Here is a 52,701-nt window from a genome sequence, read left to right on the forward strand (position 1 = left end):
GCCAAGATCAAGTTTTTAAAAAAATTCAGAGAGCTGCCCTGTCTAAATATGTCTATACATTCACATATAGTAGTGTGCGACAAGAGTAGGGTGTCCGAATTCATAGTATTCATAAATAGTAGATGAAAACTACCTGGATGACTTCCCTGATAGCACAAGTACATATTTTTGTAGGGTGTTTGCTCATCTGCAAAATGTGTATCCCTGATAGCACACATACATCACGGAGACATCTTTTTGACGTCTGCATTTACATCTGGAAGAGATTTTTTTTTTTTTAGTGTTTGCTCATCAGCAATACATCTATAGGACGTTTCCTATCAGATGTCAAATAGACGTCTATAAGATGTCTTTAAGATGTTTATGATTTAGAATGTATGTAAAACTGACATCTTACAGACGTCTGTCAGATATTTGTACATAGCAGATGTTTTCCAGATCAGGTGATCTTTAACAGACATCTTGCAGACGTACATGTGCTATCTGCGATAGGACGTTTCCTATCAAATGTCAAATAGACATTTATGAGATGTCCTTAAGATGCTTATTATTTAGAACTGATGTAAAACTGACATCTTATAGATGTCTGTCAGATGTTTGTACACAGCAGATGCTTTCCAGATCGAGTGATCTGTAACAGACATCTTGCAGATGTACGAGTGCTGTCTGGGTTACTACTTCCAGTGCGGTTCAGAGATGCACATCCAGTAGACACTATACAATCCGATGAGGTCACGAGAGAGGAGTTGTAAATGGCTGATAATGGTAGGCACGTAACAATGACTAGGCCTACATGACAAATGTAGTACGTCTAGATTACATGTTTTCACATGTTCATACCATACATTTTTTTAATGCTCCTAAATTCAAATAAAGGACCTAATCAAAGAGTATGTGATTTCAAACGCAGCCATGGTATAAGGCAGCAAGGATATACATGTAGCTTATATATAAATATAAATATGCAATTCTGCTTAAATTTTGGCCATACTTCCAGTTTGGTCAGATCTCTCAATTAAATTACAAACTGTCTAAAGTTAAAATATAATAATAGTACAAATGAGTCAGATGGATGTCTTCAGATAGGCTTTCTCTGTTGCTTTTTTGCTGCATACAGGAAGGTTCCAGCCTGTCAGCACCCATTAATACTGCCCCCCTTACTCCTCCTCATTCCTGAACAGGTGTCCTCTTCCCAGATGAAAATATACAGTAATTCTCCAGGGCGAGCCAGACAGCAGAAAGACAGTCAAACAGTGACCCTTCAAAGGTGCACCTTGCAAGTGTTCTCAACTTTTATTACTTTTTGGGACACTCACCACACACAGAGACACATATTTTCAATGTCAAGCCCAGCTGGGCCTCTCATTCTGTGCTCTGAATGTGTCGTACAACCCTGGCTGTGAAGAATGTGATTTGTGAACTCAAGAGGGCATGCAACTTTGGTAAAGCTGGAACAGAAAGTTTGATGCTGAATAGTAACCACTGCAGAGAGAGTAGAAGATGAGAATATGAGGTCATGAGAGGAGAGATAACTAAAACTTTGATAAGTGAGTGGTCCAGTCACTCTAATCAGAGACTATTTCTGACCAAAAGCCAAGCACTCACAAAGACACATTGTATTTTAGCCTAGAGACACAAGTTGACAAACACACACGCATATCCTTATCCAAAACATATATGCCACATAAACGCCATTTAAAAATGCCATCCGAACTTTCTACAAGGTTCTTTCTTTGTTATTTGCTTTGTCTTTTTTCCCCTGTTTCAACTAATGAGAAATCCCTGACACAGTCTACAGTAGCAGCACAGGCTGATCACATTACTTTTTAGATAGCAGAAATGTGTGCCAAAAGCTCTGAAACCTCCTCAAAAGCTTCTTTGTTAAAGTCAGGAAGGACTGACTTAAGATCTTTCACAGTCAAACAGTCCACTGTTGCCATCTAGTGTTATAGCATACACATGGAACATGGAATGGAGATTACTAACCATGCAAGGGTTGAATCTTGTTCCAAACACAGGGCCTACAGGCTATATATGATTATGAAACTATAGCATGGAGTTGCTATAATATAAGAGTGCCAACAAATGTGTCAGAAATGGTAAGGATATAAATGTTTTTCAAACAGGGGGCCTTAGCAAACTTCCAAGAGGGCATCAAGATGACTTAAAGTGATATAAAATAAAAACAAAACAAGCATTAAAATAATATTTCTTTTGTGTTTTTGTATGATATTTACCTTTTTTAATTTGTTTTTAAATCCTTACCTTTAATGCTTGTCCAGTCAATTATAAGCAATTGGAAAAGTCATGAGGCCTTTGAATATTGTTGTGGACAATGGGGGTCTTGGACTCAAAAAGGTTGAGAAGCACCATGCTAGAGCCTGAATTTTTTACACAACAGCTGTGTAATAAATGCATTGGTTTCCTCATCATTCCTTCAGTTTCTCTCAATGGCCACAGCTGTGGTCTAATCAAACTAATCTCTCATCAAAATGGCGCTTTTGTTTTCTCTCCCCACCCACTGCAGGCATCCTCACTCGCTCTGTTCCTCTCCAGATCCCTATCTCACTGGCTTTCTGTTGTTATACCCTTAATATAGGTCATTTTCAGTTTGCCCAACACTCTGCTGCCATTTCTCTTTCGCTATCTGTTGTTTGTTGTGAGGACATCTTTTAGTTCAGCCAAATGGCAGCAGTAACACCACTGAGATTAATGTCATGTTGTTAATTCACACCAAGTATATGTACTGTCTTTCTCCGTGCTGGTTGTGTAATTTGATACGTATTGGTCAGAATTTATTTTGAGGTAGTCATCTGATACTGCACCAGTCATAAAGACCATGAATCATGTTGTGATTTCAGAGAAATGCTTTTTAAGGAGGGGTTTGACAAGCAAAGACATAACACACTACATTGTTTATTTTTTCATGAATAATGTTTTGAGAATGTGTTCTGCAAATCTGCACAGGTCTGTGTCAAATGTAAGGTAATCCAGACCCCTGGCGGAAATACGGATATTGCACATGCGTTTATTTCAGCCTTGTACTGCTGCCATTTTTGATTACTCAGGACTCATTGTGCCTGAACTTTCACCTTGAGCTTTTGTCTGGGTGATTGCTTACGGGATTGAGGAAGGCTTATTTTGAGTCATTTTACCTCCCTCCTTTTTATCCAAGCTAACGCAATAATAATAAGTGTGTAAAATGATAAGTGTTTTATTTCAAAAGGTGGATCTGACATGATTTATTGTGTTCCGTAGTGTTTGAGTATATCCTCTAGTATTAACCCTTCTAAGGAGATTATTACAAGTTCACAAAAGAATAAGTCACACATGCAGCTTTACCCAATTAACCCTTACACACCTACTGTATAGGGATAATAAAATGCTGAGACCATAAAAAGGTTGCAAGAGTGCACGTACAAACCTGCTCTACATTTATTAGCACATAACATACAGTTCAGTAGCAAATCAGTGATCAGTAATGATGTCTTAAAGTATTGCATATTCAAATATTTTAGGTATGTCTGCATGTATGAATGCACGCATGAGAAAAACTGTGTCACAGCATGCAATGGGTTTATTAGACTGTAAGATCCAGACACTGTATTTTGAATAATTCATTGTCTTCATGCCACTTGTAAAACATCATAGTAGAGGTAGGAATGTTATGTGCCCTCTATAATCAGCCTACAGCATTCTAACAACATTCCAATTTTTTTATTCAACAACATTCTGCATTCTGCATCTGCTTTTAGTCAGCTTTGAATTAATGTGAAATGTCAGATTGGCATAAGACAAATTGTAAGAGTAGTAAGCTTGAATATTATCTCAAGTCAACTGTTTGTATTTAGCTGACCTTTTTGTCCCAATAGTATCAGATTTGGACTACATGCATTAAGTTTGGTGAATAAATGTTGGTTCTTCAAAGAAGTTAGAAATATTTTGTTCCTTTATGTTTATGTTTTTCTCTATTTCATACGACACATTCACATATGAGGCATTTTTACGAAATTGTACGAAATTGGTGCTTCATTATTAGTCATGTGATGTCAATTTGGCAGCGTCCATGAGGGGGCGACCCGCTCCACGTAGAATAAAACAGCTTATAGAAGACTGGTTTGTCTGGAGGTCAAAGACAAAAACGATAATTACTGGCGTTCACACCAACAGATGATAACGTTGTGTGTATTATGAGCGTGCTAGAAAGTCTTCTGCCACTTTAAATGCGAGAGCTCTTTAAAGCTTGGTGGGTTGTGATTGGATTTTAATGTATTTTTTCGTTTATCAACTAGAAAAAAATCGTGCTGAAAGTGATTTCAACACATTATTTCTTCAACTGTAAAACTTAAACTTCAAAGAAACCTCGTTTTTCATTCCTCACTCATTTTGCCAACTTACTTGAAATAACAGGATTATCTGGTTGTATTTAGCCTGAAGTGAGGGTTGGCTAACTTATTAGTCAGCGTTAGAGACAGGGGAGGGAAAGGAAGAGAGAGACAGGCAGAGAGGGAGGGAGAGAAAGGACAGCCGTGGCTCAGAGGGGGTTACATACACATCACTCGGGTGAGGGAAGCAGAGTAGGAAGAGAGAGGAGGGGGAAAGGAAGGACAAAAAAGAAGGAAAGAAGGGGGACACTACACTGTTTGTTTTCGTTTGTATTGCTTTGTATTAGAGGGGGAAAAGTCTGCCTTTCTCTTTAAATGAACGGCTAAATCTTTGCAAACGGCTTCCATCTTTATTTAAAAGAAAACACTGGGCCACGAGGAAGACGCTGGAGTTTGAAGCATTTGTGGCTTACTTTTTAAAGCAAAGGGAGACACGCGGTTTGCAGTCCTGTAAGTGCTTAGCGACTTGATAGATTGTGACAAGACCAAGCGAAGCAAACAATCAAATATAGAAGTAACTTTATATGACTTTAGAAATATTATTAAGTAGTTGCCAAATGCCATTGAGTTCTGCGAGAAGGAATAAATAGTAGCTCCATTATTGGCCTTTTAAATCACATTGCTCAGCAAACACGGGGAAGAAAATCTGATCTACTGTATCAGCCGGTTATTCACAGTATATTAGCGGACTATGGCGGCGGTAACAAGTCCAGAATCGAGCCAACAAGCTCGCGTTTACTTCCAGACGCCCCCCGGTTCAACCGATGAAGCCGAGACCCCGGTCCGCAAGCAAGGACGGGTCACAGTGAAATACGACCGGAAAGAACTGAGAAAGAGACTTAATTTGGAAGAGTGGATTATTGACCAGCTAACGGATCTCTACGACTGTGAGGTAAGATTCGTTTGGGAAAGCTTTACCAACTAAAAGTAAACTAGCCGTTTAGAACCATCAAACTGTATATTGGGGTAATATATACTAAACAAAAGCTGTGATAAAGTCACCAGCAGGTCAAGAATCCACTGTATATTCACAGATAAGTGCGCTTTGTAATTGCAGTCACCGTAACATCATTACGAGCCAATGGGCAGAATATAAGTGTGTGTTTAAGCGTCAATCTGCAGTTGACCCACATTCTATTTCCAGAGACTTTAAGCGCTAAAGGGAGAGCGCATTAGTTACTACGTTAACTGTATTTCCACTTCTTAGGCGCGTTATCCCGTAACTAGCGGTGACGTCACAAACACGTACCACCAGTTTGAAAAAGTCGGTGAGGTGATGAATTTGATGAAACTCGTAATAGTTAAATACAAGTTATATGGTGCTTAATTTAAATTAAAAAGCGTCTAAAGTCTGAAACATATGAGACTGACCGTTATACCGTCTTGGCAGGGGAATCACGTGATGAACGTGGCTTACCTCCTGTCTCTAGAACAAGTAGTGGCGATTTTCATTCATTACAGAGATTGGATTATTTTCCATTCACTAAAAATAATAATTCAGTTAACCTTTCTGGAAGCTACATGGTCCACCAGTAGGTGGCGAGAATTGTGTCCACGCGTCCAGTAATAGGCATACTTCATACATATATGACATGGCTAACAATCACCACAAAAATAATTTACTCAGTTGTTGCTAAAAAGTACAATTTAACCATGATGAACAACTCCCCAGGCAGGTACCTATTGATTTTACACTGTGTTGCCATTATTACTTTGTAATTTGATGGTTTCTATAGACTTCAGAGAGCAGTGTTTTTGATACTTTTAACTGTTAGCCAAGTGGCTCTTTTTTAGTGAAAGTAAAAGGACAAATTGTATATATAAACTAAAAAATATGAAAATACTGGTTTAATTTACATGAAGTCAAAGATGAGTGAGGCGATTAACTGTGAACCTATCTCAGGAGGAAACCTCCTATGTTCATTAGAAATAAACATGTGGTTTGGCACACTTCTCATGTCTCTCTCGTACCCTCCCCCAGCCTATAAATCACACAACCAGAAACAAACGTACCCGCTTGCTTCCTCACGTCATTCAAACTCATGTCAGCGTGTTAAATCCACTTTGCCAACTTTCCTAGCTTTTTAGTAAACAATAATGCATGACGTGGCAGTCCCTTGAGAGTCTTAATCTTTTTCATTTAAAACTACTTAAATTGTCAGAAGCAAGATACCAATTTTGGCGTGGAAGGGGCCTGCGTGGCATACTGCCATAGGGAGAAGCAATCAAGTCATTATAATCTTGCTTTCCGCACAGCAAGTGTTTGGTTTCCCTGGATATGAAGTGTATAGTATTTTAAAAGACTAGACAGAAACGCTTCAGTAACAATGTTACAGATGTGGCTTGGTGTTAAGGAAAATTGCCGCGGGTAATAAAAGGGAGGAGAAAACAAAAATACAGACTGGAAGGGTAAAGCATGAGGCAAGAAAATAATTTTGTAAGCTCAGTGAATGTGTTTTCAGGACATGATTGACTGAATCACTGCATTAAACTGAAACATCCTTGATTAATTATGTAAAGTCATTTAGAAATTGAGAACTATGGTGGTGTTAAAGTGAAGTTAATAAAAGAGGATGCAAAAATCAAGGGAGAAGTAAACAGACAATCATTGATGGAGACTAACAGACGGTCTGTGAGAGAGTTGGAGGGAGGGAGGTATTGAGAGGGACAGCTGTGGCTTTGGCCAGAAACACAAAGATGGTGTTTTTTTCTCTCCTTCCTCTCATTAACACTCACACAGTGTGTTGCACTTTGCAACATACAACTGCACTTTTATAACACATGCTGTCACACATGTAATTGCAAAATAGGTGTATTATTTGGACTTTGGGTTTAAATGACAAGAGTCCAGTGTCTATAGTTAAACACTGACCTTGTTGAGGTAACAGGTTTGTCCACAACTCATGTTTGCTACTAGCTTGTTCACTTTGGAATGAATCAGCAAATTTCTCCATGCAAGAGGGGGAAAGGCAAATGGGTGAAAGAACAAGAGGATGAAGGATCTACTGACAGGCTTAGGAGAAGAAGGAGAGGCATAATTGCAGTTTCTGGGATCATTGGGTTGGTGCCACATAATGGAGACTGCTGAACCATGAGTCATGACCAAAGGAAATACCAGTGACAGGCGAAACTGCAGGAAGTGTGTGTGTATGTTGTGACTCTGATGTTTTAAGAAGGCAGTAAAGGTCACGCCAGTCGCGTGACCTCAGCTTTGTTGCAGTCCTTCTGAGTGCATGTGTGCACACTGATGAACAGTGGCAGGATGTTGAGTCGATCTGTTTACTGGCTCTATATTTCATTCAAGTTTAGTTCCCTTATCTCCTTCTTTACACTCACTCTCAGACATTATTTGAATACTTCAGTTCCTCACCTGCTAGTGGCTGTTAGACACATCCCCCTCCTGGTTGCACCTGTGTGAGTGTGCGTGCGGCATGTTTCTGCATGCATGGGTGTTTTTGTGTATAGGGGAAAAGAACAGGTTTAGGCATGTCTATAATGCTGATGTCACAGTCAGAATACATATTTAAATAAACACTTTTGCATGTCTGTTAGAGATTTGCAAAAACCAAATGCACACAATCTACACTACCATTCAAAAGTTTAGGGTCAGTATTTTCTTTTTTATTAAATTGATTAATGATTTGATGATTTGATTAATTAAATTGAACAAAAGTGACTGTAAGTACTTCTTAAGTGGCAGTAAATCGTTATTTTGATCTGTAATAATAGTTTAAAATAGGGATATCCCAGTCAGGTTTTTTGTGCCCCCGATTCGATCAGTCATTAAATATTGAGTATCTACCAATACCGAGTCCTGATCCGATACTTACATCTAGTGATTGGTGCATAATTCAAGTACATAAAAGTTAAAATGTTTAAAATAGAAATCAATTTATAATTAAAATCAATCCAACGTTTGTGCAGAGAGTAAAAGTAATATACATGTATGTATATTATATAAGCAGGGGTGCACTTAAGTGGTACGCAGGTGCGCATGCGCCACCAAAATGCCACGTTCCAGACAAGGTTGGAAGAGGGAACATCCGAATTAAAATGTCGCACTTCCAGTTCAGAGTTCCAGTCAATCAAAACAACAACAACAAAAAGCTGCCTTTTGTGTTGAAAAAAGCTGACGAAAAGCTAAAATTAAGATATCATTTTATAAACTTAATGTTCAATGTTTTTAGGTTTGACACTATACTTGTTGGAAGCAGTGGTGTCAATTGGCATGTCATGCTGAGGTCGAGGTAGATCGATCTGCTCCGAGTTCACAGTTTGGATATCTGACTTAAAGTGGTGTTCCAGACTTATTTCCAAGTAGGAGGTAAGAAAAGTAGTAATCTGGCGGGGGTCAGAATTGGGCACGACACCGGCAACCCGCCAAAATAAAAGCTTGCTGAATTTAAGTTTAAAATGATGAAAAGTCATTTATTTTATTTAGAAAAACTAATAAGAATAATGGCAACATGTGGTTAAAAAGCATGAAGCTTGTGGTGTCAGAATGCCAGTCTAATAGTCAAATCTAAAGCAAGACGCAACGATGACAACGATGTCTCATAGTCTGATGGCAGATAAAAGTAAATGAATGAGATTCCGACTGTCACTCACATTTCTTCTTATTTTGATTTTAATGGCGACTGAGAGCGCACATTTGAGTTTTTGTTTCCCAGAAGACAAAATAAGTTAAATTTACCCTGATCTTAAAGTTCAAAAAGTTTTCACCCCCCAGCTCTTAATACATTGTGTTTCCTTCTGAAGCATCAGTGAGTTTTTGAACCTTCTGTAATAGTTGCATGTGAGTCCCTCAGTTGTCCTCAGTGTGAAAAGATGTAACCCAAAATCATAGTCATTGTTGGAAAGGGTTCAAATACACAAAAATGCTGAAAAACCAAATAATTTGTGGGACCTAAAGGATTTTTCTGAAGAACAGCAGGCAGTTTAAAGGGGTCATCAGATGCCCATTTTCCACAAGTTGATATGATTCTTTAGGGTCTTAATATAAAGTCTATAATATACTTTGGTTAAAAATTCTCAATGGTTGTGTAAAACAACACCCTTTTTAGCTTGCCAAAATAAGCTCTGCAAAAATCATCTCATAAGCTCAATCAAAATCACTGACAAGCTACGCCAAATCGCGCTCATAATCGAATGCGATTCATCTGCGATTATGAGCGTGATTTGGCGTAGCTTGTCAGTGGTTTACGGCTCTGTGTATTAACTGCCGCTCCAGCTGAACGCACGTGATGGAGCTTTACTACTAATCAAAGTACCGGCTTCACTGACTAAGCGCGCCTCACAATATCGTGCGGTTAATCGTGCAGCCCTAGTCGACCACTATGTTCATTATTACATCCAGCAGCACAACACCTCAATAGCTCAATCTGAGATATTTCTGTCTAACTTACATCCCTGCTCCGGCATCAAAACAAAGAGGGCGGACTGTTATAGCTGATCTGAGGTAAAACGCTCATGTCAATCAACTATTGTGGGAGCGGCCTCTGTCGGTGTGATGCCACAATGACAGGCATCTGAAAGTGGCTCGATTTGAAAAAGGGAATAATATTTTTACAGATTAATTAAAAACCACTGCATGAATTTTTATATAGGGTAGATTTGTACATACACTGCCAAGACGCATTAATGTTCAAACAACATGTAAAAGTGAACTTAGCATCCGATGACCCCTTTAATTGTTTAGGACAAACAAGGGACTCATGAATAACTATCATTAAACAAACAAGCAAAAAAAAAAAAAAAACCCACACAGCTGTGGATCATTCAGATAACAACACAGTATTAAGAATCAAGTATATGTAAACTTTTGAACTGGGTCATTTTTATAAATTTAACTATTTTCTCTTGTGGACTATATGTAAACGTCTTTTATGTGATATATCTTATTGAGGACAGTACTAAATAAATAAATTAAAAAAAAACAAAACATGCATTTTGTATGATCCCTCTTATTTTGGTGAAATAATGAACATTTTGCAGATTCTGCAAGGTGTATGCAAACGTTTGACCTCATCTGTATATGATACATTCCAAAGAGTAGAAGCAGTTTCTGGCATTGTCTTTTAGACATTTCAGTTAAGTGTCAAGAATTTAAGTTGTTACAGTTTAAAATGTATGAATGTGAAAGGTAATTGACATTTATTTTAAAGGTAATGAATTTAACTAGAAGACAAAATGGATATGAAGTGTATAGGCTATAGCAGTTAGATGTAGATGTTATTTTTAATATAGTTGCGCTATATTGGTGCACTTACTAAATTCTTAAATGTATGGCCTTTCCCTTACCAGTGTAGTATATGATTTGTTCTTAGTGAAAGTGTGAATTTGAATGCAGCCATTGTCTTAATTTGCTCAACATCTAATTCAACATTCTACCGTTTGCATAACTGTATATTTACACACCCGCTAATCACAGAATCTAATTACAGAGGGAGAGGTGAGTATACACACTAATTCTGAGTGGTTATTTGCCTTACTGTCTTCACTGTAAGCCTAGTTAGCAACCTCTCAAATGATCTCAAGAAAATCATCTTGTGTGTTATAGATGATGTACATTTATGATGTTCTTTTCTCGAAAAGTGAACCACAAACCATTTTTAATGGTCCAAAGTTATGGACCGAGAGAGACTTATTGATCTCACCATGCGCAAAAGGATGTCTACCATTCTTGCTTTTTCCGTCTGTCACTCAGTGATCGTTATGTAAAAGGGCTCTGATCTGGCTGGAAATAGATTTCCCTTTTGTACACAGTCTAATTCAAGAGCAGAGGATTCAGCAAAGTGAACTAAGATAACTTCTGCGAACAGACAGACTGTCTGGCTCTTTAGCTGGTTTATAATCCAGTTAAGTAATGCTGTGTTATGTCTGAAAGTGACTGTACAGTGAAGGCAAAATAGTGATGTAGTACACTATAGTTTCATATTAGCCATCGGTCACAATGGCTGACTAAAATGATTTGTCTGTTTATGCAGTTCAATATTTGATCAAATGTTTCTCCCCACATTGTACATGTGACGCATGTGTTTAGAAAGCTGGAGAGGGCACTAAAGACTGATGTCAGCTTGCCATTTGACCTCTACATGAAGAAGTAAAATAGTATGTTATAATGTGTGTAATAATAATAATGTGTTCTCATCTTGTCTTAATCGTATTCAGACAAATCTCAACATCGCAAATACATCTGCAGAGCCTGGACTCTACTTGTGACATCACCAGCTATATATTAGGTCAAAGGGTGTAGTCACAGGCAGCAATATATACTCTTCAGTCTTTTAATGGTACCGAAACACTTTCATTAGTCTAAAGGGTTTCGTGATAATTACTGCTAGAAACCTGTAATTACAGAAACTAGAGCAGCAGAGCGTAGTGACGTTTTTCTATTTCTTTGATTTCTAGCTTCATGTAAAGGCTGGATTATGCAAAAGTGGATGTTTCTTTTCAGTGTTCTTTGCCCATATTTGCTTTTACTAAAAACTCTTGTTAATGGAAGTGCCCTGTTTTGGAAGTACTTGGTAGATTAGTGGAATTGTGGGTGACTCGGAGTGATTTGGACTTTCAATCAAGTATGAATAGAATACACATGCACTCACACTTGCAGGCACCCAGACTGATTATCCTAAAGTGCTCTAATCTAGGGAATATGATGAACGCTTGCCTGCTTTATTCCGCTCCAGAAATGACAGACGAGAGAGCGAGAGGCTAGCAGGTGTTGCCCTGTTGGTGTTTCTGTTATCACCTCTGCCTTTTCCCTTTTCCCCTCCAACATGTTCTATCTTTAGAAAGAATGACCACATAGCCAGATCTATAGAGACTAAAGCACATGGGGATGCCTTTGTACACTGTATTTGATTCAAGGTCTCATGATGTTGTGTAATATAATCTTATAACAGACATCTGTTTTGATTTCTGAAGACTGTTGATCTAACCCCTCTGACCGAAAATATTTACTTGAATTGCTTGTGAGATCTTAAGTTTGTATTTTAATATTTAAAGGAGAATTCCACTTCCAGAACAACAATTCACAAATAATTTACTCGCCTCCTTGTCATCCAAAATGTTCGTGTCTTTCTGTCTTCAGTCGTGAAGAAATTATGGTTTTTGAGGAAAGCATTTCAGGATTTTTCTCCTTATAATGGACTTCACTGGTGCCCCGATTTTGAACTTCCAAAATGTAGTTTTAATGCAGCTTCAAAGGGCTCTAAATGATCCCAGCCGAGAAAAAAGGGTCTTATCTAGTGAAACGATTTGTCTTTTTTTTTCCGAAAATAAAATTTTGTATACTTTTTAAGCACAAAAGCTTGTGTGGCACAGGCTCTGGAATGCGCGTTCACGACGCTACTATTGAATCACGTCGAAAGGTCATGCGAAACTTGGGTGGAACTGCAGACCCAGTGTTTACAAAGCAAACGCACAAAGACTAAGAAAGTGCAAGTAAGTTTGTAAACGCTGTTTACAAACAAAAAGGTACAACAATGTCCTTCTCTCAAGTTGTAGGAGAAAATAAGATGGAGTTTTTCGCCCATACTCCGTACACAGACGATGAACTTACACATGATTCGTAGCAGTGATGGGAAGTTCGGATCATTTTACCGACTCGGACCTTTGAGTCTTGTTCAGCAAAATGAATGAATCTTTTTTTTCGAGTCATTTCATTCATTTTAGCAAAAATATAATTAAAACGTTATGTGTTACTTCCCTAACACATCTACTGCTTTGACAAACATTGATCACACTACAAACAAGACAAAACTATAATGCTATAATTAATTTATTGTTTACCTGGGTCTTTAATCTATGATTAGCTCACCTCACCTCTTATCTGACAAGTTTTCGGGTTTGAATTGTTCATTCATCACGTGACAGCCACATAAGGTGAACGAACGACTCAAAACAGGTGAACTAATTCCAGTATAGAACCTAATAGGATGTAGTGCATGCGCGACTGAACAAATCACTCCCCGAGATGACTCATTCTTCCCGAGTCATATTGAAGATTAGTTTGAAATGAAAGAATTGTTCAAGAACGAACCATTACTAATTCATAGCATCGTGGCAAATAAGACCCTTCTTCCTCGACTGGGATTGTTTAGAGCCCTTTGAAGCTGCATTTAAACTGCATTTTGGAAGTTAAATGAAGTCCATTCTTCACGACTGAAGACAGAAAGACATGAACATCTTAGATGACAAGGGGGGTGAGTAAATTATTTGTAAATTGTTGTTCTGAAAGCGGAGTTCTCCTTTAACAATCTGCATGTTTATAGTTCTCTGATTTTGGTTAATGGTCAAATTTTATTTGTTTTTATTATTATTATTATTATTATTATTATTATTATTATTATGTATTTATTTATTTATTTATTTTCTCCTTTCCAACATTTCTAACAGCTTTGAAATAAATATACTGCATGAACAGGAACTACTACATAAACTATTAAAGATGTTTAAACATTAAACATATTAAAAGTGTTTATAAAGTTAATAATGTTAAAGAATGCGGAAAAATGTAAAGTGGTTTGAAGTATTTTCTGTCCTATTGTTTCTATTGAAACAGAAAGTTAAGAGGGACTTATTGAATGGCTGCTATGTTTCCTTATGCCTGGATTTGATTAATGTTGTAACTATAAATAGTGTGGAGTTTAATCAGAGAATGATTGGTTATGTCTAGACAGGCCTATTTTGGAGGACAGTTTTATGCACAAGTGCATATTAAACAAAAACTGTTTAAACATGGAGTATTTGATATGACAAACTGATATATTGGCCTGATCGAATAATCATCAGCATTTCAGGATTATCAGCATAGGCTATTTATTTATTTATTTATATTTTTAAATTATTATACAAAAGTATGACTGTGTGAGATTCATTATAGGTAAATAACTAAAGAATAAAAAGTGGAGTAAATGGTAACTAAGTGTGCTACAAACCAGTGTGTTTATGATTACATAAATACTAAATTAAAGTAATATGACAACATTTACCAGTTTGCAATATCAAACAGAATAACAGACTTAATTAGTACAGCTACAAAACTGGAAGTGGATGACATTGGAAGTTTTGCACATTCAAGGGAAAACTGGCTACACTTGCTCTTAAAAACTGTTGCTAAAAATATGGAATTCTACTTTAAATGGAGATAATTAGATATTTACTCACCATACACTAATGCTGAATAATCAGATATTTACTTGGTTGCACATATCCTGAAAGAGAAGATGCCAGAGAGTCTAAATGATTTGCTCTCAGATTAAGAAAGATGAATTCAGACTGAGCCAAAATATATTGCTTGCTTGCTAGTGGTCCTAAATCTTTAACAGTTCTGTGGGTTTGCCAGTTAATTAGGCTTATGGACTGATTGTGATTTCTTTCATTGTGTGAGGTCAGTATTGTTTATCTTAATTAGGCCTCTCTGCTGGTCACAGACTCAACAATCCATCCAAGCACTACTCCTCTCAGTTCATCTAGATTCTTTTCACTAATGGGTGTTTGTGATCCTCATTTTCTTACGTTTTTTACTCCTTCAGTTTTTACACTCTTTGTCAAGGAGGAAGTGGGGGGTCAGATGTGTAGTGACCTGTTGATTTTGTGTTTGTGTCTGTGTTAGGAAGAGCTGCGGTATCTCTATGGGAACAGTTCCCATATGATTTGGTCTCTTTTCTAAAGCATACTCTCCCTCTCTAGGGGTCATGGTAATCTACGTAATGTGAACATTCACAGACACTCTGACACTCTTTGAGTTTGTTTACAGTAATTTATTAGTTTTGTTTTCATGTACCATTCTACAGTCTAAGCTACTTGTGTAATACATAATGATACAATTATATATATTTTTATTAAAAGACTAACAAAAGATCTAACCTTTTCTCTCTCACAGCATTGCTGTTGTTTTAATGAAGGTAAAAATGTTCTTTTTTTGTTGTAATGAAAGGAAAAAGTCCCACTTATTCCTGTGCATATTCGTCAGTGTGCTATCTGCTGATAAGCCCTCAGTGCGTGGTGAGAGTCAGCGGGTGTGTGGAAATACACCCCCACCCCTCACTGGCCCACTACAGCCCAGCCAGAGGACTCTCTCCTGGGGCGGAATGTGTCCCTAGTCCTCCTCTCCCAGCTCTCTGACAGCACCACTGCTGTCTGTCATAATGTCAGACTGTAGCCAGCACTGAGAATAAATCAATAGTACAGCACTGTGTGTGTGTGTGCGTGTTTACATGTGATGGATCAAAGGTTTGTGAAGTGAGGTGGAGGATGAGCGATTCAGAACAAACTTCTGTAGGTTTTAGGCTTAATGAGACCTCTCGTCTCTCTTTGGTCTCTTCCCTTTTTTGTTTTGTTTGTGTTATAATTCTATGTGCGATAGTACAGTCATGGCCAAAAATATTGGCACCCTTGCAATTCTGACGGAAAATGCAGCGCTTCTCTCAGAAAATTGTTCCAGCTGCAAATGTTTTGGTATTCACATGCTTATTGCACTGCAGCAACACCAAAAAAAAAAAAACAGAAGAAAATTCAAACTTGATAAAATTTCACACAGAACTCAGAAAAGGACTGGACAAAATTATTGGCGCCTTGTCAAAATTGTAAGAAATAATTGCTTTTCAAGCATGTGATGCTCCTGTAATTTGTATTTAGACACACCTGTGGCAAGTAACAGGTGTGGGCAATATAGTAATCACACTTGCAACCAGTTAAAATGGAGAAAAGTTGACCCAACCTTTGTGTTGTGTGTCACACTGAGCATGGAGAAAAGAAAGAAGTGTAAAGAGTTGTCTGTTGATTCGAGAGAAAAAATTGTGGAAAAACATGGACAATCTCAAGGCTACAAGTCCATCTCGAGATTTTAATGTTCCTGTGTCCACTGTGCGCGGTATCCATATGCCCATGGCACTGTAGGTAACCTCCCTGGATGTGGACGGAAGAGCAAAATTAATGAAAAATTACAACAAAGGATTGTTCAAAAGGTGGATAAAGAACGCTGATTAACTTCCAGACAAATTCAAGCTGATCTGCAGACATAGGATACAACCGTGTCAGCTCGCACTATCCATCGAAAAGGAGGACGCCACTGCTGACACAAAGGCATAAAAAAAGCAAGACTGGAGTTTGCCAAAACTTATGTGACAAAACCACAATCCTTCTGGCAGAACGTACTGTGGACAGATGAGACAAAAGTAGAGCTTTTTGGCAAAGGTCATCATGGCACTGTTTACAGAAAAAGAAATGAGGCTTCAAAAGAAAAGACAGTCCCTACAGTCAAACATGGTGGAGGTTCAAAGATGTTTTGGGGTTACTTTGCTCCTTCTGGCAGTGGATGCCTTGACTGTGTGAATGGTATCATGAAATCTGATGATTACCAAAGAATTTTGGGGCGCAACGTAGTGGCCAGTGTCAGAAAGCTGCGTCTCCACCAGAGGTCATGGGTCTTCCAGCAGGACAATGACCTGAAACACACTTCAAAAAGCACTCAGAAATGGTTACAAACAAAGCGCTGGAGAGTTCTTAAGTGGCCAGCAATGAGTCTAGATCTGCAGTTGGGGAGAAGGCATCCTTCAAATCTGAATGACCTGGAGCAGTTAGCAAAAGAAGAGTGGTCCAAAATTCCAGTAGAGAGTTGTAAGAATCTCATTCATGGTTGCAGGAAGCGATTGATTTGAGTTATTTTTTTCCAACGGGGGTGCTACCAAATATTAAGTTAAGGGTGCCAATAATTTTGTCCAATGCATTTTTGGGTTCTGTGTGGAATTGTATCAAATTTTACTTCTGTTTTTTTTTTTTTTTTTGTTCCAATGTAAACAAAAAAAAATAAATAAACGTGAGTACCAAAGCATTTGCAGCTGCAACAATTTTCTGAGAGAAGGGTTGCATTTTTTGACAAAATTGCAAGGGTACCAATATTTTTGGCCATGACTGTATCTATTATTACAAAATACCTCTAGTGACTTTTTCCAAATCACTGCAGTTTTCATACTTCATATATCAGCTTAGTTTTTAAGTACAAGTGGACACATTCATTTTTGTTGGATTTTAACTTTAAGCAAGGGTTCCGGTGTCGGCCACTAACAGTTGTTTTAGCTGTACAAAAATAGTCTGTAATGCTGCTTATGTTGCAATTTATCATATAGCCATAAACACACTAGTTTGTAGAACATATAGATTTATTGTGTACTGCACTTTTATCGTTTATCATTTACTGCACTATTATTCTTCCAGTTTCTACACATTGACCCTAATCAGGTTTGCTGCCATATTGAATTTAACACAGATGGAAACTAGGCTGTGAGGGATAGACTTACTGCCTTTACAATAACATGCACTGTAAAACTCGGAGCTTTCAAAACTGATTTATGGAGTTTTGGTCTACTGACAGTTTTTCTCAGAAAGATGTTTTGTCAGCTGAACAGTAGGTATGTTGTTAAACAACATTACAGTCTTTTGACCACACTGTACTTCTATCCCTCACAGCCACTGTGTCATTCCTGTCAATGTAATAGACTAAGGTCTATGGTGGTTAATAGGGATGTAACGATACAATAATATCTCCATATGAAGTCAATGATACAATGTTTATTGTGATATTTAAAAAAAGAAAAAAGACAAATGAAGGCCTAAAAAAGAATAAAAATGTGGTACATATTAAAGTTAAATTATTCCATCTAATGCACTTTGAGAGTTCAAAATTAAGAGCTCCAGCTAAACAGTAAACTGACTTGTACCTGAACTTTAAAGGGGACTCAACCCTCTTTATATTTGTGGTATACTGTCTGGAAATCAAACAAATTAGAATATAATAATAATAACAACAACAACAATTTTATATTATTGTTATGCCTATGACAGTAATTGTAAAACAACTGCACTGTAAAATACATGAAAATGAATATTTCATAAATGTATTATTTTTGCTTTAGGGAAATTACAGTACTTATTTCCTAATTTCTACACTTGAAAGAGATATTTTGAATTTGGACTGCAGTAAGGTTACTTATTTAAACCGTCAGCAATTCATACTGCACTTTGAAACTTTTATTTTGACCAAAATGGCAGTAGAGCTTTTATTTTGTCACAAAACCAGTGAAAATAGGCTGACGAAAATGCATCTCACTACAAATCTAGTGAAATTCTGTAATCATCTGCTGTGAAAATAAAGCATAATCTGGTGGCCGTTGCATTCCCAGATGCGTGCTAAACTCAGAACACATGCAATAAATGAGTTCACTGCATTCACTGTGAACTGAGCCATTCTTAGACGTGGGAAAACAATGGGTTACGAACTGAATGAAGTGCGCACTAAGATTTGAAACGTGCAGCGAAAACATGAAGATGAAGAGATTAAGCCATGTTGTGCTTTCGGTTATAGTTCGCTATACAGATACTGTGCCAAAGCACAATGGCCTAAAACACAACTTTAAAGGCCTTTTATGTTAGAATAAGAAGTTTAAATAAATTTTAAAAACTACACTTTTTCCCTGGAAGACCTATAGTTTCATATCGTCATGACATTTTGCTATTGTGATACCATGATAGTGATAACACAGTTACATCCCTAGTGGTTAATGAATCAGAGGTCACAGGAAGTGGCTTACTTCCATGTTACTATGTTCCAGGCACATAGTAGCTTATTTTATTCAATTGAACATAGAAATGAATATATAAATATAGTAACCAGAATTTGTATCCCCTCCATTGGTGGGTAGAACTTACTTGCAGACTGTGGCAGACTGTGTTTTTGTGGCACTGGTATTTACCATTGATTTTCAACCTCATGGAAAATAGAAATTGAATATTAACATTTAAATTGATAGATTAAACTAGCATTAAACACTTCTTTTTAAATATTTACCATTTGAAAACAGAAGAATTTCTCATCTAATTGTAAGCATTTTTTCAGTTAAATCTTTTCCCTCACGTATCTTCATGCAAAGCCTGTTTTGTGTTAAACATGAACTCTGTGTCAGACTAACTCTTCCCACCTTTGGATTAGCCAGTTATTGCTACGTATCCCTGGTCTTAAAATGACTCTGCTGTGTCTAGTTCCTTTTGTTTTGGACATAGACAACAGCCATGTTCACCGTCACGTCTCTATTTTCGGTTATCAACATCATGCCACTTATAAGCCATTTTATCCACACATGCATTTACTCACGTAGTCCACACATCATGAAATCAGTTTTTTTTTTTTTTTTTTTCTATGTATTGCTCTTGCAGCCCAGGATGTGGGTTTTTACCAACAGATAAAGCTTTTGAAGGAAATTCTCCTCCAGTTCTTTTGGATATTGTTGTGCAATGATGAGAGCTGTTGAATGTGCACACCTGGGCTCAAGCATAATTTGTCTCCTGGGTAATATTAAGCAACTTTTTTGCATATGCTTACAGTACAAGCCTAAGAGAATATGTGGGTAAAAAGGCTCTTAGATTTACTGATAAATTCAAACGAGTTGAACTGATTGTCTGATGTCTTCTCATTTCCTTCTTCCTGTCTGATCAAATGTTTTCACTCTCGGTCTGTCTTTCTTTTCTTGTTCTCTTTATCTCTGTTCTTTTATTTCCCTCATCTTATCATGGCATCAGCGTTTAACTAACTCATGCAGAAACCCCTCCAGTCATCACCCACATGTAGAAGTGCTGGCATATGTGATCAGATATCAGGCATAAATATCTCTGTCAGCGCTGAGCAAATATACACTTGTATTAGAGCATAAAGAATGTTGAACAACGTGCTCAGGCAGAAGGGACACCTTAAAGTCACCTAAACAAAAGGCACACCAACAACTTGGTTAATTTTAGGCTTGAGTAGGCCAAGATATGTCATTGGGTATGGTTTGTCTGTAACCCCTTAAATCTAGCAAAATCTGTGCATACTTTTTGTCATATAATTACCATATATCCACGGGTTTATTTATATACAGTAGCACATTATACAATAGAGTATTCAACAAGAAAACCAGTGTCAGTGATGCAAAGTTCTTCAAATTCAAGAATCAGTCATTTTAATAATAATTAGTTTAGTTAATAACTTAAGTGTTTATCTATAAGACATCTTGGTGTCAAGTTCAATTATTCAGCAGACCTTTTAATTGATACATTTTACTGATGAGTAATTGTCTTATGACAGATTGTTAATCCGAGCAATGAACAAAAAAGTGATTTGCTTTATCTTCTGCATGATAAATGAGGTATTAATCTCTCTGTGATTACTGGCAATTGAATGATGCTGATCTGTTTTGCCCTTGATAAAGTCATGACGTCAATCTCTGTCCTTCTCATTTGTCATGTGAAGCTCAAAGGATGTTCTCCGTTCAAGACAGGTTCTGTCAACAGCATCTGTGAAACAACGTTGATTTCCGTATAGTAATGATTGACTAGTCCATTAATATTTTTAATTTAACTTTTATTTTTTAAATTATAGTATTAGCTAGAATGATTATTAAAACTTTTAGGTCTATGAGAATAGTGGAGTTCACACCGCAACATATTCCTTGGTTTTCATTAAGACCCTAAAGTATCTTGTCAACTTGTGGAAAATTGGCATTTGATAACCCCACTGAAGTGGTAGATGACCTAACTGCAGTTCTTTTAAGAAACAGGATGCTCATTCTTGTGGGAGCTAATATAGTTATTATTCTTTATGTGAACAGGCCTTAAAGGTGACATAGTATGAAAATCTGTTATACATAAACTTGTGTGCATTTGACAGTTTAAGCAGTAAGATGTTTAGTTTAGTACTCACATGCCGTGTGACAGCCGATTTCTGTGCGTTCGCTCAGAAACGTTACTTTATTTTGTAAATGCTTCCATAGTTGTGATGTTTTTTTCCGTATTTATTTATTTATTTATTTACATTGATAGAGCTTAGCTTAACCCGGAACATTGTATGCTTTAACTAAAACATTCACACTCATGTGATATTGGATTGCAACTTCTATGCTTTGCTTGGAAAAATCTTATGCTAACGCTATTATCTAATTGTCATTGGGTCCAATTATATACCTCCGGCACAATGCGACGCCAGGTGCGACGCAAGTTTTTTCGCTAGCGTTTGTCTCGTGCTTTTACCTCACGCTTCAGTATAAAGTTCACTACAGCATATCATGAGGTATGGGATTCCTCAGAAATGGAATCCATACTACACAACTTCGATGCTGATGAACATCTCAGCTACTTTAACTCCACTTTTGCCTTCATCTTGGACCATATTGCACCTTTGAAGCTTAAAAGTCATAAGTCAGCACCAGTGTTCTGGCATAATGAAACTACGCGCTCTATCAGACAGGCTTGTAGACAAGCCGAGCGCAAATGGAAAAAAGATAAACTGCAGGTCTCATATGAGATGATGAGAAATTCTCTTACCATGTTTCAAAGGGTGGCTAAGGCTGCTAAGTGCAAATACTTTTCTGATCTGATTACAAAAAAATCGGCACAAACCTTGTGTTCTCTTTTCCACCATTTACTCTGCTCTGAATCCTCCTGTTAAACTCTTTCCTGAGCCCTCAGTTTTTCTTTGTGAAAGTTTTGGGAAATTTTTCACAAACAAAGTCATGGCTGTTAGATCTCAGATGTTTTATACTGGTTATACTCTGTCTGATGCTCCATTATACTCCTCCACATGGTCCATGTTTGAGCCACTCAATTTACATTCCTGCAGGGAAATTGTGGATCATCTTAAGCTTACATTATGCCCACAAGATATTGTTTCTCCGTTTTTCCTCAGACAAATTATGGATGCCGTAGGCCCAAGTCTGTTATCAGTAATTAATAAATGTTTACAAGCTGGTACTATTACAGTTTGCCTTAAACAGGCTACTGTAACACCATATCTTAAAAAAAACAAACCTTGATCCTACATCTCTTTCCAGCTTTCGGCCCATTTCAAATCTTCCAAAAGTTGTACTGGCTCAACTATAGTTCTTCTTGTCAGGTAACTCTAATGAAGTATTTCAATCAGGTTTTAAAGCTTTATGTAGCATGAATCAGCCCTGTTAAGAGTCTTAAATGACATATTTCTTGAGACAGATTCAGGGAAACCTGTGGCTCTTGTTCTCTTAGACCTAAGTGCTGGATTTGACTTAGTAGACCACAACATTCTTCTGTCACACCTGGAGTCTTGTGCTGGACTTTGTGACTTGGTTTTACACTGGTTTTGCTCCTATTTGTCAAATAGGTGTTTTTCTGTTCGTTTAGGGCATTATTGCTCTTCTGACGTTCCTCTTGAGTGTGGTGATCGTGCTTTCGCTACTGCGGGGCCGAAACTTTGGAATAGCCTTCCTCCTTTTATCAGACTTGCTCCTCTATTAGCATTTTTGAATCCTATCTTAAGACATAAATTTTTTTTTCTTTTTTTTTTTTTTTTTTTTACCCCTGGCTTATAACACTTCTTAGTATGTTTCCTGTGGTATTCCGTTGATTTTTATTTGTCTGTTGATTCTCTGGTTTTCCTTTTATTTTATTTGTGTTTTATTCTTTGTGAAGCACTTTGCTCAACCTTGGTTGTGTTTAAATGTGCTCTATAAATAAACGTTGTTGTTGTTGTTGTTGTTGTTGTTGTTGTTAGTGTTTCAGCCTGACACAATTCTTTTGAAGAAACTGGGAGAAGAGACTCTGATTGGTCTATTGCACGTTACACCCAAAACACACCCGTGACTCATTAAGAGAATGGGTACAACCCTTTTGGACCATGTGCCTGGTCCATTTTTTTGTCGTTAAACTAGAAAAAGTGGATTCAGACACACCCTATGTCCTCCTGCACCGTGCGCTTCAGATAATTAAAATAGGGCTCATTGTTTTGGAGATGGTCATGTAGGAAACTTGAAAGCTTTTTGGCTAACTTCAAGTTATGCTACCTCAGGGGCCCCACTAGGGAGCCCAACTTACCATCATCCTCACCCTCAGTGATGAAGACAGCTGTGTAATGTAGGTCAATATAGCACTGAGTCCAAGACCCTCCTGTTCTCATAATGTCACATCATATTTACCATGACCGCAAGAGACCTGGAGATGCTCATACACACATATGCTGAATTATAAAGGTCACACAAACACAGACTCACATTTCCAGACATGAACGCAATCATCCATAAATCCAGGTTAGACATGTTCTGACTAAAGCAACTCAACACACCTGCACATTGACCGACAGGTTGACTCACATGAACACAAAGCACTTAGTCTCAAGCTCAGACAGGCCTAATGAATATTATACACAAAAATGACAATAGCTGCCTGAAATTGCCAGGTCCCATCTGATTGGCTGGAAACAAAGTTCTGCAGGTTTTTTTTTTTTCTTCCATGCTTGTTTGTGTTGTTTACAATTTTAGATTTGAGAAATCAGAATAATCAGTTAGACAGTTTATTTCAAAGTTGGTTTAAACTGTGTTCTGATAGTCCAAAGTCTGGTCCTGCAATGCAAACATGCGCCATTAAACATATTTTGACATTTTACATATGACATGTACTCTACCATTCAGAAATTTGGGTCAGTAAGGTTTTTCTCTTATGTGCTTACATTGGCCTAATAATAATGTACTACCCCCTTGTCATCCAAGATGTTCATGTCTTTCTTTCTTCAGTTGTAAAGAAATTATGTTTTTTTTAAAGGAAAACATTTCAGGACTTTTCTCCATAATGTGGACTTAAATGGTGCCTTAGAGTTTGAACTTGCAAAATGCAGTTTAAATGCGGCTTCATAGAGCTCTAAACGATCCCAGCCAAGGAAGAAGGGTCTTATCTAGCGAAATGATTGTGTTTGTATATATATACAGGGGTTGGACAATGAAACTGAAACACTGGCCAATATAGTGTTGGAGGTTTCATGGCTATATTTATGCAGCCTGGTGGCCAGTCTTTACTGATCGCACATTCCACCAATAAGAGCAGAGTGTGAAGGTTGACTTTGTGCACCCAATAGCTCAAACATTGTACCCTGAAGGTGGTGCCGTGTATTAGGATGATAATGCACCAATACACACAGCAAGACTGGTGACAAGAGTAATTTGATGAACATGAAAGTAAAGTTAAACATCTCCCATGGCCTGCACAGTCACCAGATCTGAATATTATTGAGCCACTTTGGGGTGTTTTGGAGGAGCGAGTCAGGAAATGTTTTCATACACCAACATCACATAGTGACCTGGCCACTGTTCTGCGAAAGGAATGGCTCAAAATCCTTCTGGCTACTGTGCAGGACTTGTATTTGTCATTCCCAAGATAAAATAATGCTGTATTGGCTGCAAAAGGAGGCCAAACGGCATACTAATTGTGGTCTAAACCCAGGTGTTTCAGTTTCACTGTCCAACCCCTGTATATAATTTAAAATAACCAATTTATATACTTTTTAACCTTAAAAGCTCATCATTTTTTAAATAACCGATTTTTTCGCTAGATAAGACCCTTCTTCCTTGGCTTGGATTTTCTGGAAGTGAACTTCTCCTTCAAGTGTTATTATGTTATCTATTGTAATATAGTTTAAAAACTAGCTTATTCCTGTGATGGCAAAGCTGAATTTTCAGCAGCCATTACTACAGTCTTCAGTGTCACATGATCCTTCAGAAACCATTCTGCTGAATCATGCTGGTTTGTTGCAAACAGTTGTCCTGCTTAATGTTGTTGAGGAAACTACGACACATTTTTCAAGAATCTTTTAAACAGAAAGAATTTTTTTTTTGTAACAATGTGTTTTTTTTTTTTTTTTTTTTTTTTTTTTTTTACTGTCACTATTGATCAACTTAATGTGTCATTGCTGAATAAATGTATTTTGTTATTTTATATAAAAAAAAAACTTTTGAATGGTTGTATATATGTGGCCCTAGTTGTTGTTGTATCTCATACTTGAGTAAGCAGTTTGAATGATATGGTATTCCCATTTGTCTGAGTTGATGACGGCATTGTTTGATTTAGGATTATTTAGAGAACAACTGGGAGCTCCTACACAACAAGTCTTAAAAGTTGAATGTTATGCATTTAAATGACACATTTTACCAATATACAACAACATGGCACAGGTTACTAAATTGTTTAAATAATTACTTTAACTTTTACACATCAAGTATTCACTCACAAGTGAGAAATCTCCATCTTAAAAATAAACACATGAAAATGAAATTGCACCATCAACATTGCATTACAAACTTTTAACCTGAAAACCATAAAAGCACTTCCTAATGTTTAATCTTGTAGAAATCTCTCATTTGTGTACTGTTCTGCCTTTTAACTTCTGTTCTAGTTTCTATACTACTCTAAACTTGTGCAGTACATCTATTGTTGGCATTTGCTATTACTGCTTGAGGTGTTCCTCATTTGTAAATCACTTTGGATTAAAGCATTTGCTAAATGACTAATCGTACACTTATCGTACACTTAAACGTAAAAAAATGTTGTTTAGTCTCTAGTAAGGTACTTAACCCCTTTATTCAGGGGTCTGTGCTTCTTATATGTAAGTCGCTTTGAATAAAAGCATTGGCTAAATGACCATTAATTGGTTGTCTGTGTGTGTAGACTGTTTAAATGGCAAGCTCTATGGATTAAATTAATCTCTAGTTGATTGTGAGAAGCATTTGGGTATATTTAGTTTGTATTTCCTGTCTTTTGCTCAGCTTTCTGTTACGCTTTTTATCTTTTTCCTTGTCTCTGTGAGTGACTAGTAGCACATGGTGCCCACATGTTGTGCCTTGCATTCTTTGTCTCAGTGTCCATACACACACACACACACACACACACACACGTACTGTTTCACATTCCAGCCCCTTACAGCCAGCTCAAGTGGTTTTTACAGCTCATTCGCTCCCGTGTACTCATCCACCCTTTAGTTATATGTGCACTACTCACTAGACAAATTGAAGGTTTGTTAATTCAATAGAGCAATTAAAGCTTCCATTCACATGTGACGCTGCCATGGCAATATCAGTGTGCCTGAATGAACTGTAGTGTGTGTGCTTGTGTTGGTGAGAGAGAGGGAGATTTTGGGCAAGGGGTAGCCAGGCAGGTGCAATGACAGCTGGTCTGGGCAGCTCAAACCAAGGGGGAGGAAAAGAGTGGTGAAAAGACGAAGTACTGATAGTAGCATCGAGCACAAGAAAGAAAGCATTTGAATGAAAAAAAAGCATCAGCTCTAGAAATAGTCCTGTTTTTGCAAGTGCCTTTTGATTTTCCATTGTGAAGCAATGGGCAGTTTTATGTTCCTCGCTTCAGTGCTTGTTTCTGTAGACAGACGATATTTTAATATGCTGTATGAGTCACTGCACCAAAACCACAATGAGCTTATGCGTGTTCATAAGGCTCGTGAGTGTGTGTGTCTGGAAGAGGAAGATGTGTTTTGGAAAAGGCTCTGAGGGAGCAAATGTTTGCAGAGTAGGGGGAGAGAAAACGTGAGAGAGAAAAGGGGGGTGGGGGTGGTACGAGTCTTGTGAAGACCATTTATAGCTTTGTGGAGGGAGAGACATATTAACTAGTCTTTATTGAACGAGACAACTTTATAGAAAGAAACCAAATTGGGAGGCCAAAGGGACAGGACGAGAAAAGAACAGCAGCGTATACTATAATTGAGGTTTGGAGGCTCCACTGGCACAGTAGGATTTTTGCTTTTAAAAACGCAACTAAAACTCACATAGGGAGATGCTTGAATTTGAATCAGGGTTTTGATTTAAATTAGAGCTATTAGGGAAGTTGGTTGTGTGCGGGGAGAAAGACAAAGGCGCCTGACTTTAGAAAGAGAAGCAGACAGATCTGTTTCATGGCCAGTGCCTTGCCAACAGCCGAAGGCCAAATATGTGAACTGGACTGATAAAAATAGCCAACCACAGCAGTATTTCTCAAAACAAACTTGCTTATCTGAATGTGTGCAAAATCGCATTTGGTTTCAGAAGTTTAGTTGCTGTATCACTGTCTTCAATTTCTATTCTCCTTTTCAGTCTTGATGTTCTGTCTTGGTCATGGTTAGATGATGCTAGAAGGTTCCAACTTGAATGTGCAAAGTTGGATAAACCATCATCATCACATCTTTAATATATTAACAGTCAATTAATTACATCCTCATCATCAAACAGTATTTTTCTTTTTTTTTTTTTCTTTTTTTTTTTTAAGATGGATGGGCAGACATTCAAAAGCGACATTAAACTACATGTACGGAAATACATATTTTAGTTCCAATTTTAATTTTTAGTTTAAAATGGGGATAATATGTAATATTACTACCAAATCAAACCCAAATACAACACATTTACACAAACGTTCAAAGATTTGAGGTCAGTAAGACCTCAACATTGATAATAAAAAGAAATGTTATTTAAGTTCAAATCAGTATAGTAGAATGATTTCTGAAGGACCGTGTGACACTGAAGACGAGAGTAATGGCTGTTGAAAAGTCAGTGTTGTCACCACAGGAATAAATTACATTTTAAAATATGGTAAAACTGAAATATTTACTTTGAATTTCATTAATATTTCACAATGCTATTGTTCTACTGTATTTTGTTTTTATCAAATAAATGCAGACTTGGTGAGCATAAGCTTCTTTCAAAAACGTTAAAAAAACATTTAGTGACCCAACCCTAACAGTGCAAGTAGACACAGATCTTTACACACACCAGTGAGTAACATAATCATCATTCTCCTAAATGGTGAGATTCATAAATTCCACGGAAGTGATTAATTGGAAAGTAAAGCAAATGGGAAAATACCTTAATCAAACTGAAAAAATACCTTATAACTTTTTTTTTTTTCGTGCTGACCTGCAAACAGACTGCATAACTTTATTTTGTACAGTGTATGGTTGGGGCCCAAAAGCTGACTTTTAAATGTTTGTGTGACTCAAGAGATACCCCTAGTGGTGAAGAGGAAGCATAACACCGGCCTTTATCAACCCTGTTGGGGACTTAACGAGGAACTGCTATTTTACTTTCTTAAAGACAGATCCCCAGTCTTATCTCAAACACACTTACACACACAAACATTCCAGAATGATCTGTGCAATCAGCGTCACTGTTTTTCCACTGTCTTTGCCTAGCTGCTCTTTTCTCATTGGGTTTCTTTTCCCTCCGGGAATACTACGTAATTTCTTAGAGCTGTAGGGAATTACTGAGAACAGTTGTATAATTTCCAACTAGCTGTTATCTTGGGGGTATTTGAATATAGACATATCTTTGATCCAAACAGTTAATTTCATGTTTTTCATGTTTTCATGTTGCTTTTGCTTGTGTGTTACAGGAGGAGGCAATTCCAGAGCTGGAGATTGATGTGGATGAACTGTTGGACATGGAGAATGATGTAGACCGTGCTGCAAGGGTCAAGGTATCCTTCTCAAAAAATACAGATTTAGTATTTTACACATTCTCGATGACATCTTCAGTTTGTAAGAGATTTTACATTTGTATGACAATTTCTCTTATTGTCCAACAGGAACTGCTGGTAGACTGTTATAAACCTACTGAAGTGAGTACATTCTTATATCTAACAGCAGGAACAATATACACATACTAGAAGCAGAATTACACTACCAGTCAAAAGATTTTTAATGCTTTTTAAAGAATACTATTCTGCTCACCAAGGCTGCATTTATTTGATCCAAAATACAGCAAATGCAGTAATATTGTGAAGTATTCTTACTATTTATTCCTGTGATCAAAACTAAAATACTCCAGTTTCTGTGTTCAGTGTTGCATGATCTTTCAGAAGTCATTCGAATATGCTGATTTGCTGTTCAAGAAAGATTTATTTATTATAAGAAAAAAGATGCTGTTTATTATTATTATTATTATTATTAATAATAATAATTTAAAACAGTTGAGTATTTTTTTTTTAGGATTTTTTGATGAATAGAAAGATCAAAAGATCAGCATTTATATGAAATAAGCATTTGTAACAGTATACATTATACTACTGGAGTCACAATTTTTGGGGGTGATTACACAGACATTTATAATGTTAAAAAAAGACTGCTATTTCTGATAAATGCTGTTCCTCTGAACTTTCTATTCAAGAAGCCTGAAAAAATTCTACTCTGCTGTTTTCAACATAAAAATAATAATAAATGTTGTTTTTAACAGCAAATCAGAATATTAGAACGATTTCTGAAGGATTATGTAACTGGAGTAATGATCCAAAAAATTCAGCTTTGAAATTACAGGAATAAATTGCATTTTAAAATATATTAAAACCCGTGATTATTAATAGTAAAAATATTTTTTATATTTTATATATTTTAATATAATCTTACTGTTCAAAAACTTTTGACAATGATTAGACAATGATTCAGTTTCACTCATTTAATTATTTGAAAATAATGCACGCCCGAGATGGTAATGTGGCCACAACCTAAAGCAAATAATATAAAGCACCTTGGGTGTGCATTATATTCTAATAATTCAATGACCCGTCATACGTTTTTCTGCTTATACTATGGTTACCACTCCCTGGAGCTACTTTAGCTGTGCATTTCCCCAAAAATAACTGCTCACCTTAGAATGTTCGTCAACCAATCAGATTCACACATTCCTCACCCTCATAGTATAGTTCTCTTTGCAATGAGGATAAACACACAACAGCTTGTTATAATTTATGTTAAGAAACTGAAGTGCCAACTACCCACCTCTCTGCCAAATTTGTTAAAAATTTTACTGCTTTTTCTCCTCTGTAGGAGTTTGTAGCTGAATTGCTGGACAAGATCCGTGGCATGCAGAAGCTTAGTACTCCTCAGAAGAAATGAAGCTTCTCCCACCTCCACCCTTCTTCAATCAATCTCCTCCCTCCTTTTCCAATTTTAGGGGTGTAAATTTTTTCATCCCTGAGCAGGTGCTCAACCAGTCCCTTTGCCTCTTTTGCAACCGTTGAGGAGGAGGTGGAGGCAAAATGATGGGAGGTTCAATCAGATCCTTATAAGCAGGGCTTATTTTTCTTGTTTTGTTGTTTTTATTTGTATTATTTTATTCTATTTCACTTTTTTTTGTAAAGGGGGAAAGATTTTATTGTTTTGAAATGTTTAAATGTATTTCATGTATGCATTACTGTGCATATTAGTCTTTATACATAGAATGGTTTTATTTTATGAGTTTGGATTTTTGTTAGAATTTTGTTGTTGGTTTCAAAGCTTCCTGTTCTGTCTCAATGAACGCATGGACTAAAACCCTTTGTGAAACTGTGACGATACTTGGTTTAAAATTACATCAGAGGAGATTAGACAGAAGCGGCCTTGTGGATTTTTCTTTCTTTTTTCCCCCCTCTCTTCCTTGAATAAGTGTGCAGGAGCATTCATGGATATTTTAATAATAAAAAAAAAAACTAATAAAGAGAGTGATTAAAGCTTTTTTAAAGTGAGGGAAACTGTGGTATTAACAGGGAAGGGAGTTGTGCGTAGGAAAAAAATTGGGGCTTTGATTCTTGTCTATAATTTTCCCCTGTCTTGCCACAAACACACACACACACACACTCACTTTCTGAAATTCATGGGCATCACCACCCTCAGGGATCAGGAGAAATTACCACACACAACCACAGCTGTGGCTCTTGGGCCTCACACACATCCACAGATGTGCACACTGACTCTTCCAGAGACCGATAGGGAGGAACTGGAGAGCAGGCTAGACAAGCTGCAGTGCGTCACGGTCACTGCCAAACGTACGTTTAGAATTAATCCTCACATTACTTTTCTAAATCATGTTTCCCAGGAAGCCATCTGCTCTTTTTGTCTCAGCCAATCAAATAGTATAATAAGAGGGCTAATAGTCTCACTCAGTGCTCTTGAAATTCACCAATCCAACATTTCCAGCAGGTGTTTTAGGAGAGCTTTTCCCATAACGTACTAACACATCACTAGCATCTGTAGATATTAATCATTCATCGATGCTCCTCCTCATCCCATCTGAGTTCACTTGTGAATTAAATGAAATCAGGTACAATGACAGCTGTCCTGGTTGCGTAACAAATGTTTTCTCTCTTTCTCTGCCCCCCCCCTTCCCCCTATTTTTTGTCTTTATTTCACCAGCTCCTCAGCATTTTTATTTTACATAAGAGTCACTCTCCCTACTCTTCAGATGTTGCCTTAGGTTACATTTTATGTTGTGACAACCAAATGAATTGAATCATGTTTGAGAAACATGAAAAAAAAAAAAAAAAAAAAAATAGCTGCAAAAGTTGAAATCTTTTTGAAGTTTTAGAATTAAAGGTTCTTGTATTTTCAATGATTTTTTTTTCTAGAAAAGGAAGTTGAATATATACCAAGCAATTTTTAGATATGTTAACTATTAACATAAAACGGTAGCATAAGTTTTTATCAGTGCTGTTGATTTCTCTTACCTGTGTCCATTGAGATACGGGAGGATTGAAGAATCAGTTGGATTTAAAAGAGAAACAATTTGAATTTAGGAAATTGTAAGCAATTGTGCAAGACTGCACTCAAGGTCAAAGCTTTTGAAGAAGAAAAAGTATCTTGTAGCAATACTAAACTGTCTTGTTTTTTGCCCAGTTTTGTTACACTTTTATGCAACTTTAATAAAAATGTGTTAAATTACAATTTTTGTGTAACTGTTTCTTTTTCTTTACTTGACTGAATAAAAATCTTTCATTGTATTTGTATTAAAATGTTTCTCTTCTGTCCATTATGCAATAGTTCAAGCCGATCTTCTCAGGGAAACCTTGTCAGTTGGTAGAAAGTTCATGGATTTTCAGCTCCAAATGCTATTGGCCAGTTTGACCACCGTACTGAAATCGATGAGACCGTGATTGTTCACCATCGTGCTTCTATTGGTTCTTAGAAGAAGTGAAGTCTGCATTGATTGGCTAGCGCCTCAAAACGACAGTGTCTTTCAACAAACGTCCAAACGCTGAGGAAGTAGACTTGTCCGATGTCAACTTGCCCTGATATGCAAATTCAGTCGACAATATGTAATATTTTTCATGACTTAAACAATAATCGACAAAAAGGTAAGCTGTATAGCTGTTGTTTATGCACTTAATAGAGTTTCTTTGTAAGATCGTCGTGTATTGTTATCCTGTGTCTTGCATCGGTTAATTTGCGAACATTCATGGAGCGATCAAGAGATTGAATACAACGTTACGAAGTAAGTTTATCCATTATTACAATGTAACTGAGGCTTTTTAAAGCCACAACCGTTTGTTTTTCCACTCTTTTGCATTAACATTACTGTACCGCGCGATACTGTACACTTTATGTCTCTGAATGAAGTGCGAAGTTGTTCAGTTGGAAAACGAGTTTTTAACTAACTTAAATACACAATTATATGTGTAAAGCACGAGACTGTAACTAATAATGTCTCGCACAGTGTTTAATATATGATCTATAGATGTGGAGAATGAGTAATGAGCTTGTAATATAAGTCAGTGCACTGCGGCCTTTAGAGGATGTACATGATACACGTCGAGTCTGTGAACAAGCTCCTGCTCTCCTAAATCCCATTGAAGAGTGCTAATTCATCACACTACAAACTGTATCAGACGACTGCATGGAGTTTCGTCTTCCTAATTAAACATAAAGTGGTTAATAGGGTTTTAAACAGCTCCTGCTGTCTTTGGATACTATGCTCGCTGCTAGTGTCCTCTAAAGGTCTGGTCAGTTGTTTTTACATGCACATCATTTTACATCTTCCGGTTCTGATAGATGGTACTTTTTGCGTTTTATGCTACTAAGCTGTTATAGGTCATTAAACAGTTTAGAAATATCTAAGATAAATAAGAATAAGACAATATAAAAATGGGAAAAAAAGAGATGAAATGAGAAAATATGCAGTGTTATTTTATTAATGAATTTATAATCATATATAATAAATGTGACCCTGGACCACAAAACCAGTAATAAGGGTGTTTTTATTTTTTATTATTAATTGAGATTTATACATCGTCTGAAAGTAAATAAGCTTTCCACTGATGTATAGTTTGTTATGATAGAACAATATTTGGCGGATATACAACAATTTAAAAATCTGGAATCTAAAATATATATATCAAAATATTGAGAAAATCGCCTTTAAAGTTAGTCAAAATCCAAACTAATCAAAAATTAAGTTTTGATATAATTACGGTAGAAAATTTACAAAGCATCTTCATGGAACGTGATCTTTACGTAATATCCTAATGATTTTTGTCATAAAAGACAAATTGATAATTTTGACCCATTCAGTGTATTTTTGGCTATTGCTACAAATAGATGTGCTACTTTTTTGTTGTTTTTACTGCATTGGACACCATGAAATTTTACTGCTGTTATTTTAATGTTCAATACAGTGCTATAAACAGTCATGCCAGCTCAGCCTGCTGCCAGAGAACCAGAGGAGGAGATGGAGACAGAGGCTGACCCTGAGGTTCCTCAAACTAACGGTGAGGTGGAGGAGGAACGAGAGGGAGGAGAGGCAGAGGAGACAATGGAGGAAAGTGGGGAGGAGCGGGACAGTGACCTGGAGGAGAGTGAGCCAGAGGAGGAAGAGGAAGAAGAGGAGGAAAGTTCAGGTCTGCTGATCGAATGTTTCATAATTTTCTCATTGTGTTTTCTTATTAACTGTCTGCAGTTGTGTTGCAGCAAGTGTTAAAGTGATTGCACTGGGAGACTAATAGTTCAACCCTGCGCCAGAAAGTATTATTATTAAATATATTGTATTATATTGTATTTTGCATAAAGAAACTTAAGCCTTTTAGGATTCCTTTCAAATTTTTATCTTAATTATTATTTTTTTTCTTTGCATAACTATTGTCAACTGACAAACCCTCCAAATTTTGTAACTTGACTGCATGGTGTTTTTGAATAGCACCCAAATAGCCAAAATTGGTCATATAGTAATACATAGAATGTAGTATTGTAATGTGAAGACTGACCGGATTTGATAGGTAAAGAGAATGGACAGAATGGATAAACAACATTGAGTAAAAGTGGGTTTTCTTTTTTTTGTTTTGTAGAAATGGATGATGAAGATTGTGAGAGAAGACGAATACAGTGCCTAGATGAAATGTCTGACCTGGAAAAACAATTCCTGGAGTTAAAAGACAAGTATAAACAATTTTTTTTCTGATTGGTTTAGGCTAGGTTTAGGCTTTTTTTTGTTTTGTTTTTTTTACCAATAGGAACAGGGCCATCATCTGGGGTGGATGGCCACCAGTAAAAATTGTATTGTTCTAAGAACCAAATTCTAGAGCTTTATAGATGATTTTCTCTTCAATTTCAGGCTTTTTCAAGAACGCCTGAACCAGGTTAAAATGAAGCTGGATGAGGTTTTGACTGGAAAGGCGGGAGAGTACAGAGAACCCTTGGCAACACTGCAGCAGAACCTACAGCAAAGGACACAAGTGGCAGGTGACACATCAGGACACACATGTCTGCTTTATGATACCTCTCTTACATATGAACTACAGGTCTCAGGTCCACTGTTAACTCTCCCCCTGTAGGTGTTTATAGAGAACTTTGTCTGCAAGTGGTCAGACACAAACATGAATGTGAAGTGCAGGGAGCAAGACAACATCTAGAGGTAACATGGCTCAGCAGACCCACATATCTAGATGTAGCATCTTTAACAAAAAGCTACTTCTGTGTTATTACGGTACTAAATGATGGCCATATTCATGTATCGTGAAATTTAGATGGTTCTCCAGGGTAATTCAGAAATTTCATGAGAAAAATAAGTTATGTTATTACATAATGTTATTACATTGGTACAATGCTTAAAAAAACACGGTACATACCACATTTATCACAATCTAGAAGAAGTATAAAAAAACACACCAAAGCACTGCTGTAATAAATACTTGCATGCCTCTGCCAAAACCGTTGTGTTTGTTTGTTGTTTGTTTGTTTGTTGACAGTGCAGTGATGATCATGAATCATATCGAGTCCGTTTGTGTGTATGTAATGAGATGCTTGTTTCTCTAGAGTGAGAGGACACTCTTGTTTGATGCCATGAAAACAGAGCTGTTGGAGAAGATCCGCAGACTGGAGGAGGACAAGCAGAGTGTAGACATCACCTCAGGTACAGTACACACACACACTGGTTTTCATGCTTAATGGGGACATACATTGGGTGTAATGAGTTTTATACTGTACAAACTGTATTTTCTATCCCCTTACACGAACCCTACAACTAAATCTACCCCTCTCACAAAATTTAGATTTACAAAAAGCTTAATTCTATGTGATTCATAAGTTTGTTTCCTCATGGGGACCAAAATGTCCCCACAAGGTCAGAATTTACTATCTGTGTAGGGACATTTGGTCCACATAATGTTGGGAATACAAGTTACACACACACACACACACATGTTTGTTTTTCTGAATTGTGGGGACTTTCCACAGACTTCTATAGTTTTTATACAGACAAAAACGATATAGTCTATCCCCTAACTCAACCCTAACCCTAAACCTACCCCTTACAGAAAACATGTTTGCATCGTTACACTTTCAGATAAACATCATTTACTATTTTTAATCATTTTTTTACATTGTGGGGACCGCAGGCTGGACATTTGGTCCCCACAATGTAGCAAGAACAAGTACACACACACATTTACATTGCTGTAAGAATAGGCATATGTCTGCATAGATGTTTTTTTGTTTCATATAAAGCTAAATATTATTGCTACTCCTGAATCCTTAACCTTAATAAAAAACGGGACTCCTCAAATTGTTTCAGGGCAGGTTTGGGTCTGTTTTTAGTAGACTACTTGCAAGAAAAAGCATAGAAATATCAGTTATCACACTATATGCTAGTAATATGTCTTACTGAAGTTAAATTTAAATGCTTAGTTTTATGACCAGTTCTTATTGTGGAGGAGCAAAACATTTATTACAATGCAATGTAATGATGAGATAGAAGAAATGCTTGTCTAAAGCCTGATCTTATTTGGTACATTTTAATGTGATTATTCTGAAAACTGTATTTCTAATTAAGTAAATATTCAGTCCAGTTATTCTTTTGCTTATGTTATAAAAGTCAGTAAAGATTTCACAGCAAAAAAACAAAAAAAAAAACAAAAAAACAAGTGGACTGCAACCTGACAGGGGACATGTTTAGTATTATATTAAAAGGCCTTTAACTTGCTTAAAAAGTATAAACTATCAATCAAACAACAAAAGGGATGTAATAGATACTTGTATACTGTTGTATACAACAGATTTTTAGCAAAGTTTTGATTGTGTTGATAATATAGAGACTTATTAATTTACGTATCAAATATAATACAGTAGGCTTTATAGGGTTAACATACCTTAAACACTGTGTCAGTGCTGTGAGAGTGTGGCATCTGGGTCTTTTTGTTGAGAGAGGAAAAGTAAAGAGACTCAGCGAATAGTCATGTCACACACTCTCTCATGTATGCACGCAATTCATGCAAATCTCTGAACACTATCCCTAAAGGATAACAATTTATTATAAAACTGTGTGTATTTTTATTCATAAAAATGAATATGCAGTTTTACTTATAGTACTTATATTAAATATTACTTATTTTATAATAACAAAAACATTATACACTTTTTAAGGCATGTTTGTTCACCAGGAATTTCTAGGTTAGAAACACACAAATAACTTACCTGATCCATTAACACACAATCTTGCTCTTTATCAATCAGAGTGGTGGAATGATGAAGTGAGGATGAAGAAGTGTAAGAGAAGGAGTCACCTGATTCGCCCAGACAGGAAGAAGAAAGCAGCTCTTGTGTCAGGTAATAAAGAATTCTCTTTAGACCGAGATCCATCTCTTCCTCACTCATTTAGTCACCACTTGCCTTCCGGATTAAAACTTGTTCTAGCACCAGTGGTTTCTAATTAGTTATTTATCTGACACTTTATCTAAAAGGTCTTACAATAAATTTATAAAGTTCACCAGAGGCCACCAGTTAACAGACTGATTATGCGGGAATCACACACGGCTCATTTCAATTCATTAAATAATGTATCTGTCATAATATTCATTGCATTTCCATACAATATACTATCTCCTGAAACAGTTATGAATTTTTATTGTTTGGACCTTTTCTGGGATGAAATTTTGAGGCTAACCAACAGGCTTACTTCTTATCCTCACTCTTTTTTAAGCAGTTGTCTTCCTTCCCGTCCTGCTTGCTCAACACATCTGTCTGTTTTTCAGGGCCATACATAGTGTATATGCTAAGAGACATTGACATACTGGAGGACTGGACAGCCATCAAGAAGGTATTCATGATGAGTAATCAGCCCTTTAATCAGAGTGAATTTGTGTGATGGATTGTGACTTTTATCTTTCCGTCTTTCAGGCAAAAGCGGCACTGATGCCCCTGAAGAAGAAATCAGACAGTAAGTCAGTTATTAAATGGCACTGTGTTCATTTAAGTACTTTATTGAAGCTTTCCTGTCAGTCGCTGTCTTTCTCAAGAAGCTACACTGGGAGGTCAAGAACCTCATGGTAGTCAGGTGAACCTCATTAAACTTTGACCAAACCGACTGAATTAACTCATTGTATATTTATTAAAGGAAATCATATGTGCTGACCATCAGAGACCTTGCCTTGGGCAAAATATTTAACCACCAGTGATTTCTTTCTCACAGCAAGCTTGGAATAATTCCATAGTGCAATATAGTATTCTCTCTATCTGTAAAAATGTAACTGTGTAATGCTCTATAATCAGTTTTAAAACAAGGTTCATGTTTGTTTTTTAGTATCTTGTATGTGTTGATGCATGTTTTTAAATAATGGGATCTGGTGTGATAAGACTTTCTAGTAAACATGCCTTCAGGGATACTCAAACAGACAAACATGTATAGTGTTACTGTCTGTCTCCGTCTTAAATGGCGTCAAAGGCTTAAGCGTATTCTCCATTGACATCCCAGTTGCTTCCATTAGCTCTGACCCTCACTCACAAGCTCTATCTGTCTGGCCTCTGATTAAGTTAGATACAGACGCTTGATTTATAGAGCCATTTCTCTCTTTCTGTCATTCAGACTGATCGACTGAATCTACTTTGGCTTTAATGTCACATTTAGAGTCTTGTTCTACCTCAAAGAAAAATGGGTTGACATGTAACATTTGATTTTTTCACAAGGTCTACACATCTACTTACGATGGCGTTTTAGTGCCACATTAATTATTTTTTTTTTAAATCTAAGACTACAAGATTAAAGTCGTAATATTTTCAGAATAAAGTCAAAATTACAAGAGTAAGGGAAACAAACAATATGTCTATTAAAATTACATTTATTACACGCTATTAGGATTAGGATTAGGATTACTTGTTTCATTTAATTATTCTATAGGCTACTGTTTTTTTTCATGCCCTCACTTTTATATCTTGCTATAAATTTGAAATAAAGAGGAAAAACACATTTATAATTTGTATTTTGTGATAAAATTAACAGAAATTATATTAAAAGCAACAAAAAAACAAAATTATTGCGATTACGGGGTGGCTGGCATGCTGCGAATAATGAATGGAAGATGTTAAATATTATGTCCAATCATTTACTGTACTATACCGTGAATAAAACTGCTTGTGAATAGTCACTCAACTTTATATACCTCAGAAAAGACAACACTATAAATTATGTTAACGAGTTGGAGTCCACTTCAACCTTTAAAACGTTTTATTGTTTTTAATTAAATACATGCAAGGAATAAAAAGGTTGGGCGCCACAGACATTTTTGTGGAGTAGGTGGTGGAATTTTCACAAAGAATACAGTGTAATTTAATGAATTGATTTACATGAATACAGCGATCTGTCATGCCACATTAAAGAGCTTGAAAAACACACCATTGTAAAACACATTGTTTTGAAAGCTGAGACTTTGTTTTATATTAAAAGCACCAAAAGCACAAAGGCAGTCGAAGGCATAAAACTCGGACGCAACAATATTCAAATAAATTCTGGTGGCCTGCCAACTTCTCCCGGTGCCATTTGCATGTACAATATAGGCTATACTCTAAAAATATTATAACTTTAAGGGTGCTTTCACACCTGGCCCATTGTTTCGGAACCTGGCGCGTCTCCCCCCTTAACTCGGCTCGTTTGGGCATATGTGAACATGGCAATCGAGCACGAATCCACGCCATCCACAAATTGTGTTGCTAACACCTCTTAAAATGAAACTGTGAATGTCTTTAGGTGAGCACGTCTTCGACATTTAAAAAAAAAAAACCACACCTTTTCATTTTACACTGCTGTTTTATTGCTCTTCTTCGTAATAGGTGCATTTTAAAAATATGACGAAAGCCACAAAAAACCCAACAATAAGCCTGCAAAGCTGTTGTCGTTCCATCCTGACGGATGACAGCTATGAGTGGAATCCCGGAAAATCTTTGACCAATGAAAGGACAGTTTACTCGTATGTGACTGCGAGATAACTACGTATAACTACGAGAATAAAGTCGAAATATTATGACTTATTCTCATAGTTTTTTTGTCTTTATTCTCGCAATTTCGACATTATTCTCAAAATATTTTCTCGTATTATTTCGACTTTATTCTTGAAATATTACAACCTAACTTTAATCTCATAATCTTTGATTTTTTAAAATCTTTTAATGTGGCACTATAACGCCAACTAAATCAACTAGTCAAACTCAAGACAAATTCTTAATACCTAACTCTTAAACACTAACCAGGTACTACAAATCCACACTGAAAATTATACAGTCAGAGTAGATGAACAGTCGATATTTGATGTATAGTGTCCTCTTATGTAGAGCAGGATTAGACCAATCAGATTTCAAAGGTAGTCAGGGCTAGTTAATGCAGCGGCACAGATATGGAAACTAATCAACCAAATCTGGCACTCATCCCACCAGAGTCACAGCTGGTTCACAGATTTGAAAGAGATATCTTTTATTCATTTTTTTGAATGCTTTCACTCAGAAAAAGGTACAAAAGCTGTCAACTGGGGTGGTACCCTTTCAAATTATACCATTTACATATATGTACACTGTAGGTACTAATAAATATATTTAAGCTACTAATTTGCATCCTTCAGACGAAAAGAAAATACAGAGGTGTACCTTTTGAAAAAGAATCATCCCAGTGACAGCTTTTGTACCTTTTCTGTACAAAATCTTGTAGCGTATGTGAACCATTTAATGACAGCAATTTCACTTTAGAGCTAGGCAGCCTTGTACAATGACATAAAATGTCTTGAAAGCAGCGAGTTAGAGCATTATGAGCTATTAAAGCGTAACATGTTGAAGATGGTGTGCGTGTCTGTTTGTCTCTCAGACAGGCAGGTGCCCGTGCGATGTGAAGGTGGGGCTCTCTTCTATGATGGAGAGAGATTCTCCAAAGGCTGCAGTGTCGTTCTAGAAGTCAGTGACGACAGCCCGGCACAGTCAGTAGAGCATAGACCGCATCTGTCTTCGCTTAGGCTTTGTTTGCAAAAACATTTCAATTGAAACGATGTCCCTGTTTTCTTGTGTGTTTCTTTCAGGGCCGTAATAACAGGGATCAGCACCGGAGAGGTCTGGTTCAAGCGCACAGATGGCACCAAAACCAAAATCTACGTCTCCCAACTGCAGAAAGGCAAATACACCATCCGAAAAGCTTAGAGAAGATAAACGTTACACTCGGAGAGTGTGTGAACCTACCCTTTAATAATTATCAAATAACACACCAATTTACCTGCACCTTTAGAACAGCTTTTTAAACTATCTAATGCTATGCACTGGCATTGATCAGACCAGAGGACTTTATGTATAGTGACTTATGCCCAGTTCTGCCCTTTTTATATAATTTATGGGATCTGGCTCCAGACCAGCGCTGTTGCCATCATGTAGGCAATTTCTTGTGCAGCTAAAGTTATTAATTCACACAAACACAAGATGGACATGAAAAACCTGTTGACCAAATGCTAACAGACCATATGAAGTCTTTCTGTACCATAATACTTTTGAGTTTCTCACACTGAATACATTCGTAATGCTTCATACTGACCTTATATGAAGTCTGATACACACTCGAATCATTGTGGGTTTATGTGTTCATCATTTAAAATGATTAGAAAAATCCATTTCATGTACACTAAAGACATCACGGGGTGAAAAGGACTGCACTCAGTGAAAAGCCCTGTCTCTACCACAAAAAAAGAAAAAAACACAATCAAACACCTTTAATTGTTATTGCACTCAGAAAAACGAGATGTAACAGATTTTTTTCAGTACATTTTGAAAGACTGTTATTGTAATACATTGTATTTATAGACATCTGTAAAGTGATCTGAAACAGAGGGTGCTTTTTAAAACTTATTTATGAAGTGTTCAAGATAATCATGTATTTATAACAAGAAGCATTATTAAAATCTAAACTTTTATTACATTTGCTGTTTAATGGCTCGTTTATTATAAAGCCTTGCAGGACTGTCAAAGGCTGAAGGCACCGCTTGTGGCCTTCAGGGGGCGCTGTAGTATGTAACTGCATTTGCTCTAGTGCTAAATGAGTTATGTAGTTTTCTTTTAACCGCTAGATGGGACTAACACCTAACGTAACATGAAAAGACAAACTGAGTGGAAAACAAATAATAATTTTCACTCTTTGCCAAACTGATGCGCACTCAAAGGGGATTAGAAAACTCAAGAAGTTCTAATTTTAATTTATACGTTCGAAAATTAAAAACTCCAGCCCTGGCGTACATCCAAGTACAGACTGTTCTGCTTTCAATTATTGGGTCGTTGAGATTTAATGAATCTAACGATTCAAGTGTCTCTGAGTGATTCGTGATTCATGGAGTTTGAAGAGAAGTGGCGCAGACAGATGAAGAGGTAAGATCTTGTCTTGAGGATTTAAGGTGGGCAGATTATAAAAGTGTTGCGTGAAAATGACTGGTCTGAACCATAAATACTCTACACAAATGAGCTGTAAAGGATACAGTGGCGTGTCCTGCACTTTATTTAGGTAATAAAGGACGATAGTCTGTGATTATATTCACAGTATAACACATCCTCAGAGGCCTAATTAAGAACAGTTTTTATTATTACTATTTATAAAAACGTTATAAAGCAAATTCATTAAGTGTCATGTTGCATATAGTCCCTGATAGGTAAACTAGGTTAATAGATGTGGATGTTGCACGTTGATATACACAGAAGCAAACTAAACCTGTTTAATGTCATACAGTAGCTTTTACCAGGAAGTATAAAATGAATCATTAAATATATGGCAAGCCATTTTAGCTTTAAATATATTCCCAGCGTTACTCGTGGTAATTATTTATTAATTTATTCAATGTTTTATTTGTTTAGGGACAGATACAGTAAGCATAAATGAGACTGAAATAACAGTCGTCGCATGCATGTATTATAGTGCTTGTAGCTAAAGCTAATTTACAACACTTGTCCCTAGGAGGGCATTTATAAATTACATTTACAATAAAACAATAAATACACACACAAAAACCTAAAGATGACATACATTTGTTGCTTAATCAACCAAGACTTTGTAGCGTTTTTGAAATTATTACAATTTGCAGCAGACTTTAAATAATCAGGCAATGAATTCCAAAATTTTACACCCTTCACCGAAAGAACAGTCAAAAGGATGTTACAAATCTTTGCAAACATTTCCTAGTAAACATTTTGACTAGTAACAGTTCAGAGAGTTCTACAATTAATTTCCTACTAGAACAAAAGCCAATTATAGAGAGCACTCTAAGAACATTTTTAATAGTTGTGATTACAATTAAAGTGCTCTCTAATGTAATTAGAGAGCTCTGCAATTGCATTGCATAAAGCATAAATCCTTATCATTTTTTAGTGCAAATACATTAAAGTAACTTGACGTTATCATTGAAGACCAGCAATAATAATTTTCATTTTGATTACATAATAATGGCAATATATACATGCCAAAGTCAGACATGCCCCTTTGCCAGCTGTGATGCCTGGTTACTGGTTTAAACTTGGCCAAGGTTTTTAAAAGATTTTTGGGTCAGCACACCTTAATAGCTTCAACAACTGATTGCTGATTAAGTTTAGAATACAATGAATTTAGGCCCAGATTATGCAGAGCTGTAATAGCTGCTAATGGTGGATATTTTGATGAATCAAAAATGTATTGTTTTTCTATGTATAAACTGTTTATGTAATAAAATATGTTTTCGTAGTTAGTGTTGTCCCTTATCAGTGCAAAATTATCACAGATTAAAAAGGATTCATGCCAATATTGTCCAAAACCCCACTTTTCTAGGGCATTTCCAGACTTTTGGAGGGTAGTGTATGTGTGTGTAACAGCAACTCTCCATGCTAAACAGCTAAATCTTGGAATCTTGATTGTTGCTGTCAGGTATTTTAGCAATGCTAGAATGCTCAATTGACCAATCAGCATCCTGAACTTGAGATCATACTTTTTGTGTTCTTAGCCAAGGGTGCTTTGTGCCATTTTGTTCTACCACATATCTCTGAATCCCTCACTCCCAAGACATGTTATGCAAAATGATTCACTGGAGTCAATGAGTGTTTCTGATTGGCTTGAGCTTAGCACTCTCATGAGCTGAGACAGGTGTGATTTCTCAAGAAAACAGCGATTTGTCAAGGTAGTAGAGACAAAATATGCTTATACAACACCTTTAAAAGAGTGGTTTCCTCAAACATGAAAATTCTGTCAACATTTATTCACTCTTACATTGTTCCAAACCCATAGGACTTCCATTAATCGCCAAAACACAAATTAATATATTCTGTATTTTCAGCTTCATTTGTGACCCTGAAGCACAAAACCAGTCATAAACGTCAAATTTAAAATTAATACATCATCTGAAAGCTGAATAAATAAGCTTCATGTATTTGATGTATTGTTAGGATAGGACAATATTTGGCCGAGATAGAAATATTTTAATCTGAGGGTGTAAACAAATAAAAATCTTGAGAAAATCACCTTTAAAGTTGTCCAAATTAAGTTCTTAGCAATGCATATCACTAATCAAAAATTAAGTTTTGATATTTTTTTTTTATACAGCTTTTTTTTTAATGGAAACTAATTTCCTTTCATTTTCCATATATGTGTGCTGATCAATGTTTTATATGCTTAAAGCTTACATTAAATCTGTTCAACATATAAAGGGAATGCGTCTGTTTAGAAGACTTAGATTAAACCATTTGATTCGCATGGATTACTTTTACGGTGTATCCTTCAAGACTTTAATATATTTCCTGTACATCAAACTGTACATTCACAATTTTTTTCTTTCTTTTTTACAAAAATTTACATTCTGTGTCTTTCTATAAATTCATCCAGCTAACACCCTAGTAATTGCTCTGTCTCGTTTCACACCTAGAACAAACACACATACACACTTGCTGTCATGCACACGACCCCTTTTATTCTTGCACAAACGAGTCAAGCGAAAACAGAAAAGACGGTCTCATATAATTTGTCCCTTTGTTCATCCTCTGTTTTTTTTTTTTTTGTTTTTTGCCTAGTTACATGTTCTGAGCTCCCCATCATTCATATGTGCGGTGGGGTGTGGAGGCAGAGCAGAACATACAGAGACACTCCAGCAAGTGGAGCAGAGAGGAGGGCAGGCTTGACAGAGTGAAAACAAAGCCTGGGTGATGGTACCGGACGTGGGCAGCATCCCAGTAAAAACACACAAGTCAATCAGAGTCTGTGTTTATTAGCGCTCCTTTCTTTCTCACTCTCTCCTGTTTGTTCTCTGTCCTCCACAGTTTTCATTGTACTCTCTCACTCTTATTTGAGCATTTTTTGTTCATCCATTCTGCTCTTGCCATGTGTTTTTGTTTCCCATTTTCTTTGGCTGCACTAAATATCCTGCTGCAAAGACCAGCTTAGATTAGCATGGGTGGTTTATACTTGTTTAGAGAAACTATCATTCAAAATATAGAAGGGATAGGCGTTGTCTGCTGCAATAAGCATTTTTTCTTGTGTCTGCCTTTTGAGAGATCACTGGTGCCCTGGGAAATCACAGTGATAGTTCAACCAAAAATGAAAATTCTGTCATCATTTACTCACCCTTGTGTCATTCCAAACTTTCTCCATTCTGTGAAACACACACACACATACAGTTTTTTGCCCATACAAAAAATTGTTTTGTTTCATTTGTTACATATATGCAGTCATTAATTTCAATCGTTTGTAGTCAATTAAAAAGTAAATTTTTTTTTTTTTTTTGTATTCCATTTGGTAGGAGCAGTATGTGTATTCAATTCTAGTTCCTAGATTGTTTTTATTAATAAGCTTAGTTTTAATCAGGATTTTTAACAGGTTTTGTTTGCATATTTTTCACATCTGCTTTAAATAAGCATCAGCATCATTGCCAACTACCATTTCTGTGTGCAGTCCTGGTGTGATTCTTCTTGTGAACTCTGGTCTCTATCACAGTGTTTTTCTGGGTTCTCCATGCATAACCAGGCTTCCTCTTCTCATTAACATATCCAGTTTTGTGACCTCCTCTTCTCTCTGATATCTTTGGCTGTGCTAAATATCATGTCACTGGAGATGCTCTCACATGCTCGCCCTCCCTCTCTCTCGATCTCTTAGCACTTCCTCTTTCCCTCTGCACACTCTCCATCTTGCCAAGCTGCAGACGCAGCGCTATTATCCCAGCTTGTGGGTGTGAAGAGTAGGAGACAGACAAAGCGTGAGAGAGAGCTATATTTGAGAAAGATGCAAGGAGAAATAGTTCTGAAACCTAGTGAACTCTTTTCAAGAACCTACTGAGCAACCTACAGTCATTGAACAAAATGAATATGGGGACTGGCTAAATATTAACATTACTATAAATTCCCTTGTCATTTAGGGTGAAAAATAAGGCTTACATGATAAAATGTTGGTAATATGTATGCACACACATTATTTATTTGCCAAACAATGGTAATTTTCTACAAATCTGTGCCAGTTATGGAGGGATTCAGGTAAGCGGATTCACAACAGTGTTGGCGCCTATTCTCTATAGCTGTGAATCATCGATATTGTTCTGCATTCGTAATAGTTTGTTGGCATGTGACTGATTTCATGTGCAAGAAAATCTGTCCTCAATAGGGGTAATGCGTAACAAACTTTCATATTTTGTAAAACAGGTTGGATCACTTCCGGTTCAGTTCTTTTATATGTACTTTGTTAAAGTATAGAACTATTTAACTCAAGATTCCTTCAAAGAAGATACCAAAAATGAGCATAACCGCTGTCCATCACATATGCAGACTGACACCTACATTTTTTTTCTTCCTCTCACTATAATTTGGAATTTAAAATGTAATAAAACGGCAACAATTAAAATGACTAGCTAGATTAGATGTTTACCTTGAAAGTCCTTGGATATCACAATCAGATCATACTGCTGTTAAGACATTCTCTGACAAATAGATGCAATGAGACCTAATTTTAGGTGATATTCAACCCCATTGTTTGCCCAAGTAGAAAAATTTGCTGTTATTTTTTTTAGGGCTGCCCTCTACTACTTTTCTGGTTGACTAGTAGTTGTTATTTTAAGCATTAGTCGACTATAAGTCGCACATTTATTAATAAATTTATATATAAATCATAATAATTAACCTTTAATTGCCTACATAGCCTAATAAACGCTCAAGTGCACGCAAAAAAAGCTTGCCACAGCACACCCGCAGATATAATAATTATGAATGTGTCTGGAAAAACAGCAAGGAGACTGCATTAATGTTTTAACAATTTATTGATAAACTAGCACTTTGTTTTCGTCTTAAGAGATAAAATCGACGACACTGACTCTCCGCAGTCATGATGCGCCTGTATGCGGGTTTCATATGGATTACATAGTCTGAGAATATTTGTTTTCTATATGAATTGGTTCATTTGAAAGTAGACATTTCACTATCTATAGATATATTTTTCATGTCTGTAAGGCACACAGCGTTTTGAAGTTTCGTGCTCAAGTTCACAGAGACCAAGACAGAAGAAAGTGCATTCTGTTTGCCTTAATTATTTTACAAAAGCACAACGTTTTGTTGTTATTGTGAGTGCACACAACTAAACATAAAGTCTTTACAGATTCGAAAGATGTATTACTTTTATCTGTATGACCAAAAATTACAGAGTATTTTAAGAGCAAGTTACCGCACCAGTGCCTCCATCTGTCACGCAGTGAGCACGCATTTTTCTAGGTTAACATTAGAATGAGTGGCCATGTAAAGTTGCTACTACATACATTTTTGAGGTTGAATGATAGGTGAGCATTTGGATGTCCTGCCTGAGGTACTATGGCTGCATCCAAAAGCCTAGTCACCTGCCTTGCTGCCTCGCTGCCTTATCAGGCAGTGACTTCGAAGGCTGTAAAGGCAACTCTAGAAACAGTTTCGGACAGACTTCAGAGGCCGTTGCTCGGTTACCTAACGGTTAAGTTGTAGATTTTGTAGAAAAAACGATCTTATACAGTTATATATAAATGTTTTAATAATATATAAAGACCTCAATGTCATTACCCACCGAAGGTCTGTGCGTCGGAGAAGATGACTGAGAATGGCAGCTACTTTTTGCTTAAAAAAATAAAATCACTGATGCAAGTAATATTGCAGAACAGGTCATTGTTATTAGTGGCTGTTTTGTTATTATTGGTAGTATATTGTAAATATTATTCTTATTCACTACTCATTTGAACCCTTTTAACGTATTATTAAATACTATTATTACAAACAATATTATTTATTATGCTTTTTACACTATTACGATTCATAAAGTATATCATGGTCAAGATCTCATCTATTATATAAAGTAACAAGTCTAATTTCACCAGAACATCTTTATTTATATAGCCTATATGACGCACATGCACAGGACTGTGGGAAAACGAAGGCAGCGAAGGATACATCTATGCTGCCTTCAAAATTCCATCAGAAGAAGGTACCTCCGGAGACAGGAAGTGAAGCAGAATTAGAATTCGGACGTGCCTTGATGCCTTCCTGCCTTGGAATGCTGCCTCCGAAGGCAGCATTTTAGAGCTTTCGGACGCAGCCTATATTACCACATAGAACAACCGTTAACAATCTGTCTGTCATGGACTCCGTGACTTTGTCACTTCCTGTGGACTAAGCAACTAATAAAATTCAACCAAGCCTCTTCTCATCAGCTAACGGTTAGTCGACTATTAGGGGGAAGCCCTAATTTATTCAACTTTGTTTTATTTTTGTATGTATGTTGTAGGTGCACTTTTTTAGTGACATGTTTAAAGGGTTACTTCACACAAAAATGAAAAATTTGCAGTTAATTTACTCACCCTCAGGCTATACAAGATGTAGGTGACTTTTTTTTTCAGTAGAACAGTAAAAAAAGATTTTTAGGTTAAACTGTGGTCCTTGGCAAATATGTGAAAAGTCAGTCTTCCCAAATGGGATTGTGTACATGAATAAAGTCTTACTTTTTTTTTTTTAAATTGGTTCCAAGTACCAGGATAAACACAAGTACCATATTGCATTTTGATTATCAATAAAACAAATGCATCATCACTCTCCGATGTAAACAAACCGTGTCAGAACATGTGTGTTCTTGGTTATCTCTCTCAGTTCTTGGTCGAAGTATTCTGGTTCAAACAAGTGGGGCTGTGCATAAAATTCCATGTTGTCCTCTTTCACATTGAAATCATCAGGCATCGTAACTTTTAGGGTGTGAACTTTAGACATTGTTACTGCTGGTGAACGTTTGCACATGAATCTTCACACTTCGTTGTAAACAGACTACGTTAGTTAACGTGTGAACATACGTCAGTTCGCCCTCCAGACAGTCATGAATGTCCTGTGAACTGTTTGTCTAGGCTGTGGATTAAACGTGATAATGTTGTAAATAATTTTCAGTTTCTTGCACAGACTGATCAGCTCGCTTCATAATACCTCAATGTATCGTCAAGATCCACAAGTATTTATTTGGTTTTGCTTGTATGTTTTTGTTTTTGACTCTCAAATACTAGTAGCCACAGAATGTGCAGTGTGTGAATTGCCAAGGACAATGGTTTTACCTAAAAACTTTCTTTACTGTTTTAATGAAAAAAAAAAAAAAAAAAAACTACATTTTGGATGGCCTGAGGGTGAGTAAATTAAATGCAAATTTAGATTTTTGGGTGAACTATCCCTTTAGGCAAATTAATTGAAAAAGTGAAATTTCTGGCAACAGCCCTACTTTTAAATCGACACATGCAATGGTGTTTCTTATTTGTCATCTCTGATAAGATAAATTGCATACCCAGTTAAAGAAGTTATCATTTATTGCTGTAGTCAGAAAAAAAGCAATATGTCCCAATTCACAGTATTCACAAAACAGGAAAGGGTCAAAAGCATTTAGATGGCCTGGTGAGATTCTGAAATTCACATTTGATGGACATTTTACTATCCCATGAGTCCGTGAGAGAGGAGCCTTTCATGACTGATACTGTAGATTACATGTCAATGACAAATGCAGTAGATCTGGATTACATTCATGCTAAGCACATTCATGCTGTATACTGTAGCACATACAAAGTAATTGCTGATTCAAAAGAAGTACCATTTCTGAGATTGGTGTTAGCATATTAATAAGCTAACAACATGATACTTAGCACAGATATTATGTTACACATTATAATTATATGTTACACAGATTTATATCACATACACACAAGAATACTGGATTAAAATGAATTTAAATGCAGTAGTGATAGGAAGATTGCATCATTTTACTGACCTTTGAATCTCGTTCATCAAAATGAACGAATCCTTTTTTTAAGTAATTTGTTCAGTTTAGCAGAATATAATTAAAATGTTACATTAATAGCCAAATTCCACAACACATCTACTTGCGTGACGTTTCGAATAAGACAATAAAACTATAATGCAACCAAGGCCAAATTATGAGAAACAGCCAAAAACAGCCTAAGATGGTTGGCTGGTTTTAGCTGGTCATTCAGTCTGGTCTTAGCTGGTCAGCAGGCTGGTTTTAGAGGGGTTTTGGCCACTTCCTTAGCTGGTCAGGCTGGGAGACCAGCTAGAAAAACCAGCCTGACCAGCCTAGTCAGGCTGGGATACCAGCTAAAACCAGCTACTTCCAGCTTAAACCAGCTAAGACCAGCCAACCAGCTTAGGCTGGTTTTAGCTTTTTTTTCAGCAGGGTTCAGGTTGTTCGTTCTTTTGTCACATGCCCACTTCCCCGCCCAGTATCTTACAAGGAATACAAACATTATATATTAATTATTGTTTGCTTTTATTTCATGTAGGTATCTTTGCTTTATCAAAGTGATTTTTCCTCATCATACGGATAAAGTTTAAAGCCTCTTTATTACCACATTCAATGTAAAAGAAATTCACAAATGTATAATAAATTGTGAAAAAATAAGCTACACTTTGAGACCAGAAACCCATCACTGTAAATGTGTTTGTAAGGAAGATTGGGAATTATTAACTCAATTGTGTCTAATGCTGCTGTCACGTCACGTGACAAAAGAACGTATAACTCAGACCCGAAAACTCGAGAGGTGAGCTAATCATTTCGCCTTCCAGGACAGACTGCATAGTGTCTATTGGGCTGCCACGATGAGAAAAAGACTCAAACCCAAACCCGAAAACTCAAGAGGTGAACTAATCATTTCTGTTTCCTGTAATGAACCAACAGGATGGTGCGCATGTGTGGTCAACACGAAATGAACGAATTGTTCCCAAGTCATATTAAAGATTAGTTCAAATTTCACTTTGTCCAAGTTTTTTTTGTTGTTTTTTTTTTTGCAATGCTCTCTGATTCCGATGCTGTCTTGGAGTTCGGCTAAAATTGTAGTCTTACAAAGCAGCATAATTATGCTGTTTATCATTTGGAACATTCTTTACATCAGAAATTGGTCTGTGATGCCTAAAATTGCTGCCTTGTAGACATCTCACCAAATTTTGAAGCAGCGCCATAGAACAGGTTCAGGTACGTAATCTATTTCATGCTGTAATCTAGTGAGAGTAACATGTTTTGATAGAATGAAAGAGAATGAGACATGCATACAGACTGGAGCATTATAAGCATTATACAACCAGTATATACAGAAAGAGAGAAGTGAACTCTCTAATCCAGGCAGGTGTGTGTGTGTGTGTGTGTAGACAGCCTGTCCCAGTTGGCCAAGGCAGCAGAAGTGAATCATGAGAGTCAGGAACATGCTCACAAAGGTCAATGCGTTTTCCTCTCTGTTTCTTTTCATTCCAACTCACTTTCATAAACCTCCCCGTGTGTAAAGTGCTGTGACTGGCATTAAAGAAACTCAAGTATTTTGTCAGAGCAGGTTTTTACATTGTCTATATATAGTCCATGCACTATGTGACAGTGTTTTAATAAGGTCACAAGATTTCTCAGGTAAGTAAATGTACCTGTTTAATTGAAATATGTTGTCAAGTTCTGCTTCCCATCAATACCACTAAACTGTATCAGAAACAGTTGTTCCTGAAATTTTCAGGAAAATTATTTATTTATTATTTCATTTGAGAAGGTTACTGCTGGCCTTTAAAAATCTCATTTTAAATAGGTTGAATGTGTGGCTGAATGAATCGACCAGTGCAAAAATATCTAGTATCAGTCATAGCTAGTAAATATCATTGTATAAGCCAACATTATTTACAAGAAGTATTCTTGTGTTTTGTAAAAAAAAAAATAAAATAAAAAAAAATAAAAAATAAAATAAAATAAAACTTTAAATACAATTTGAAACAGTATGTAAGGTACTATTATTCAATTCAGTAAATTAATTATAATTATGTTATATTTGCAGTTTGATACTGTTGCTTGTGCATATTTAATTTTGTGTTTATTTGTGTGCTGAAAGCATTAGTATGCAGTGTTCAGTGTGGGTGTGCTTGTGTGTGAAATGTGTTTGTGTGTAGTACAAAACCCTAACAAAGCAGAGATGACAGTAATTAACTAAATGAGATGAAACTTTACCTGGGAGTAGAGAAAGAGAGAGGTTAATTGACCCTAAGGAACATGCTAAAGTGAATGATATGCATGGATTAGGATCCTTAATGTGGTCATCGGCTGCACTTTCACTTTCAGTGTGTGTACACATCCACCCAGTGTTTTTTTTTTTTAAATCCCTATAAGTCATAACCCCTTTCTCAAATCAAGCCATTCTCTGATTCTTGGCTGTGTGACATCACACAGACCAAGGCCGCTCCCACAATTGTTGATTCTTACCTTAGACCTGCCAGGAGTGAGCTGTAAACAGTCTGCCATTGTTTCGATGCCAGAGCAGGAGTAGACATGAATGTCTCCTAAGCGATTGAGGTGTTTTGTAGTTAGATGTAATAATTAATATAGCAGCCGTCATTTACTTCCGACATCTGAGCTACTGAAGACAGTGTGTGGATTGACAGTGAGTGGATTACTTTAGTTTTTGAAGGGAATGTGCCTCCCGTACAGAATGCACATGAGCGACTTCACACATTATGTAATCA

General features: G+C 36.6%; 2 protein-coding genes across 4 annotated transcripts; both read left to right on the forward strand.

Moving 5' to 3' along the window:
* The first annotated feature begins 4,180 nt into the window (after positions 1-4,180).
* On the forward strand, positions 4,181-31,890 carry ppp1r14bb (protein phosphatase 1, regulatory (inhibitor) subunit 14Bb). Its single transcript, XM_051115860.1, has 4 exons — positions 4,181-5,277; positions 28,590-28,673; positions 28,782-28,814; positions 30,019-31,890. Exons 1-4 carry the CDS (start codon positions 5,077-5,079, stop codon positions 30,085-30,087), a joined length of 387 nt encoding a protein of 128 aa, XP_050971817.1. The 5' UTR covers positions 4,181-5,076; the 3' UTR covers positions 30,088-31,890.
* A 275-nt stretch (positions 31,891-32,165) lies between these two features.
* On the forward strand, positions 32,166-41,647 carry brms1 (BRMS1 transcriptional repressor and anoikis regulator). 3 transcript variants are annotated; one of them, XM_051115750.1, is made up of 11 exons: positions 32,166-32,300; positions 33,618-33,839; positions 34,284-34,374; positions 34,550-34,677; positions 34,770-34,849; positions 35,251-35,347; positions 36,946-37,038; positions 37,464-37,528; positions 37,609-37,648; positions 40,556-40,664; positions 40,764-41,647. In XM_051115750.1, the coding sequence occupies exons 2-11, from the start codon at positions 33,632-33,634 to the stop codon at positions 40,879-40,881; spliced, it is 1,029 nt and encodes a 342-aa protein (XP_050971707.1). In that variant the 5' UTR covers positions 32,166-32,300; positions 33,618-33,631; the 3' UTR covers positions 40,882-41,647. The 3 variants fall into 3 exon arrangements, with proteins under 3 accessions (XP_050971707.1, XP_050971706.1, XP_050971708.1); XM_051115749.1 differs by having other exon boundaries at positions 32,295-32,437; XM_051115751.1 differs by lacking the exon at positions 40,556-40,664 and having other exon boundaries at positions 32,295-32,437.
* Positions 41,648-52,701: the final 11,054 nt, after the last annotated feature.

The sequence above is a fragment of the Labeo rohita genome, chromosome 7 (genome assembly GCF_022985175.1).
Source record: "Labeo rohita strain BAU-BD-2019 chromosome 7, IGBB_LRoh.1.0, whole genome shotgun sequence".
Classification (NCBI taxonomy): Eukaryota; Metazoa; Chordata; class Actinopteri; order Cypriniformes; family Cyprinidae; genus Labeo; species Labeo rohita.

Bases quoted from the DNA above. Each gene is read 5' to 3' on its own strand.
- ppp1r14bb (XM_051115860.1), top strand. From the start codon at position 5,077: ATGGCGGCGGTAACAAGTCCAGAATCGAGCCAACAAGCTCGCGTTTAC. The intron at 5,278-28,589 runs GTAAGATTCGTT...TGTGTGTTACAG, and splicing joins CGGATCTCTACGACTGTGAG to GAGGAGGCAATTCCAGAGCT. The intron at 28,815-30,018 runs GTGAGTACATTC...TCTCCTCTGTAG, and splicing joins ACTGTTATAAACCTACTGAA to GAGTTTGTAGCTGAATTGCT.
- brms1 (XM_051115750.1), top strand. From the start codon at position 33,632: ATGCCAGCTCAGCCTGCTGCCAGAGAACCAGAGGAGGAGATGGAGACA. The intron at 34,375-34,549 runs GTATAAACAATT...CTTCAATTTCAG, and splicing joins TTCCTGGAGTTAAAAGACAA to GCTTTTTCAAGAACGCCTGA. The intron at 37,039-37,463 runs GTAATAAAGAAT...TCTGTTTTTCAG, and splicing joins GAAAGCAGCTCTTGTGTCAG to GGCCATACATAGTGTATATG.